Source organism: Cyprinodon tularosa, unplaced genomic scaffold (assembly GCF_016077235.1).
Source record: "Cyprinodon tularosa strain WSP-4 unplaced genomic scaffold, ASM1607723v1 ctg534, whole genome shotgun sequence".
Taxonomy (NCBI): Eukaryota; Metazoa; Chordata; class Actinopteri; order Cyprinodontiformes; family Cyprinodontidae; genus Cyprinodon; species Cyprinodon tularosa.
In genome coordinates, this window is record NW_024039268.1 from 182,532 (window position 1) to 254,226 (window position 71,695).

At 42.5% G+C, this 71,695-nt stretch overlaps 3 protein-coding genes and 1 long non-coding RNA gene across 5 annotated transcripts in view; 1 reads left to right on the forward strand and 3 right to left on the reverse strand.

Moving 5' to 3' along the window:
• kbtbd13 (kelch repeat and BTB (POZ) domain containing 13) overlaps positions 1–1,714 on the reverse strand; it is a 1,811-nt gene extending 97 nt beyond the window's left edge. Inside the window, exon 1 of the mRNA XM_038304450.1 lies at positions 1–1,714. This exon is cut by the window's left edge and continues 97 nt beyond it. Coding sequence (XP_038160378.1) covers positions 69–1,532 — 1,464 coding nt within the window. The 5' untranslated portion in view covers positions 1,533–1,714 and the 3' untranslated portion in view covers positions 1–68.
• Positions 1,715–9,614: 7,900 nt separating this feature from the next.
• Positions 9,615–44,198, forward strand: rasl12 (RAS-like, family 12). Its single transcript, XM_038304449.1, has 5 exons — positions 9,615–9,989; positions 12,209–12,265; positions 38,131–38,204; positions 40,751–40,783; positions 43,223–44,198. Exons 1-5 carry the CDS (start codon positions 9,917–9,919, stop codon positions 43,673–43,675), a joined length of 690 nt encoding a protein of 229 aa, XP_038160377.1. The 5' UTR covers positions 9,615–9,916; the 3' UTR covers positions 43,676–44,198.
• On the reverse strand, positions 29,188–29,477 carry LOC119796084. Its single transcript, XR_005282416.1, has 2 exons — positions 29,346–29,477; positions 29,188–29,271 (listed from the first exon to the last, which is right to left on the reverse strand). It is a non-coding gene; the product is annotated as an uncharacterized LOC119796084 (long non-coding RNA).
• An 8,342-nt stretch (positions 44,199–52,540) lies between the features above and the next one.
• si:cabz01068815.1 (solute carrier family 51 subunit beta) lies at positions 52,541–63,787 on the reverse strand. Of its 2 annotated transcripts, none has more exons than XM_038304447.1 (6): positions 63,646–63,787; positions 58,787–58,828; positions 58,320–58,703; positions 55,600–55,722; positions 53,274–53,364; positions 52,541–53,203 (listed from the first exon to the last, which is right to left on the reverse strand). In XM_038304447.1, exons 2-6 carry the CDS (start codon positions 58,824–58,826, stop codon positions 52,858–52,860), a joined length of 984 nt encoding a protein of 327 aa, XP_038160375.1. In that variant the 5' UTR covers positions 58,827–58,828; positions 63,646–63,787; the 3' UTR covers positions 52,541–52,857. The 2 variants fall into 2 exon arrangements, with proteins under 2 accessions (XP_038160375.1, XP_038160376.1); XM_038304448.1 differs by having other exon boundaries at positions 52,541–53,188; positions 63,646–63,784.
• Between the last annotated feature and the right edge of the window lie 7,908 nt (positions 63,788–71,695).

Below are 71,695 nucleotides of genomic sequence, written 5' to 3' on the forward strand. Positions count from 1 at the left end.
TTTGGCAAAAAGCTTAAAAAGAAAACCTCCTCTCAAGTCTACAGAGAAGCCGACCTCAGAAGCTCCTTCTATAGATTGTTAGAGCAGCGTAAAGGTGGGTGAGGAAGAATATTCAAGTCTTTAAAGCTTTCTGCTGTATTTTGATCCAAACAGTGATCCATTAGAGAGGACGTGGCTTTGGGAAGCCTCATCTGAAATGTGTATATCGACCCAATCCTGCCGAAACCTTCCATCTCACGCCTCTGTTTCCATCGAGTCTCCTCCACCACATACTCTGTAGTCACGCGTCTACTGAGGGTGAACACAGAATCCCCTCTGACCACAGCGGTGAGCAGAGAGCCTTTGCTGTTCCCATACTGACCAGAGATGGCCGTCCACTGACCAGTGCTCAGGTTGTAGCGATCCATCACGCACAGTAAGAAGTCTTCACATGGTCCGTTCCGTATCACGTACAGATTATCCCTGTGAGCCACCATATAGAGCCCATAACTCTGCTGACGGATGAGAGTTGTAACCAAGAGCCAGTGGTCGTACTGAGGGACGTACTCGTGTATATCCGTGGCCCCGTTCCCTTTCCACAGACAGACAAAGATCCTGTTCATGGCCACAGTAGACACCACAGAGGCCGCTTTGCTGGGAAGGGCCGAGACGGACGCCCAGCTCCCCTCAGACGGCCTCATTCTCTCCACTGACGACAGCTCCTTCATGTTGAACTTCCCTCCTAACGCATAAAGGCAGCCATCGTGACCTATCAGTGTGAAGCTGTAGCGCAGCTGCTGGGGCCCACAGATGGTGGACCATGTATTATCTGCCGGGTCATAACAGAACCCAGACTCCACTACCCTCTTACTTACATCATGTACGCCTCCAATGATGTAGAGCTTGTTGTCAAGGACGGCCACCCCGGCCATGGTGGTACTGGTGCTGGGTGGAAGCTGTGTTAGGGACGTCCATTTTCTGTGTTCCTCGTCCAGGTAGCAGACTGTCCTCTGGACATCCTGCAGCAGGTCTGACGATGGGGAGTGGCTGCAGACTGCCATGTAGCTGCTTGGGAGGAGAGACTCGATATGTTCCACCATGTCTCTGGGTAAAGCGTGCACTTCCTCCTTCAGGTCAGTGTAAATGTCTCTGATGAACAATGCCGAGCGTTGGGACAGTTCCCACACACCGTAGGTGGCAGCAGTGTGGTACATGAGCAGGCAGTTTTCAGAAGTGATGATGCTGATCATGTGCTTGGTGAGAGCTGGTGCCTGGAGAAAAGCAGCACATTCGATGGCTTCTACTATCTGGTCGCTGTCCAGCATGGGATGCTCCCCCTGCAGAACCCGCAGAAGGACCAGAAACCCCTGAATACCGAGGTTTTGCAACCGCACCTCCTCCTGTTGGCTTTCTCTCATCCCAGAGCGGAACAAAGCTCTGAAATACTCACAGTTCTCAGCCAGGATGGTTCTGTCAACGCTGAAAATGCTCCCCCTGACGTCAACCTTCACCCTGCTTCCTGTGTCACACAGAGACGAAGGGGACTCCGTCATTTTCTGCTCCCGTCCTTCCTTACATCCCTCACCAAACTACCACATTCACTGAACAGATGTCTAATCTGGTTTGAAATTCACCCACAGGCACCACTTGTTGAGCTTCCAAACACAGTGTTTCTCCTCTGCATTTGTTGACCCAGCTCTGAGAACAGACTCTATACATAGCAGCAGCAGATGCAGAGGTGTAACACAGTCCAAGATGAAATGAAACCTGAGCAGAGAGATGAGCTGGATGATGGCGCGGCGGCTTCAAATGAATTATAATTCTCCTCTTTGTTAGTGGCCAACAGAATGTGGAACAGCTGAAGCTCTGACCTTGAGTATTAACCCAGACAAATGAAACAATGGAGACATAGAACACATGCTGCCCTTTCAACACCTAGTCCGTTCACAGGACATGTGTGTGTAGTCAAGCTTAAAGTCCAAACTGACTCAACTTCTCTGGAAAACCTACGTCTATAGTCCATGTCTTTATGCCCTGAGTGGTCGGCTATGTGAGGTACGTACATGCATTTAACAGGCACATAGACTGGAAAAGCAGGCTTTAAGATGGGGTTAAAAGGCAAGAGGTGGGTAGAGTACCAAAAAAATGTCTCAATTAAGAGTAGGATTAGCTTTACCTTTTTATAACAGATAAAAAAGTGGAAAGTAGTTATCAAAGAAATGACTCATGTCAAGATGCATTACCTGCTATTTCACTTTAATTCTGAAATGAAATTTAAATATATGTTTAATCATTTTAGCAGAAGAAAATCAACTAGATCTAGCCGTCATTGTTAGAGCAGTTTTAGACATCCATACTTGGACTAAAGTTGTCATGATCTGCCCTGATAGCTGGCCTTAATTGTTCATTCCTTTCTCCAGCCTTACTCTGCCTGGTCTCCAATTATGACCAATTTCACCCACCCGCATCTGTTCCTTTATATTGGGCTCAGTTCCAGCCATCGGGGCCAGATCATTGTTTGCTGTTTGTTTGTTCCCTCTTAGATGTCTTAAGGTTTTGTCTTCATAAGGTTTAGTTAGTCCAAGGTTAATGTCCTCGTTCCAGTGAGGAGATTATTCTGGAGCCAGTGTCTTCAGGCCAACTTATTCCCTAACTAGTGGTGAGAGCATTTCAGCGTTTCCTAGTTATTCTGTTTTCCTTTTTCCATTCCTTCTCATCCACTGGCCCTGTCTGTCCCCGTCTGATCCGTTTGTCTGATCCATCCTTTGGACTCCTGCTGAATTCTGTCTGTCTGTTCCTTTCTGTCTGAGCTTGTCGCTCAACGCGCAGGACTCTGAAACTGCCTTTACGCTCTGAGGGTTCCTGGAAGCCTCAATCTCTCTGTTCCTGTTTTGGGTCAGGCTAGCCTCCTTTAGCTTGGTCAGTTAACCAAATCAAGCTTTTAAATTGTCAAAAAGATCCATCCATTTTCTACAAGTAGGATAATTGTTTTCTTTGTCTAAAATCTTTATAAAAGTCTTTTTTCCTTCCCTGCCTCAGATCTTAAAGAAGTAGGAAAATGTTCAAATTTTTAAATGGCAGAACTTTGTCTTAGAATGCAGTTCTTTCCATCAAGACTGAGAATGATTGTTTTCTACTTTCAGCTACTTTAGGTCACCAAAGGAAATGTGAAATATCAAATGTGGGTAACGATAAATTGAGGCCCCAGAAAATATTAGATTCTTATGAAAAGGCTGCAATAGTGTGTGAGCGATGGGTTAGGGTCGGCAGCAGCGGCACAGCCCTGAGCAGTTCTGGTACAAATACAACTGGAGTGGTGATAGCAAGGCAGGGTAGTGCTAGCACTTTTGTACTGTTTGCAAGCCAGACACCAGATTCGCTAATGCTAACTGTAGCAAAAGTCTATCTTAGCCTAAAAAGATTGTCTACTGCATACCCTCTTTTTCTTGTTTAGTTGTCTTGAATCTAAGAAATGTAATTCTGAGAAGAAGCCCCATCATGGAGATACTTGGATCGGGAAACGTTTGAACTCCGTCTCACCTGACTTCAACCTACTATTCCAGTCAGTCCAAAAAAAGTAAACACTGAATTTGTTTCCAAATTTGAAGACATTTCTCTTCCCATCCAGGAAGCATTTTCAATTCCAAATGTATGAATTAGCGTTGAGTTCCAGGTTTTATAGAATGGACCGAACAAAGCCTCATTTTGGATTAGAAAACTGGTCCACCCCTTTGGAACGGGGAGTCGTTTGGGTCCTTCGTTAGCCTGCCGTACCCGATTCATGTCTATGCCTCTGAAAGGGGGGGCCATTAAAGGGGATTGTTGGCCTGGCTGATCAGGCGAGATGTTTTTGGTCGCCTGTAGGGGGGTTGGGGCTGCGAAGACATCAGGAAGGAATCAACTCTATCGCTGCATTGTATGTTTTTTAAAGCTGAAATCTGAGTCAACCCCCCCCCACCCCCCTCTGTTTAAGGTTGGTTTTTCTGTTTTAACATCAATGCAGGGCTGCCAACTTCTCACTGAACCTCGGTTGAGATTTTGAAATAGTTTGGACAGGAAACCCTATCAGGGTGAGATGAGGACGGGTGCAGCTAAAGGTTGGAGGTTTTTGGAGGATTTAACTGAAACAAAGATTTTTATAGCACAGTAACTGTTACTGAGTAACAATAAGTGATCTGTAGTTTTGTCTAATATTTTTCTATTATTTTCTACATTCTGGTGATTTTTAGAGAATTGAAGTAAAGCAGAATGGACCTCACTAAACTTGCATCTTAAATATACTTTAAACTAAGAATTTAATAACTTTGTCTATTATTTATTCTCTGCAGTTCAAATAAATTAAACATTGGGGAACTAAAAAGCTATCACTGATACAGGAACCAGAGCAATCAAAGGGTTCAGCCTATCCTGAGCTATCTCTATAGTTCTGCTGCTATAGGCTTAGACTGCTGGAGGACATAGGGACCCCTTTTTCATCATTCTGCTTCATTCTATCTCTATTCTCCTATTCTGCAGAATCTATTAGTTCTTTTTTTTTTAGACTTTAGACAGATTTTATTTGTCATTTTTTTTACACAAGTGTAAAACAAAAATAAATTTTGTTTGGAAACAGCTCACTGGACAATTTCATCTCTTTAAAAGTCCAGACTTGAAAATAGTAAAAATGCCTGTAAATTTACTGTTCTAACTTTTTTTTATATATATATAATGATAAAATATAAAATATGATAAATATAATAAAATACAATAACCCAGACATTCTCAAACTTGGTCCTCAAGGCCCCCTGTCCTGCAGGTTTTAGAGGTTTCTCTGCCTTAGCACAGCTGATTATAATGATTGCAGTAGACCAAAAGCCTGTTAATCAGCTTTCAATTAAAATCAGCTGTGCTGGAGCAAGGAAACCTCTAAAACCTGCAGGACAGGGGGCCTTGAGGACAGTGTTTGGGAATGCCTGCAATAACCCATTCTACATTCATCAGTGTGATGGCGGTGGGGAAGAAGCTGCTGCAGAACCTGCTGGTCCTGCATTGAATGCTGGGAAGCCTCTTCCCAGAGGGCAGCAGGGAGAACAGTCCATGGTGGGGGGGTGAGGGGTCATTGATGATGTCACGGGCTCGGGACACGCAGCGCTGGGATGAAATGTCTTTAATGGAGGGAAGAGGAGCCCCCATGATCCTCTCTGCTGTTCTCACCTTCTTCCAGTCTGAGGCGCTGCAGCCTCCACACCACACAGTGAGACAGCTGCTCAGAACGCTCTCTATGGTGCTTCTGGAGAAGGTGGGGAGGATGGGGGGGGCAGGAAGTCCAAGCGCTTCTGGGCCCTTTGGACCAGTGAGGTGGTGTTTCCAGTCCAGGTGAGGGTGTCTGTGATGAATGTGGTGCTGCTGACCACCTCTACAGCTGAGCTGTTGATGAGCAGTGGAGCGTGGTTAGGCCGCTTCTTCCTGAAGTCCACCATGATCTCCTTGGTCTTCTCCACCTTCAGGATCAGGCTGTTATCTCTGCTCCACCAGCTGCTCCACCTCCTCTCTGTAGTCCAGGTCGTTGTCGTCTCTGATGAGGCCCACCACCGTGGTGTCTGCAAACTTCACCATGTGATCGGTGGTGAATCTGGGGATGCAGTCGTGTGTCATCAGGGTGAACGGCAGGAAGCTCAGGACGCAGTCCTGAGGGGAGGGGCTTAGACTGATGACATCAGAGGTCCGACCCGGACTGACTGAGGTCTGTTGGTGAGGAAGTCTAGCAGCCAATAGCAGAGGGGTGTATTGAATCCCAGCTGTTCCAGTTTGCCCATCAGATGCTGTGGGATGATGGTGCTGAAAGCTGAACTGAAGTCCAGGAACAGCATCCATCGTGGGTGTTCTTCTCCTCCGGGTGTGCCAGGCTCAGGTGGAGAGCAGCAGAGATGGCGTCCTCAGTGGAGCGGTTCCGTCGGTAGGCGAACTGGAACGGGTGGAATGTTGGCGGCAGACTGGAGACGATGTGTTCTTTAACCAGCCTTTGGAAGCACTTCATCATGATGGGAGTCAGAGCGACAGGCCGCTAATCATTGAGGGAGGCGACCTAAGGCTTCTTTGGGACTGGAATAATGGAGGCAGACTGGAAGCATGCTGGCACTATGGATTGGTCCAGCCAGGTGTTAAAGACGTCTGTGAGGACACCAGCCAGCTGATCTGACCACTCCTTATACACCTGCCCAGGTGTGTTATCAGGCCCTGGGGCCTTCCTTGGGTTGACTCTCCTCAGAGTTTTCCTCCCTTCAGCTACGTCCAGGTTTAGTGCCTCCTCCCCCTGGTGTGGAACGGCTTTCACTGCTGGAGGCTGTTTAGTGCCTCAAACCTTCCAAAGAAGTTGTTCAGCTCATTTAGGAAGTCAGTGGTTGCTGCATCTACCGGGGGAGAGGGGGTGTTGCAGTCTGTGATCATCTGAATGCCTTTCCACAGCCTCCTGATGTTGCTGTCGTCATGGCTGTGGTTAGCACGCGCTGTTCTCAGTGCCTCTTTATCACCAGACCTGAAAGCTGAGTTTGGTGCTTCTAGCGATTTCTGAACCTCTCCATTTATCCAGGGTGGTTGGTTGGCCCGGGTGGTGATGTTCTTTGTGACGCTGACATCCTCAATGTTTTTGTTAGTGTAGGGTGACACAGTCATGGCATACTCATCAATATTTAATAAGTTGTCATATGTTGCTGCAGCCTTGAAGATGTTCCAGTCAGAGCATTCAAACAGTCTTTGAGTTTCTCCATGGCCCCCTCAGACCACACTCTGACCTCTTTAACTGTCGGTTTAGCCCTTAACAGCTGGGGCTTATATGCAGGGATTAGCATGACAGATAGGTGATCTGATGACCCGAGGTGGGGGTGGGGGGCTGCTCTGAATGCATCTTTGATGTCAGAGTAAACCAGGTCTAAAGTGTTTTCACCCTGATGGTGAAAGAACTAATGATCTGGCCTATTTGCTCTTCCTTAATTGGTTATTTCTTTCACCTGTCATTTTCCCTCCCTGCTGCAATTATCATTTATTCCCCTCACCTGTTTCCTTTGGTTTATATTCTGTTCAGTCTGAGCATTTGGGGCCAGATCCTTATTTGTTTTCTGTTAGTTTGTGTAGTTCTCTTCATTCCAAGGTTCATGTCCTGTATCCTGGCGGCCAGTGGACAGAGGGTTTTGTTTCTGTCTCGTCTCCTGTTCATCCGCTGTTTCTCCCCTGCTGAGTCCTCTGGGTTTTTGGCTCTATATGCGGGGAGGATCAGTTTTTATCCCAATAAGCCTGGCTCCAAGGTGGAGACCAGTTTAAAGGTCCTGCATGAAGTTCTGGTTCCACATCCTGTCTCAGCTACCCTCTTTCACTGAGCCTGCTCATCTGCACCTGATCCTGTCTGCTCCTGTGCCTGACCGTCTGGTCACGCTTCAGGACTCTGTCAGACTCTGAACCTGCCTGGAAGCTTGTGAATGTCTGGAAGCCTGGATCCTGTCACCTGTCTGTTCCTGCTTGATCTGTAACTCTGTCCAGGATCTGCTTCCTTCGGGTCCTCCGGGACTGCCGCCCCGTGGACACTCTGGGTGACGCACGCCGCGTCAGTCTACAGTCCAGCGGGTGGAGTGCCCCCTTTTCCAGGGAGATGGACTGGACTGATTAACCAGGTAAGTGACCAACTCAGATATTCATCTTCTGTCAGATGATGGTGGTCACTTACCTGTGTTTCTCCCACAAACAGTGTCTGAGATTGGGCGATGCCCCGCCCCCCACCTGCAGTCGCCGCGTGCCACAGATCCTAGCAGCTCCACTTTAGTTTTGTTTCATTTCATTTAATAAACATTTGGAACTTTCCTACTGACCTTCTCTCCTTGAATACTAGGTCCATCTGTCCCGTTTCATGACAGCAACAGAAACCTTTTATTCTGGTTTAAGGGATGAGCTGATTAAAAAAATGACTTTATGGGAAAGTGTTTAGTAATATCAGGATGCATTCATGTTGAAACTCACTATGTGGTTTTCTGGTGCTTGCCGCGTTTTTTCCTATGCATGTGTTTTTGTTTTAGCATCTTTATACACTCACCAGCCACTTTATTAGGTACACCTGTCCAACTGTTTGTTAACACTTAATTTCTAAGCAGCCAATCACATGGCGGCAACTCAGTGCATTTAGGCATGTAGACATGGTCAAGACAATCTCCTGCAGTTCAAAGCGAGCATCAGTATGGGGAAGAAAGGTGATTTGAGTGACTTTGAACGTGGCATGATTGTTGGTGCCAGAAGGGCTGGTCTGAGTATTTCAGAAACTGCTGATCTACTGGGATTTTCATGCACAACCATCTCTAGGGTTTACAGAGAATGGTCCGAAAAAGAAAAAAACATCCAGTGAGCGGCAGTTCTGTGGGCGGAAATGCCTTGTTGATGCCAGAGGTCAGAGGAGAATGGCCAGACTGGTTGGAGCTGATAGAAGGGCAACAGTGACTCAAATAACCACCCGTTACAACCAAGGTGGGCAGAAGAGCATCTCTGAACGCACAGTACGTGGAACTTTGAGGCAGATGGGCTACAGCAGCAGAAGACCACACCGGGTGCCACTCCTTTCAGCTAAGAACAGGAAACTGAGGCTACAATTTGCACAAGCTCATGGAAATTGGACAATAGAAGATTGGAAAAACTTTGCCTGGTCTGATGAGTCTCGATTTCTGCTGCGACATTCGGATGGTAGGGTCAGAATTTGGCGTCTACAACATGAAAGCATGGATCCATCCTGCCTTGTATCAACGGTTCAGGCTGGTGGTGGTGGTGTCATGGTGTGGGGAATATTTTCTTGGCACTCTTTGGGCCCCTTGGTACCAATTGAGCATCGTTGCAACGCCACAGCCTACCTGAGTATTGCTGCTGACCATGTCCATCCCTTTATGACCACAATGTACCCAACTTCTGATGGCTACTTTCAGCAGGATAATGCGCCATGTCATAAAGCTGGAATCATCTCAGACTGGTTTCTTGAACATGACAATGAGTTCACTGTACTCAAATGGCCTCCACAGTCACCAGATCTCAATCCAATAGAGCATCTTTGGGATGTGGTGGAACGGGAGATTCGCATCATGGATGTGCAGCCGACAAATCTGCGGCAACTGTGTGATGCCATCATGTCAATATGGACCAAACTCCCTGAGGAATGCTTCCAGCACCTTGTTGAATCTATGCCACCAAGAATTGAGGCAGTTCTGAAGGCAAAAGGGGGTCCAACCCATTACTAGCATGGGGTACCTAATAAAGTGGCCGGTGAGTGTATAGTTACATTGTGTGTAAACTTCCCCGCTCTCTATTTGTTGTGATTCCAGCATTTCTTTTCAGCAGCATTTAGCGTGTGTTTTTTGTGAGTCTGTGACTCATTTTTGTAGTTGTAAGTCAACCGATTTTAATTTAGTTTTTGGTTTTGGAGTTCTTGAATTTGCAGTGGAATCATGTACTTGCAAGGCGTTTGCACCCCTCGGCCACCAAAGTCCAACAAAATCTTTAGGGTTGGTTGCATAAGTTTTTTTTAAATTGGAGATGTTTCTGTGAGAAGCTAAACAAGAATCTGAGAGCGCTCACAGGAAGGACGGAATACAAACACTGAGCCGTCCATAAATTCTGAGTCAGCTGCTGTTTTCATTATGTTTAGGTCAACTTTACTGTTTGTGTTTGAAGCTTTTTTACCTAACATGGCAAGGTGAGGAGAATAGCTGCACACAACCCAGTTCCTGCTCTACTGGGTGCAGCAGATTCACAGCGACCACAGATCTGGAGGATCATCATCACCCCTCCCATCTTATTGGGGCTTCTGACCAAAGGAAAGTAAATCTCTTCCAGTCTCAGTTTTCTGTGTGACATCTGTACGTCCTGCTAGCGCCAGCAGAGGACAAAGATTACAGCAGGAAACCAGAGTCTACAACAGCCGGACATATTAAGGATGTTTGGGAAAACAAAGCCTTGTGCTGAGTGTAACCTGGTTCTGCTTGGAGTTATGGGCTGCGGAAAATCAGGTCAGTGATTCTATCTATCTCTATCTATCTATCTCTATCTATCTATCATCTATCTATCTATCTATCTATCTATCTATCTATCATCTATCTATCTATCTATCTATATCTATCTATCTATCTATCTATCTATCTATATCTATCTATCTATCTATCAATCTATCTATCATCTATATATCAATCTATCTATCTATATCTATCTATCAATCTATCAATCTATCTATCTATCTATATCTATCTATCAATCTATCAATCTATCTATCTATCAATCTATCTATCTATCTATCTATCTATCTATCTATCTATCTATCTATCTATCTTTCTATCTATCATCTATCTATCAATCTATCTATCTATCTATCTATCTATCTATCTATCATCTATCTATCTATCTATCTATCTATCTATCTATATCTATCTATCAATCTATCAATCTATATCTATCTATCAATCTATCAATCTATCTATCTATCTATCTATCATCTATCTATCTATCTATCTATCTATCTATCTATCTATCATCTATCTATCTATCTATCTATCTATCAATCTATCAATCTATCTATCTATCTATCTATCTATCTATCTATATATCTATCAATCTATCAATCTATCTATCTATCTATCTATCAATCTATCTATCTATCTATCTATCTATCTATCTATCTATCTATCTATCTATCTATCTATCTATCTATCTATCTATCTATCTATCTATCTATCTATCTATCTATCATCTATCTATCTATCTATCTATATCTATCTATATCTATCTATCAATCTATCTATCTATCTATATCTATCTATCAATCTATCAATCTATCAATCTATCAATCTATCTATCTATCTATCTATCTATCATCTATCTATCTATCTATATCTATCTATCAATCTATCTATCTATCTATCTATCTATCTATCTATCATCTATCTATCTATCTATCTATCTATCTATCTATCTATCTATCTATCTATCTATCTATCTATCATCTATCTATCTATCTATCTATCTATCATCTATCTATCTATCTATATCTATCTATCAATCTATCAATCTATCAATCTATCTATCATCTATCTATCTATCTATCTATCTATCATCTATCTATCTATCTATATCTATCTATCAATCTATCAATCTATCTATCTATCTATCATCTATCTATCTATCTATATCTATCTATCAATCTATCTATCTATCAATCTATCTATCATCTATCTATCTATCTATCTATCTATCATCTATCTATCTATCTATATCTATCTATCAATCTATCAATCTATCTATCTATCTATCATCTATCTATCTATCTATATCTATCTATCAATCTATCAATCTATCTATCTATCTATCATCTATCTATCTATCTATATCTATCTATCAATCTATCTATCTATCTATCTATCTATCATCTATCTATCTATCTATCTATCTATCTATCTATCTATCTATCTATCTATCATCTATCTATCTATCTATCTATCTATCATCTATCTATCTATCTATATCTATCTATCAATCTATCAATCTATCTATCTATCTATCTATCTATCTATCTATCTATCATCTATCTATCTATCTATCTATCTATCTATCAATCTATCTATCTATCTATCTATCTATATATCTATCAATCTATCTATCTATCTATCTATCTATCTATCTATCTATCTATCTATCTATCATCTATCTATCTATCTATCTATCTATCTATCTATCATCTATCTATCTATCTATCTATCTATCATCTATCTATCTATCTATATCTATCTATCAATCTATCTATCTATCTATCTATCTATCTATCTATCATCTATCTATCTATCTATCTATCTATCTATCATCTATCTATCTATCTATCTATCTATCATCTATCTATCTATCTATATCTATCTATCAATCTATCAATCTATCAATCTATCTATCTATCTATCTATCTATCTATCTATCTATCAATCTATCTATCTATCTATCTATCTATCTATCTATCTATCTATCTATCTATCTATCTATCTATCTATCTATCTATCTATCTATCTATCTATCTATTTATCTATCTATCTATCTATCTAATCTAATCTAATAAATCTGAGCTCCCTGACTCCCCCTGATAAATGTTTATGTAGCTGTAATTTTCCCAGGACTCGGAGCAACTCTGGTCCCGTGGGGCCGCCACAATCATCCACACAAGTTATTTTTTGCTCCTCTTCTCATGTTACAGCTCTCACAGTCAAGTTTCTGACAAAACGCTTCATCAGTGAATATGACCCTTATCTTGGTGAGTCTGATCTCCTGTAATGATGATAATGAATGAATGTAGTCATGATAATGAGCTGTACTGCTCTGCTGACATGTCACTGGTTACCTGAATGTGAAATAAATAAATGAGGGAAAGCAAAGGATGATAAACCTGTAAAGATTACATAAAAAGCAGGATTTCTCTCTTTATCACATAAACTCTGTATTGTAATACTTATAATACTCTTATTTGTCCAAGAAGTATATTGAAGGTTGATGTTTATTCATTAAGCAGTAAAATCATGGTTATAAAAGTCTTGGACTTTAGGTCTGATTTTTTTTATAATGGACAAACGTTCCCTGGAGATTCATGTTTGTCAAACATACCAACTAAAACCTGCTGGACTGAAGTAACCAGGTGAATTAAGCTCAGTGCAAATCAGTCTGGTAAACCACTGTTGACTCCGACCAATCACAGCGCAGGAGGCGGTACTTTAAGATGCCTGACTCTCAGCACTAGAAATACCCAAAAGGCAACAATGCTTCGCTGCTAGAAAAATTGTAAGATGGCGACTGCAATGAGGCAATGTTGCAATGAAAATTAAGAACGCAATGGATTGCAAAACTTATATCCTCTATTTTTTTTATTTTTTTTGGTAAAAACTGTTGTTCACTGGAGAGTTTCTCCAGGGGCTTAAAATGTTTCACGGACTAAGAAATGACAAAAATATATTCTTGCATCAAATCTGTAGTTGTCTTCTAACCTGTCGAGGTTAGAACCGATTCCAAAGTTGTTACTCTGCCTGCTCTGTCAGATGAGAATACCTGGTCAGACCAGCATACCCATAGTTATTACACATTTATCTCTTTAGTTTTCCCCGTTTATCCCTTTTTCTTTTTTCTGTTCAGTTTTTTGCATGAAAAATATACTTTAAACTACCTCAATGGGCAAGTATCCCTTTAGTCATGTACAAAAAAACTATTTGATTACTTACTTTTTGGTGTTTTTTGAAGCGTACCAAAAACATCTCTTTTAAAGTCTGTCTACCAAGAAATCAGCTCTGTTCCCTGTTTAAAGCTACAGTGTGTAATAATTACAGGGATATACAGTCAGAAATGTAATATATTATACATAACTATGTTATTTATCATCATCTACGAGCTCAGCCTCTTAACCTTAATATTTGTGTTGCCTTAGAATTCGTTATTTATAATTACATAGGAGCGGGTCTCGCAGCCATGGAGGCAGACATCTTTGCGCTACGGCAGCGCAGAGCCAACAAACTAGCGATTGCGAGATCGCCAAAACGTCACAACGATGTAGAAAAAATAACGGGTATATTTATTATCTTAAGTCTACATGAAATCTATACCCTACACAGACTAATTAAATAATATCTGTAAAATTATCTATGTAAACAAACCTCATCACTTGAGAATGTAGGTGATGCAGACGTCGTGGAAGACATTTTGTCCCGTAACGCTCGCCGTACTGTTGGGGGGGAGAAGCGGTGGGGGGGAGATGTTTATGTTGCTGCAGTCTGCAGTCTAACCGCTAGATGTCGCTAAAAGTTACACACTGTAGCTTTAAAGCAAGTTAAGGTTGTTAAATTCTATTCAGTTTATTTCTATAGCTCCAAATTCACATGATGTCATCTCAGGTCACTTTCCAGTTCACCAGATCATCCAGTCAGATTGATTCAAAGTTTTCTATCTAAGGAAAACCAGCTGATTGCATCGACTCATTGACTCTTCAGCAATCCCTCACACTAAGCATGCTTGTAGCGACAGTGGAGAGGAAAAACTCCCTTTGAACAGGAAGAAACCTCCAGCAGAACCAGGCTCAGTGTGAGCGGCCATCTGCTGAGGCCCACTGGGGTTCAAGGAGACAGAAGCAGACATAGAAAAAGAAGCATAGATACAAAAGGCAACTGTCAACCAGCTCCACAGGCGGCCCCGTCCAGGAAACACACAGCCAGGCAGACGAGCCTGAGAACTAAAAGATCTGCCTCCCATTCTACTTTTAGAAATTCTAGGAACCACTAGTAAACCTGCAGATTGAGAGCGAAGTGCTCTGTTAGGAACACAAGGAACAATCAGATCTCTGATATCAGATGGAGCTTGGCCATTTAAGGCTTTATATGTGAGAAGGAGGATTTTAAATTCTATTCTGGATTTAACAGGAAGCCAATGAAGAGAAGCCAGGATAGGAGAGATATGATCTCTCTTTTTCATTTTCATCAGAACTCTGGCTGCAGCATTTTGGATCAGCTGAAGGCTTTTAACTACAGTTTGTGGACTTCCTGATAGTAAAGAATTACAATAGTCCAGCCTTGAAGTAACAAATGCATGGACTAGTTTCTCAGCATCACCCCTGGACAGGAGATTGCTCATTTTTGCAATATTCCTCAGATGAAAGAAGGAAATTCTAGAAACCTCTTTGATCTGGGATTTAAATGATAGTGTCATGATGGGTTCTCAAATGGAGACCCAGTTATGCAGAACACCACAAGGCGGACACGAGGATAAAAGTTTAACAGTTTATTTAAGCACAAACACAGAGTGTACTGGAATCTGGTTCGGGCCTGGGTCCTGCTTTCACTGGAGTCTGCGTGAGAGACAGAGCTGTTATGTACTGCTGGCAGGGTTTGGTTTTCAAGTGAGCTCAGATAGTACCTTGAGGGTTCTTGAGTTATTCTCCTTGGGGGAGTTTCTGTTGGTTCTGGAGAAGAGTTTATCAGCAGAGTCCGTAGCTGCTTCAGCTTCTCACGTCTAACTCGTACAGACCTTGGTTTGGTTTTTCCAGCTCTAGTCCTGAGCTGCTTGGGGGTTCTCAGAAAGTCTTCAGGGTTTGGCTCAGAGGGTCGGCTCGGCAGGTTAGCTCTCCCAGAGCTTTCACGGAGGAGACTCGGGTTTCCTGGGAACACAGAGAGAGAAGTTAGAATCCAATCTGGATTCAAAGTCATGGAGATTCACAAGGAGCAAGGCTTTAGCGCTGACCAACTGGAACAACACTGCGGCGTTGAGGCAAGGTCTGAAGGCAGCTTATGTAGTGGATCCTCTGATGGTCTTGATGAGCTGCACCTGTGCAGGAGGCTCCCTCAGGGGATCCACGGCGGACTCTGCTGGAGAAAGATGGGATTTTCTCCAGCTCCCAACAGTACCCCCCCCTCAACGACCGCCCCTTGGCGGTCCGGAGGAAGTGGACGGACAGGAACGCTCGTACTCCTCTATGAGTGCAGGGTCGAGGATGTACGAGCCTGGGACCCACTGACGATCTTCAGGTCCGTAGCCCTCCCAGTCGACGAGGTACTGCCATCCGCGACCTCGTCGACGGGAGTCCACGATGCGGCGCACCGTGAAGGCCGGATGGCCATCGACCTCCAGGGCGGGTGGTGGGGAGTCGGACGGAGGGCACAGGGGGCTCGAGGAAACAGGTTTGATCTGGGAAACATGGAAAGTGGGATGGATACGGAGGGACTGGGGAAGTTGCAGACGGACAGAGGAGGGGTTGATGATGCGAGAAACCTTGAAAGGCCCAATGAATCTCGGGGAGAGTTTTCGAGACATCCCCTTGAGGGGGATGTCTCGAAAACTCGAGTGTCTCGAGTGGAGAGCCAAACTTCTTGGCCCACAGAATACTCAGGGGCGGGGCGTCTCTTAGCGTCAGCGAAACGCTTGACTGACTCGGTTGACTGGTTGAGTGTGGCGATTGTCTCCCTCCAAATCCTCTGGCAGCGACGGATGTGATGGTTAACGGACAGCACCGATATCTCTCTCTCATCTGCAGGGAAAAGAGGTGGTTGGTATCCGAGACTGACCTGGAACGGGGACTGTCCAGTGGATGCAGAACGGAGAGAGTTGTGGGCATATTCTATCCAAGGGAGGTATTGACTCCAATCCACGGGGTTGTTGGAAGTGAGACAGCGGAGGGTGGATTCCAGTTGCTGGTTCATGCGTTCTGTCTGGCCGTTTGATTGAGGATGGTAACCTGAAGTGAGAGATGGTTTGCAGCCGAGAGCAGAACAGAAAGCCTTCCATACCTGCGAGATGAATTGTGGACCTCTGTCCGAAAGAATCTCCTGGGGAATGCCATGAAGCCGGAAAACATGTTTTATTAACAGCTGGGCTGTCTGGAAGGCCGTGGGAAGTTTCCTGAGGGGAACCAGATGGCAGGACTTCGAGAAACGATCAACAATGGTTAGAATAGTGGACATACCTCGGGAGACAGGGAGGCCGGTGACAAAATCTATAGCTATATGAGACCATGGACGCGAGGGAACAGGAAGTGGTTGAAGCAGGCCAGAAGGAGGTTGGTGTGAGGCTTTGTTGCGGGCACAGGTGGGGCAAGCCAACACATATTCCTTAACGTCTCTGTGGAGTTTGGGCCACCAGAAGCGCCTGGAGATGAGAGCTATAGTCCTACTCACTCCTGGATGAGCGGTGAATTTGGCGGCGTGCATCCACTGGATGAGACGGGACCTGACTGAAGATGGGACATATGTAGGGTTAGGCGGACCGGTACCTGGGTCTGGTTCTGTGGCTAGGGCAGAGTTGATGAGGTCCGATATCTCCCAGTTGACCACTCCTATGGTACACGAAGCTGGGAGGAAAGGGTTCAGGGTCTCAGGATGATGAAGGGGGTAGAGACGAGAGAGAGAATCAGGCTTCACTTCTTGGGTCCCGGGGCTGTAGGAAATGATAAGGTTTGAAACGTGGAAGAAGTTGACCACCCGGATTGGGGAGGATTTGCCTGTTTAGTTGACTGGATGTGACCAATTTTTTTTGGTCTGGGCCACACGAGGGAAAGGATGCTCAGCCCCCCCCAGCCAATGCCCCCCCATTCTTCCAACGCCAACTTAATAGCCCCGGAGTTTACTTTGCCCCCCGTCTAAATTCTTTCAGTGATGAAAGGGGCCCACGAAGGTTGAAAGCCAGGGGTTATCCTTTTTTTCAGAGGTTTGAGCCTTTGGGAAGGGGAACCCGGCCCCCAACTCCCGGGAAAAAACAAAGCATCCACCCTCTAGGAGAATTTTAGCTGGATCAGGGGTTGGAAATTTGAACAGGGGCTCTGGGAAAACCCAAAGGGCTTTAGTTTTTCAAAAGCTGCTTTAGCCCAGGGGTTTTCCCCTGAAAGGTTCGTTTGATGGAAGTTAAAAAGAGGTTAATTTGGGAAAGGGCCCCGGTTTTGACGGAGTTTTTTTATGAAAACGTCGATTTGAAAGTTAGCGAAACCTAGGGAAAACCCCTGTAACCCGTTTTCGGTTTTCAGGGACTGGCCAGTTAAAAAAAGCCCTTTTAACTTATCCTCAGAAGGTTTTTTCCTGACCGCCCCGGCACAAAAAACCCCCCAAAAAAAAAAAGAATGACGGTTGTTTTAAATTTGCACTTCCCCGGGTTTCAACGAAAGCTTATTCTCCCTTGTCCCCGTAAAAAAAGGGGAAAAAATGTCTCCCTTTTGTTCATTGAGGGCCTTGGGGAAAAAAGAGAATGTCATCAATGTTTCACAAAAAAAAAACCTTTAGGGAAAATTTTCTGAGAACAATTTTTACTAGGGGGCCCGGGAAAAAGGAAGGGGCGTTTTGGGGTTTTAAAACCCAAAAAGGGATTACCCCCCGTTTTTGGAAAATTTGGCCCCAAAAGGGGTCTTTTAAAAGGGAATTTTTTCCCTTCATCGCCCTCTCAAAACCTCAAAGATTTATAGGCCCTTTTTTAAGTCCAATTAATAAACACTGTAACCCCCCTGTACAGGTTCAAAAAAAGAAGCAAAAAAAGAGGCAAAAGGATATTTTAATTTTAATTGTGATCTGGTTCAAAACCCCCATAATCAATGCATGGCCTCGGGGGGCCAATTTTTCTTGCCCACGAAAAAAGAACCCTGCCCCAGCGGAGAGGATGAAGGACGAATAAAATTTCCAAGCAGTAATGATTTCATTTTTTTATGTATTTTCCATAGTTTCTCTTTCAGGCTTTGGGAAAAGTTATACAAATCTGCCCGCTTGGAAGAGGTTTCACCGGGGGGAAAATTTTAAAAGGGCAATCGTATTTTCTGGTGGGCCCTAGGGGCGTAAACAATGCCCCTTTTGAAGACAGGGGGAAGTTGTGGTACTCAGAGGGAACTAAGAAAAATCCCGGGGAGTCCCCTCTCCCCCCCCCCCCACTAGGAGGCCCCCAAACCCTAGGGGGAGCAAACGAAGGGATTTTCGTGGCAAAGTTGTGGACCTTTATTACAGGAGAGTTTAGTCCAGTTAAAAGTTAGGGGTTTTTGCTTCCCAACCCCCTCGAAAAACCCCAGGGGCTAGCCGGGGGGGCATGCAGAGGGAAAAAACAAAGAAGGTTATTGTCTCTCCCGGGGGTTACCTGATTTGGGAAATTTGCCGGGGGGGGCTTTTTTTTGGAGGGGGAACCCGGTGGAGTCCCTTTTTTCCCTCGATGGGACCACGAGAGGCGAAGAGGGGAACGGTCTTTAAAGTGAAGTTGCTGGACGAGGGTTAAGTCTATTTAAAACACCCCTCACTGCCCGAGGGCGATTAACCCGGGGAAAAAAAAGAGACTCTGGTTTTCACAGAAGAGGGGTGGGTGGAAGCAAAAAAACGAGGGATTTTGTTGTGTTTTAAATTTTTTCCCCCCAGGGCCCCCTCAGAAACCACTGGCGGGGGGGGCCCCCCTTTTTTATCTTGCCGGGGAAGGGGGGCGATAAAAGGGCCACTCTCCCGCGTAAAATACATAATTTAAATTAGGAAAACCCCCTCTGTCTCCCCAGGGGTAAGGGCCCCGTGTGTCCCCCCGCCCTGGGTTTCCCGGGGTCCCCTTCTCCCAAAGAGAGGGCTGGAAAACCGGGAATTTGGAAAAAGGAAATGGGGCTTAGAACCTCTGAATGGGCATTTTTTGCTCTGTAGGGAGAAAAAACAAATAACGTTAAGAGAGGCAGGGAGAGAAATTACTTTTGCTTTTAAACTGTTTCTGGCTCGAATCCCATTATCAAGGGCTAATTTGGGGGAGGCGGATTAAATCTTTGAGGGAAGCAGGTTCGTCGAGGGGTTTTAGTTCATCTTTTAAACTGTTCATTTAATGCCATGAAGAATGCTCCCTTTAAGGCGCTTTGGTTCCAACCGGAAGCTGCCGCCTTAACCCGGAAGTTAATCGAAAAGTCTGCCACCGATGAATTTCCCTGTTAAAGGCTGAAAAGAGCTCTGGAATCCATAGCTTGGTCAGTTTCCTGATTGAATACCTGGTTAAATTCTGAGATGAAGTCTGAGTTCCTTTCTGATTTGGTATTAAATACTGACAGGGTCATCATAGTGGGAGATTTTAACATCCATGCTGACATTGAAGGCGATAGCTTAAGAGCAGCCTTTAATGCTATCTTAGACACTATTGGCTTTGTTCAAAATGTGAATAGTCCCACGCATTCTCATCTTCATACTTTGGATCTTGTGCTGACATACGGCATAGAATGTGAAGAAATAACAGTATTTCCTCACAACCCTGTCCTCTCTGACCACTTTCTAATAACCTTCAGGATTACTTTAACAGAGTTCTCCTCCCCCAAAAGAAGGTTCAATTTTAGTAGATCTTTATCAGATAGTGCAGTTATAAATTTTAAAGAATCTGCTTCACTTTCTCTCTCCTCTGTGTCACTGAGCAGTGCTGCAGAGTGCAAAAGCTTAGCTTATTCCCCTTCACAGGTTGATGATTTTGTTGATGGGGTTGCTAGTTCTCTGCGTATTGCCTTAGACAACGCAGCTCCTTTGAAAATGAAAACCGTTAAAAATAGAAAGCTTGCTCCTTGGTTTAATGCAGAGCTGCGTACTTTGAAGCAAAATGCTAGGAAACTGGAGAGAAAATATCGCTCCACAGGCCTGCGAGAGTCCTTCCTAGTCTGGAAAAATGGTTTACTGCTGTATAAGAGGACCCTTTGTAAAGCAAGAGCAGCATACTTCTCCTCATTAATAGAGGAGAATAAGAATAATCCTAGATTTCTTTTTAATACAGTTGCCAAACTCACCCAGAGCCATAGCTCTGTTGAACCGTCCATTCCACCTGCTCTTAGCAGCAATGATTTTATGGGATTCTTTATAAATAAGATTGATCTTATTAAAAATAAGATCATACGCACTCCTCTATCCGCGATTGTACCTGAGGTAGTCATGGAATCTGAACCGGGTTTAGACTGCTTTGATCCAGTTGAACTCTCTGAATTAGCAAAATTATTGTCTTCATCTAAGCCTTCAACTTGTATGTTAGATCCAGTTCCAACCAGGTTATTTAAGGAGGCATTCCCTTTGATCTCCTCCTCCATTTTAGATGTGATTAATTTATCTCTGTTACAGGGATATGTACCTAAAGCTTTTAAGGTTGCTGTAATTAAACCTCTGCTTAAGAAACCGTCTCTTGACCCAGATGACTTGGTCAATTATAGACCTATATCCAATCTTCCTTTCTTATCCAAAATTCTTGAGAAAGTAGTTGCCAAACAAGTTTGCGATCACTTCCACCATAATGAACTTTTTGAAGAGTTTCAGTCTGGCTTTAGAGCTCATCATAGCACTGAAACAGCTCTGGTGAAAGTCACTAATGATATTCTCATGGCCTCAGATAATGGACTTGTATCTGTGCTCGTCCTGTTGGATCTTAGTGCTGCATTTGATACAGTTGACCATAATATTCTTTTAGAAAGACTTGAATATTTTGTTGGAATTAAAGGAACAGCACTAGACTGGTTTAAATCTTATCTTTCTGATCGAATTCAGTTTGTTCATGTTAATGATAGATCTTCAACACGCTCAAAGGTTACCTGTGGAGTACCACAGGGATCAGTGCTAGGACCAATTCTCTTTACTTTATACATGCTCCCAATTGGTAGAATTATTAGACAGCATGGGATTAATTTCCACTGTTATGCTGATGATACCCAGCTATATCTGTCTATAAATCCAGATGAAGCTAACCCATTACATAGATTACAGGCATGTCTGAAGACATAAAAACCTGGATGACTCTTAACTTTCTGCTTCTGAATGCAGACAAAACAGAAGTTATAGTCTTTGGACCAGAGTCTTTGAAAAAGAAGCTGATTAGCCAGTCACTTCATTTGGATGGGATTAAACTGATTTCAGATAATAAAGTAAAAAATCTTGGTGTTATTTTTGATCAGGACCTGTCATTTAAATCCCATATCAAAGAGGTTTCTAGAATTTCCTTCTTTCATCTGAGGAACATTGCAAAAATTAGAAATATCCTGTCCAGGGGTGATGCTGAGAAACTAGTCCATGCATTTGTTACTTCAAGGCTGGACTATTGTAATTCTTTACTATCAGGAAGTCCACAAACTGTAGTTAAAAGCCTTCAGCTGATCCAAAATGCTGCAGCCAGAGTTCTAATGAAAATTAAAAAGAGAGATCATATCTCTCCTATCCTGGCTTCTCTTCATTGGCTTCCTGTTAAATCAAGAATAGAATTTAAAATCCTCCTTCTCACATATAAAGCCTTAAATGGCCAAGCTCCATCTTATATCAGAGATCTGATTGTTCCTTATGTTCCTAACAGAGCACTTCGCTCTCAATCTGCAGGTTTACTAGTGGTTCCTAGAATTTCTAAAAGTAGAATGGGAGGCAGATCTTTTAGTTATCAGGCTCCTCTCCTGTGGAACCAACTACCAGTTTTAGTCCGTGAGGCAGACACCCTGTCTACTTTTAAGGCTAGGCTTAAAACTTTCCTTTTTGATAAAGCTTATAGTTAGGGTGGCTCAGGTTATCCTGAGCTATCTCTATAGTTATGCTGCTGTAGGCTTAGACTTTTGGAGGACATAGGGACCCCCATTTCATCATTCTGCTTCATTCTCTCTCTGTTCTCCTATTCTGTAGAATCTGTTAGTTCAATCTCTAACCTTCTGCTCTCTCTGCTTTTCCTCAGAGTAGCTTTGCCTCGTCTGTTCCTGTTTGGCTGTGACGTCATCCTGGAAAAAAACATCAGTTGTGCTGCTTCTATCAACACCCTTGTTTATAGATGTTGGAGATCGGCCTGTTTTCCAGTGTGGTCCTGTTTCTCTGACCGTGACTGAGTGGATGTGCTCTCTTCGTCCTCTGGCATGGGAGCTGCCTTGGAGCTCGTCTGCCTGGCTGTGTGTTTCCTGGACGGGGCCGCCTTTTACAGCTGCTTTTTGTATCTCTGCTTCTGTCTCCTTGAACCCCAGTCGGCCTCGGCAGATGGCCGCTCACACTGAGCCTGGTTCTGCTGGAGGTTTCTTCCTGTTAAAAGGGAGTTTTTCCTCTCCACTGTCGCTACAAGCATGCTTAGTGTGGGGGATTGTATTTGAGTCAATGAGTCAATGCAATCAACTGGTTTTCCTTAGATAGAAAACTTTGTATCAATTTGACTGTATGATCTGGTTGAACTGTAAAGTGCCTTGAGATGACATGTGTTGTGAATTTGGCGCTATATAAATAAACTGAATTGAATTGAATTGAAAAATAGCAGTTTAAGCTATCGTCGGATGCAAATCTGGCCTGAGCCCATTCCAAGGCTCTTCCTGTTAACTGAGAAAGAATAAATGTTATCTTCTTGTGGTCCGTGGGAAAACAACCAGGGGAGTTCATAAAAATCAAACGACATTGAAATAAAAATCCCCTGCAATCTTTCATCTTGCCAGAGAACTTTTCTGGTAGACTAGGGCGGAACTCTGATGACGTCACTGCTGGTGACCTCGGAGGAGGAACAGGACCCGGAAATGGTTGTGGAGAAGGGGTAGCGTTAGCATTGTTCAATCTACTAGAGAAATTACGGACAAGATGATCCTGGAAATCAATTTGAGAATTTAACTCACTCAGAGTTTGAACCTGTCTGTGGATTTGGGCATCCCGCTCCTCTAGTAGTTGACGGAGATGTTCTGCTGGGCCTTGAGTTTGGCCGCAGTGTTCTGTCATGATGGGTTCTCAAATGGAGACCCAGTTATGCAGAACACCACAAGGCGGACACAAGGATAAAAGTTTAACAGTTTATTTAAGCACAAACACAGAGTGTACTGGAATCTGGTTCGGGCCTGGGTCCTGCTTTCACTGGAGTCTGCGTGAGAGACAGAGCTGTTATGTACTGCTGGCAGGGTTTGGTTTTCAAGTGAGCTCAGATAGTACCTTGAGGGTTCTTGAGTTATTCTCCTTGGGGGAGTTTCTGTTGGTTCTGGAGAAGAGTTTATCAGCAGAGTCCGTAGCTGCTTCAGCGTCTCACGTCTAACTCGTACAGACCTTGGTTTGGTTTTTCCAGCTCTAGTCCTGAGCTGCTTGGGGGTTCTCAGAAAGTCTTCAGGGTTTGGCTCAGAGGGTCGGCTCGGCAGGTTAGCTCTCCCAGAGCTTTCACGGAGGAGACTCGGGTTTCCTGGGAACACAGAGAGAGAAGTTAGAATCCAATCTGGATTCAAAGTCATGGAGATTCACAAGGAGCAAGGCTTTAGCGCTGACCAACTGGAACAACACTGCGGCGTTGAGGCAAGGTCTGAAGGCAGCTTATGTAGTGGATCCTCTGATGGTCTTGATGAGCTGCACCTGTGCAGGAGGCTCCCTCAGAGGATCCACGGCGGACTCTGCTGGAGAAAGATGGGATTTTCTCCAGCTCCCAACAGATAGGTCCTGATCAAAAACAACACCATGATTTTTTACTTTATTATCTGAAATTAGTTTAATCCCATCCAAATGAAGTGACTGACTAATCAGCTTCTTTTTCAGAGACTCTTGTCCAAAGACTATAACTTCTGTTTCGTCTGCATCCAGAAGCAGAAAGTTAAGAGTCATCCAGGTTTTTATGTCTTCAGACATGCCTGTAATCTATGTAATGTCATGATTGGTTCTGAATCAAACCCACATGCAGAACACTACCAGGAGACAGATGAAAAGTTTAACAGAGTTTATTAAATGTTTGCACAAAATCAGACTGCGTGCAGGAAACAGGTCCGGGCTGGATTCTCAGGCGTCTGCAGAGATGACAGTTTGGTTAACCAGGTGGATAGGAAGCGTTGTTTAGTTTTCAGATTTTTGCAGAATATACCTTGGAGAGTTTCAGACTTTCTTCTCAGAGGGGGGGAACCGGTTGGGTCCAGAGACTGTTGGTTTAACAGAGTGCTCAGCAGGTGCAGCGTCTAACTTCTGACTGTTGGATCAGACCTTGGATTGAGGGGTTAGCTCTCCTTCCGAGAGCAGCAGGTGGATTCCAAAGTGAGATCTTCAGGTTTGGCTCTCTAGGGCAGGCAAACAGATTCTGGTTAAGCTCTCCCAGAGCTTCACACGAGAGACAGGTTTTCCTAGGAGCGACAAGACAAAGGCTGGTTAGAATTCAGTTTTCTCTAGGGGACAAAACTCAAAGACAAAAGGCTCAGGTTCGCTAACCAAACTTAGCTAACACTGCGGCGTCGAAGAAAGGTCTGGCATCTGCTTAAGTAGAGGGTCCTCTAATGGACTGATGAGCTCCAGGTGTGCTGGTGAGCTCCAGCCCAGAGAACCCACGGCACACTCTGCTGGGGAAAGGTGGAACAACTCCAGATCCCAACAGTACCCCCCCCTCAACGACCGCCTCTTGGCGGTCCAGAGGAAGTGGACGGGAGGGAACTCTCATATTCCTCAATCAAGGAAGGATCGAGGTTATAAGAGCCTGGGACCCAGGTGCGGTCTTCCGGACCATAGCCCTCCCAGTCGACGAGGTACTGCCAACCGCGACCTCGCCGACGGGAGTCTACGATCCGGCAAACAGTGTAAGCCGGATGACCATCAATGTCCAGGGCGGGCGGAGGGGAGTCGGAAGGCGGGCACAAGGAGCTAGTGATGACTGGTTTGATCTGCGAGACGTGGAAAGTGGGATGGATGCGTAGGGAGGATGGCAAGTGTAGAGGGACAGCAGAGGGGTTGATGATTTGGTCAATCTTGAAAGGACCGATGAACCTGGGTGATAGTTTTTTCGACATCCCCTTGAGGGGGATGTCTCGGGTCGACAACCAGACCTCCTGGCCTGGAGTGTAATCAGGAGCGGGGCGCCTCTGAGAATCCGCATACCTCTTGGTAGTGGCGGAAGCACAGGTGAGAGCTCTCCAGATCCGTTGGCTGCGGCGGATGTGTTGATGGACTGATCTAACTGTGATCTCTCTCTCATCTGCGGGGAAAAGTGGAGGCTGATAACCCAAGGACACCTGAAAGGGAGACAAACCAGTGGAAGCAGATCTCTGGGAGTTATGTGCGTATTCTATCCAGGACAGGTACTGGCTCCAGTCAGTTGGGTTATTGGATGTAAGGCAGCGGAGGGAGGACTCAAGCTACTGGTTCATCCTCTCCGTCTGCCCGTTAGACTGAGGGTGATAACCTGACGTAAGAGAAGATTTACAGTTGAGTGCGGAACAGAAAGCTTTCCAGATCTGAGAGATGAACTGGGGACCACGATCGGAGAGGATTTCCTGAGGGATGCCATGGAGACGAAAAACGTGTTTCACAAGGAGTTGAGCCGTCTGGAATGCAGTGGGGAGCTTTCTGAGGGGAATGAGATGACAAGCCTTGGAAAAACGATCGATGATAGTTAGGATTGTAATCATACCTCTAGAAATGGGGAGACCGGTGACAAAATCCACCGCGATGTGAGACCATGGACGGGTTGGAACAGGTAGAGGTTGCAGTAGACCGGAAGGTTGTTGGTGTGACGTCTTGTTCCTAGCGCAGATGGGACAGGCCAGAACGTATTCTTTAACGTCTTTGTGCAAAGACTGCCACCAGAATCATCGTTGTATGAGGGCGATGGTTCTGCTAACTCCAGGATGAGCCGAGAATCTTGCTGTATGCATCCACTGGATAAGTCGGGACCTGACGGAGGATGGAACGTACATCTTATTTGGAGGACCGTTACCTGGGTCAGGTTCAGAGACCAGGGCTGCGTTGATTAAATCAGTGATCTCCCAGGAAACGGCCCCAACAGTGCAAGTGGCTGGGAGAACAGGTTCAGGTGTCTCGGGTTGATCAGAGGAATACAGACGAGAGAGAGAGTCGGGCTTGACGTTCTTGGAACCAGGTCTGTAGGAAATAATTAAATTGAATCGAGAGAAGAACAGAGACCACCTTGAATGCCGAGGGTTGAATCTTTTAGCTGATTGGATATAGGCAAGGTTCTTGTGGTCAGTCCAAACCAGAACCGGATGTTCCGCCCCCTCAAGCCAGTGTCTCCATTCCTCCAAGGCAAGCTTAATGGCCAAAAGTTCTCGATCACCAACATCATAGTTTTGCTCGGCTGAGGATAATCTGCGAGAAAAGAATGCACACAGGTGAGTCTTTTGATCAGAGTCAGATTGCTGAGACAGTACAGCTCCCACACCGGAATCAGAGGCATCCACCTCTAGGATGAACTGTTTCGTAGGATCTGGTTGGACCAAGATGGGAGCACTGGAAAAAAGTCTCTTTAACTTATTGAAAGCTGCCTCAGCCTCAGGTGTCCATTGAAATGTTTTCTTTACAGAGGTAAGAGCAGTGAGAGGTTGAGCTGTCTGGGTGTAATTTCTTATGAACCTCCTGTAAAAGTTAGCGAAGCCGAGAAATCTTTGGAGTTGCTTGCGGTTCTCAGGTGTAGGCCAATCCGGAACTGCCTTTATCTTTTCTTCTGATGGCTTCACCTGCCCGCCCTCGAGCACAAACCCTAGAAAAGTAACAGACTGTTGATGAAATTCACATTTCTCGGCTTTCACAAAAAGTTTATTTTCCAGAAGTCTCTGAAGAACTAGACGAACGTGCTTTCTGTGGTCTGAGAGGTTCTTGGAGTAAATCAAAATATCGTCGATGTAGACAAAAACAAAGACATTCAAAAAATCTCTGAGAACATCATTGACCAAAGCTTGGAAACAGGCAGGAGCATTCGTGAGACCAAAAGGCATGACCAAGTATTCAATCTGTCCTAAGGGGGTTTTAAAAGCTGTTTTCCATTCATCCCCTTCTCTTATTCTCAGGAGGTGGTAGGCGTTTCTCAGGTCAAGCTTGGTGAAAATTGTAGCCCCCTGAACCGGTTCGAACGCTGATGCTAGTAGTGGCAGGGGGTATTTATTTTTAACAGTAATCTGATTCAGTCCCCTGTAGTCGATACAGGGGCGCAGAGAACCATCCTTTTTGCCCACAAAGAAAAAACCAGCACCAAGTGGGGATGAAGGTGGGCGAATGATTCCAGCAGCTAGAGATTCATTGATGTATTTGTCCATAGTTTCACGTTCAGGTTTGGAAATGTTATACAATCTGCTGCTGGGGAGAGGGGCTCCAGGAAGTAAATCTATGGCACAATCGTATGGTCTGTGAGGTGGAAGAGACGTAGCACTGACCTTACTGAAGACTGGTGCCAGATTATGATACTCGGGAGGAACAGAAGTAAGGTCAGGAGAGTCCATCTCCCCCCTACCTCTAGGGGACTGAACAGAAGGAGCCGCAGAACGAAGACAAGACTCGTGACAGAAGGTGGACCAGGATTCAATGTGGCGTTCAGCCCAGTTGATATGGGGGTTATGACGCTCCAGCCACTCGAAACCAAGCACCAGGGGAGAACAGGCTGAAGGAAAAACAAAAAACGTTATCATCTCACGATGGTTTCCAGAGATAAGCAGTTCTAACGGTTGAGTCTGATGAGTTACTTGATTAAGTTTCTTTCCATCGATAGCTGAAACTCTGAGGGGTTTAATTAAAGGGACAGTGTCAATCCCTAACTGCTGAACCAGTTCAGAGTCAATTAGGTTTTTCTCACAACCAGAATCTATGAAGGCAGATAACGTAAGATTCTGGTTAGAAAAGAACAGAGTAGAAGGCAACAACAAGTGAGGAGTTTTCTCGGATCTCAGATGGCCCGTCAGACTCCTCACATCCTCTGACGGGCCCCGGCTTTTGATTTTGTCGGGCAAAAGGCAATGAAATGGCCAGTCTCACCACAGTATAGACACAGTTTAGCCTGAAATCTCCGTTGCCTCTCCTCCGGGGACAATCTGGTGTGTCCAATCTGCATGGGTTCGGTCTCAGTTCCATCAGATGGAGTATAGTGAGAGACCTGGACAGGTGTTGGAAGAGACTGGTTCTTAGCTCTAGGCTTGGTTATGGGTTATTGGGAAACAGAAGCATTTCTTAATGCAGGAGTAGAAACAGCAGAACTCAGATTTCTCAATCTAAAATTACTTCTGGCACGAAGTCTGTTATCTAACCTGATGGTCAGACGTATTAAATCCTCCAAACTAGCTGGTTCGTCTAATGTGGCGAGTTCATCCTTAATGTTATCGTTAAGAGCTTTAAAGTAAGCACTCTTAAGTGCGCACTCGTTCCAACCAGAAGCTGCAGCCTTAACCCGGAAGTCAATGGAGAACTCAGCAACAGTAGAATTTCCCTGTTTGAGATTAGGTAAGGCTCGAGAGTCAATTGTCTTATCTGAGTCATGGTTAAAGACTTGAGAAAACTCAGATAAAAATTGGGAAATTGTACAACGAAAACTGGACTCAGAAGAAAATCTTGCCTCCACCCATTCCAGGGCTCGACCAGTTAGTTGGGACAGAATAAAGGAAATCTTTTTCCTATCGTTAGGAAAACTGCCAGGGGAGTGTTCAAAAAGCAAACGACACTGGAACAAAAAACCCTTAAACTCCTTTTGGTTACCTGAAAATCTTTCAGGGAGACTCGGATGGAACTCAGGAAATGACATCACGGATGGTGACCTTAGAGGCGGAAGTGGTTCCGGAACAGATCGGGCTGCCGGCGTAGCGTTAGCACCTCCCATGTAGCCGGCATAATTCTGCAGGACTTGGTTCTGATATTCCAGTAGTTTGTGTAACTCACGGATTGTGTGGGCGTGTCCATGGATTTGAGCGTCCTGCTCCTCAAGTCTCTTCTGGAGGTGATCTGCTGGGCTTTGTGTTTGGCCGCAGTGTTCTGTCATGATTGGATCTGAATCAAACCCACATGCAGAACACTACCAGGAGACAGATGAAAAGTTTAACAGAGTTTATTAAATGTTTGCACAAAATAAGACTGCGTTCAGGAAACAGGTCCGGGCTGGATTCTCAGGCGTCTGCAGAGATGACAGTTTGGTTAACCAGGTGGATAGGAAGCGTTGTTTAGTTTTCAGATTTTTGCAGAATATACCTTGGAGAGTTTCAGGCTTTCTTCTCAGAGGGGGGGAACCGGTTGGGTCCAGAGACTGTTGGTTTAACAGAGTGCTCAGCAGGTGCAGCGTCTAACTTCTGACTGTTGGATCAGACCTTGGATTGAGGGGTTAGGTCGAGAGACAGGTTTTCCTAGGAGCGACAAGACAAAGGCTGGTTAGAATTCAGTGTTCTCTAGGGGACAAAACTCAAAGACAAAAGGCTCAGGTTCGCTAACCAAACTTAGCTAACACTGCGGCGTCGAAGAAAGGTCTGGCATCTGCTTAAGTAGAGGGTCCTCTAATGGGCTGACGAGCTCCAGGTGTGCTGGTGAGCTCCAGCCCAGAGAACCCACGGCGCACTCTGCTGGGGAAAGGTGGAACAACTCCAGATCCCAACATGTAATGGGTTAGCTTCATCTGGATTATAGACAGATATAGCTGGGTATCATCAGCATAACAGTGAAAATTAATCCCATGCTGTCTAATAACTCTACCAATTGGGAGCATGTATAAAGTAAAGAGAAATGTTCCTAGCACTGATCCCTGTGGTACTCCACAGGTAACCTTTGAGCATGAGGAAGATCTATCATTAATGTGAACAAACTGGAAGGTGTTTTTCACGTATGTGATCCAAACTCCAGACAAAAGGATAATTTTACCAGCAGCTTTCTATGGGGCCAAAATGGTAGCTTTAATATTTGCAAATGTGTGTGGAGAGTTGTGTGTCTGTATCTCGATTTGTGTGTGTGCAGTGGGATTTGAAAATGTGTAAATAAATCTGTAAATGTGTGAGGAGATTTGTGTGTCCGTACAACAATCTGCAAATGTGTAAAACTACTTGTGTGTAATCTGTTTTGCAAATGTGTAAAAAATCCACAAATCTGTATTCAGATCTGCAAATGTGTACTGAGATTTGCAAATGTGTAAAAAATCCACAAATCTGTATTCAGATCTGCAAATGTGTACTGAGATTGGCAAATCTGTAAAAAAAATCCACAAATCTGTATTCAGATCCACAAATGTGTACTGAGACTTGCAAATGTGTAGATCAATCTGTAAGCACACAGAGACACTTGTGTCTGAAGTATTTTCGCTTCAAGACCCAGAAATACAGACAAATCATTGGTTACAAGTCAAACGGTTTTTCGGTTGGCTCTCTTTACACACGTGATTTTTGCTACTCTTCTGCCGCGTGAGATGCACAAATGCGTAGGATATGTATGTGTATTTTCGCGATTTGTAACCCCTTGCGCAGGCTCGCAGGCTCACATGCTGCCCTGAACGCAGGCTCGCAGGCTCACAGATAGCCTCTCTCTGCTGCGACAGTTCAGCACAACTTGCTTCACATACAGCCACATACATTACCGCCATCTACTTCAGTGGAGTGTGGATCGGGATGCTATGTATTTTCCCACTGAAAAATAAAAATAAATATTAACAATATTTACATAAATAAACTTATATCCTTTCTATCAATTTCGTTTTTTCAAGATTGTTTATCAAATTACAAAAATAATCAGGAGTAGATTTTTTCCCCAAAATATCTTGTATATTTAACTGTAATTTATTTTCTTGCAACCAACTTAATAATTCCCTTCTCTCCATAAAATATTTATAACAAAACATGTTCCACCATCTCCCCTTGATAACAAAAACCACAACCTCCTGTTCCCATTCTAAATAAGTTTCCATTTAACCCCGTGTTTTCGAAACTTAATCTAGATATAACCTCTTTTCTATTCCTTTCCATTCTCCTCCACTGCATGAAAAGTGAGATTTTCGTCCCCGTAAACCCCCGTAAACTCCCGCAGATCTGCCTGATTTTCGTCAGTTTCCGACAATTTGCAACCCGTGCTTGTCCGCGTTTGTCGTGCCACAAATTGTCGGAAACGGACTCTGACGTATGTGGAGAGCGAGCAGCTGTACTAATGGCCCTAATTAGCATATGAATGCAGCAAACCCGCGCGGCTGGCCAGGTCTGGCTTGAATAACCTTCTCAGTATTGGCTGAAACCACTATTCTCAAACAGCGTGATTGGCAGCAAAACCACACGTGGCCACGCCAGGCTTTAATTTTCGTACTGAGTATTGGACGGAACCACTTCTTTTTAAACAAGTGAAGTCGCTCGTGATTGGTTGGCATATATATATATTTACATATATATATTTATTCATATATATATATATTTATTCATTCATATATATATATTCATATATTTTCTTCATTCATATATTTATTCATTCATATGCTGTGTATTTATGTTATCCTACACTACTACACAATTATTATGCTACCATCAAGGACATGAATGAATTTATACAGGAAATGAAGATTTGCCAGGAAGCTGTTTATGCAAAGAAAGAGCTTTATTAAAACACACCCAACTATATACAACGCGTATCCAAACACATGCGTATCTAAAAATTACAACTCCGTGAACGGTCCGTTTGCTTCCTCGGGGTTGGAGGTAACAGGCAGCATTCCCTCCGAGGCAGGTCCGATGTGCAGACGCCTACTGTGCGTGGCCCTGTACTTCGGCATCGCTTCTAACCGGGACTGCAGCTTAACACAGAGTTCAGTGAGATCCGGCCTACGAAATGGCGGAGACCGTACAATCCATCTAGAGACACCGCCAACGACACCATCTTCTTCGTCGGACATGAGGTCGACGGTGGCGGACTTACAGAGTTCCACTTCCTCATCTGCTGGCACACTCTGCCTCGCCTTCAGCAGCTGAAAAAAAAAAAAACATGAATCAGCGCACTGCATATGGACACAACACATCTATCAATGCACCTGAAAAATAGTCACCAAATAAAGTCTTACCCTCTTTCGTCTGGCCCGACTCCGAGCAGATAGCCTGGCAGCCTCCGCACGCAGCGTGCTGGCTAGCAGCGTGTATCTGAAGCTCCTGCATACCGTCTCATAATACGTCTTACAGGCAGCTGGAAAACAATTAAATGAGAGTGGTATGAATAAAAAAATAAAAAAAATCAAACGCAAGTCACAGTAACAAGGAAGGAGAAAACATTAAAACAAGTCACTTACACACAATGTCGTCTTTATCAACATCGTGCAAATCCGAGCAAATAGGAGGTCACCGCCTCATTGTGAGGCGACTGTAGTCTGTGAAAAAAAAAAAGTACAGCTATGGTCGGTATCCATCCGTATCCATGTCCTTTTACCGCAGAATGAAAGCATATTCTTTAAACCTTACCCCTGCCGGTTCATAGCGCCTGCAATTAGTCTCCGAGTTGTTAAGACGGCATAATGCTTCCTGTGAATCACAAAAAATACACTTTAGTAAAGCTTTAGGCTAGGCTGCTTTTAGCTTACCTAGCTAGGCTAGGCTGTCTTTAGCTTGCCTAGCTAAGCTAGGCTGCTTTTAGCATAGCTACCAGTAATCGAACATATATTTACCGCTAGCGTGGCGTTGTGCACCCGTCTTCTCTTCCTCGAGTTTGTATATCCCGCAAAGTTGCTCGACTGCAGATAGGGTGGCCAGATGTCCGGCTTTAGGGCGGACAGTCCGGATTTTCATTGCACTGTCCGGCGTCCGGCGCTGCACCCAGCCGGACGTGTATTTGTCCTCCTTTACCCCCAGATTCCACATACTCCGTCAGCGCTCCGCCCCGCTCACGTACGGAGTACTTGTCTGTCTTCTTCTTCTTCTTGTCGAGTTTTATGGCGGTTGGCAACAAACTGTTAGTAGCATTACCGCCACTTACTGGTATGGAGTGTGGTTCGTGATGGTTTAAATATTGATCCTGATACATTCTACCCTAACTTCTTCTAAACATACATTCACACATTCACACTTAAAAATATAAACATATTTGTGCACAGCTTTGTATATCATTCCTTCACTCACAAACACACTTACTATAATTAAATTCTATGGAATAATTTCGTTTTCTTTAGAAATCGAATAATTATTTGTATGTGTTTACTCCCTAAATTTTTCCTCAGTATATCTAATAAATTAACCTTCTCCTTAATGTCTTCAAACTCTCTTCTCATATATCTTCTCTCTTTTTCATATTTATGACATTCTAATATAACATGTTCTATGGTTTCATATTTATCACAGAAATCACATTTGCCCGTTTTATGTTTTTGTATTTTAAAAAGTGTATGATTAAGTCCTGTATGACCAAATCTTAACCTTGTTATCACTCTTTCATCCTTTCTATTTCTTCTTCCATTTCTTCTTTCTCCTACCATCTTCTGAATTTTATAAAACCATCTTCCTGTTTTATCTTCATCCCACCTTCTTTGCCAAATTTCCATAAGTTTCTCTTTAATAATACTCTTTCCTTCTGATTTACTTATTTTAACTATAAAACTAATAGAATGTTTAATTGCCCTTTTTGCCATTTTATCTGCCCTCTCGTTTCCTTCCGCCCCAATATGTGCTGGAACCCACACAAATGTAACTATCAGCCCCATGTTTCGTATTCTGAACAGTGTATGATTTATTTCTAATAAAATGTCCATCCTACTATCTGTATTACTTGTCTGTCATGTAAATCAATGAGAGCTGTTCCACATCCTCCGCTCGTCACCGCCCACGTACGTCTTCTCCGTCCTTCACCGTCAAAATACGGAGCTGAGCTATTTTTTGCTCCCCTCCGGTCCGTCCAGATCAAGACCCGCTATTGCAATCGCACCAAACAGAAAAAAGAATGTAGAGAAGACCCGGTTTGTCAAATTAAATTATAGTAAAAACAGATCGGTATCTAGAAATTAGAGCATAGTTTGTATATATTCCCAAAAACTAAAACAATAAATTTAGATTTTATTTCCTGGCAAAACATTCAATTCGGTTTATCCATTAAAGAAAAAAAAATGTGGAATTTTTAATCAATATTCTAATAATTGTAACAAAGTATTATATCCATAAATGTCGCTATGCAAAATGCTCCCTCTCAATCTCTGCTCTCAAAAATGAACTTTCCCTTTTCAAAAGATGTCTGAGAAAGATGCAGAATTTAAATGCAATTAAATTGTTTGAGTTAATTGAAGAATTTCAGTTGGTAGTCCCCACTGATTAATTTACTTTAACTACTATTATTATTTTATTTATTTTTATTTATTTTATTTTATTTATACTTTGTTCCAGCCTGTGCATTTAATTTTATTTTTCAAAAGCAGGAGTTGTGATATTTCTTCTTGTATTGAAATATTTGTTATTGACTTGTTATTTGAGATTGTTATTGTTTTCTTATATATTCAATAACAACAAAAAAAAAAAGTGGAAATCTAAAAAAAAAAATTAACCATTACAGCCAACTGATTCTGATTAAAACTAATTTTTGAAGTAAATTATTTTGTGTATTTTTTTTACATAACATTTGCATACACAGTAATCTAGCGTACTTTAATTAAATAAATCAATTCAAGCTAAAATGTAAGAGTCTATAATTAGGCTATACTGAGCCTGATCTATTTCTACCATCTATTTGGGGGATATTTATTGCCACACTTTGGGCCACTTAATACCAATTTAGCATGCTGACCTATGTCCTTATGACCACAGTGTACCAATCTTCTCATGGCTACTTCCAACAGGATAATGCGCCATGTTATAAAGTGAATCATCTCAGAATCATTTCTTGAAACTTTTCCACTTAAGTAATTGTGAATTGAGCATATTGACAGACAACATTTTATTTTTTATCTTAAATGCAAATTTAAAAAAAAATAATTACTGCTCTAAATGTATTGCTCTGTCAGCTAAAGATCTGTTTTGGTCTCTATACTTTAATTAAATAAATCAATTCAAGCTAAAATGTAAGAGGCTATACCTGATCTCTTTGTATCAGAGATTTTCTTACCCAGGGTTGCAGGGGGGGGGTAAAACCCCCCCTGCAACCCTGGTTTGCATTTGTATAGCTCACAGCATGTTCATTTACATGTTAAAGCCTCCCCTAGAATTCCATGGGGGGGAGGCATGGGGGGAACACTGCCTAAGAAATTCCACGTCAATTTCTGACAATTTACGGGAGTTTTCGTCGAAGCCTGCAAATTGCCGTATACTGCCGCTAACCTGAAGTTCCACAACAATCTACAGTGCCGTATATTGACGAAAATCCCACTTTTCATGCAGTGCTCATTGCACCAATTTTCCTTTGAATACTATAAAGCCACCTTCCAGTTCTATGCTCTTCCCACAGCTTCTGCCCTCTTTCCGTAACCTTTTGTTTGATAATAGATTAAATTTTTTCTGACTGAATGGTATCAATATATCATCATTGTCACGTCAACTCCCGCAGCGGAGGAAAAAAAAGGTAGAGGCTGTCTGTGAGCCTGCGAGCCTGCGTTCAGGGCAGCATGTGAGCCTGCGAGCCTGCGCAAGGGGTTACAAATCATGAAAATACACATACAAATCCTTCTACGCATTTGTGCATCTCACGCGGCAGAAGAGTAGCAAAAATCACGTGTGTAAAGAGAGCCAACCGAAAAACCGCTTGACTTGTAACCAATGATTTGTCTGTATTTCTGGGTCTTGAAGCGAAAATACTTCAGACACAAGTGTCTCTGTGTGTGCTTACAGATTGATCTACACATTTGCAAGTCTCAGTACACATTTGTGGATCTGAATTCGGATTTGTGGATTTTTTACACATTTGCAAAACAGATTACACACAAGTAGTTTTACACATTTGCAGATTGTTGTACAGACACACAAATCTCACACATTTATAGATTTATTTACACATTTTCAAATCCCACTGCACACACACAAATCGAGATACAGACACACAACTTTCCACACACATTTGCAAATATTAAAGCTACCATTTTGGCCCCATATATTTCTATATTTGAAGTTAATTTAGGCGTTAATAAACTGTTTCAGAGGAGTGATCATAGCGCTCTGCATCAGCAGTGCTGTGTCTGTCTCCCTGTCAGCTCCCAGATCAGCCTCTCTGATTGGTTGATGTGGTGCATCCAGCAGCTAAAGTTTAATATTTCCAACTCCAGCAGCTGCTGCACCTGAAGCATCTCAGATGCTCAGAAGCTCATGAGTCGCTACTTCAGCTGTTCAGATGATCTGCTCCAAATGCGCTGCAGGACCTTTTGCTGCACCTGATGCGCGCCAACCACTGACTTTGCATGTAAACAAGCTGCTTCTACTGCTTGCGGTCTGAACGTAGCATCAGTGTCTGTGTGCATGATTGTGTGTCTTTGTGTGTCTCCATGTTGCCCTGCTACCGACTGACGACCTGTCCAGGGTGAAACTGGTCTCTTGCTTATAGACTCCTGGAGATTGGCCCCGGCCCCACCAGGACCCTGACAAGGACTAAGAGGGAGAACATGGAGGGATGGATTTTCAGGCTGCACCACTCTAGGAGTTGTGTGGAAGTTTTAATGTAAAGCAGGGACCTTTGATTCAGTCATATTTAGGGTTGGGAATTGATAAGATTTTCACGATTCTGATTCTCTTATCGATTCTGTGAAGCAATGAACTTGGTAATTGCTCGGTGACATTCGTCTACCTTCGCCTGGAACATTTTATCTCTGCCTGCCTCGGCGAGAACAGAAGGCAGTGAACAGGAGCTGCAGCCTCTGATCCAGCCAGGCTACCCGTCTCCTCACAGTCATCTAAATCTAATGGAGAAGGCATCCGTTTAATTAAAAAGTATTACTGTACAATTTGGGGAAGTAAACTCATCTCCCCCTGACTTAAATAAAAGAGCGTCACCTTTCTCTCGCTCCCTGAACTGCGAAGCCTCTTGGTAGCATGTTTAATAACCCCAAAGAGAGGCAGGAACCTGGTTTATTTCCAGAAATGGCTTCTGATTTACTAGGAACCACATTAAGCTCAGCCAGTGATAGAAAACTAGCTACTAACCACCTGAGTTTCCTTCCATGCTGGTCGTAACTTTAGCTTCTGTCCGGAAGCATAAAAAACATGGCATTCGTTCAAATGGATGCCATGTTGTGTGCGCAGGTGTTTCTGCATGTTGGAGGTATTTCCTCCTGCTGATGTTATTGCCACTTTACCCGATGGGAAGCCATTTTTTTTTTTTTTGCTTTTCTAGACTTACGGCTGGTCACGTCGTACTTGCTTACTGAATGCTGTGAGCATAACTTGCGTAGAAAACGTGCCGTAACCCTAAGTAAGTAGTGCTGCCCAGAGCGGCTCTGGTTCTGCCTGGAACTGTTAAGAGAATCGTTAAGCGAGCTGCCAAATGGTGTCATGGAATCAGAACACAAGGAACCGGTTCTGAACAGGAACCGGGTTTCGATTCGCATCCCTATTCACATTGCACAACAAATTATAAATTACCAGCGAAATTATTTATCTGAGGAAACCAGCAGATTGGGTTGGAGATTTTCTTTAAATCCTTTCTGAGAATGCCTAGAGTGAAAACCACTAGAAGGAAAAGTTCCCTGGAGAATATGGACAGTCCACCATCTGAAAATCTCCCCAATTCTCAATCTGTGATGGTAATTTTTGTGCAGGACAATTTTAAATAAATATTTGTTCTATTTGAATAGAATTTGCAGAATCTGAGCCAAACTTTTTCTGGTTCCCATATAAGATGCTATAGAGTCTGCAGAGTGGGATATGTTGGATTTGTTTAGTTTGTAATTGCTGTAAATTGTCAGGTGGAAATCTTTGTTTCTCTTCCGGCCATAATAATGATAATAAACAGGAAGAAGGAAGGTTCTAGATATTAACCATTAGCAAATTCTACTTTATTCTACTTTCACACTTAATATTTGGAAAGATCTCTTAAACCATCACCACTTCCTCTGTGTTTTTTTTTTTAGAGGACATCTATTCATCAGATGAGATCGTGGACCAACAGCCTGTTACTGTTAGAGTGATGGACACCTGCGATCAGGTATAAACCACAACTTTAAGACAAAAAAAATAGGAACCACTGCTGGGTTCAGCTCACATCCAACAGGATGCTAATACAGTGGGTCTGATGTACTTAAAGGAAAAGTCGCTCACATTCAGAGTCCAAACTCCTGAAAGTTCTTTAAATCTGAAATGATTCCATCCTGTTCAATAAATGATCAGTGTTTTTAATTCAGAGTAATTTTCATGTGAATGTGCTTTACTGGAGGCGTCCATGTTTGTCAAAGAACACTACTGCCACCTACTGGTTTGTAATCACAAAGAAAATTATTATTGTTTTCATTTTAGTGTGAGGGATTGTATTTGAGTCAATGCAGTCAGCTAGTTTTCCTTAGATAGAAAACTTTGTATCAATTTTACTGGATTATCTGGTTGAACTGGAAAGTGCCTTGAGATGACATGTGTTGTGAATTTGGCGCTATATAAATAAACCGAATTGAATTCAATTGAATTTTTTTACTGATTAACGCTAAATTCATAAAATCACTGCAAACGTATTAGTTTTAGGTGTAAATAATGACCCATTGGTTATTTTGTGCTGATTGAACTTTCGTTTAAAGGGTTAGAAGAGTGATAAAATCTTAAAGCTTCAAATCCTTTTCAATTTAATTTGTCTCTATAGCAACAATTCACCTCACATGTCATCTCAAGGCATTTACAAAGATAATACAATCATATCCAGATAGATTGGTTAAGATTTGCTATCAAAGGAGAACCAGCTGACTGCATTCAGTCACTGACTTTGCAGGATTCCCTCTTTGTGAGCATATAGAAACAATAGATGTGTGCTTTGATTCTGTCATTGACTACAGCACTCCCTTACACCCAGTAAGCATGCAGTGAGTGACACTGGAGATTCCCCTTTAATGGGAAGAAACCTCCATTAGAACTAGGCTGAGTGTGAGCAGTCATCTGCCGAGGCTGACTGGGGTAGAAGCAGAAATACACAAAAGCAACATAGAAGCACTGATCAATGAATATTTTCTATGTTAGAAAAGGTAACGGGAAACTAGCTCCACAGGTAAATCTGTCTGGAGAAAGAAACAGTTAAGTAGACGAACTCTGAGTTAGTTTTCATGTCAAAAAGCATCAAAGAGAGCACATCCAGTTAGTCACAGCAGAAGCTGAGCCTATAGCTAACGTCTAGGAGAGAAACAGGACTAAAAGCTTTTAACTACGGTTTCTGGACCACCTGAAGGTAATACATTAAAATAGTCCAGACTTAAAGCAACAAATGCATGGACTAGTTTCTCAGCATTCCCCCTGGACAGGAGATTTTGTTTTCTTTAGAAAAAAGGACATTTTAGAAACCCATCTAATATGGGATTTAAATGACAGATTCTGATAAAAATAACACAAATGTTTGTTTGTTTTTTTACTATATATAGGACAGAGTATCAACTGCATAACAGTGGAAATTAATCTCATGCTGACGGATACATTTTAGAGCATATGGATATTAAAAAAGAGAATTTGCCCTAGTACTGATCCCTGTGGTACTCCACAAGTAACCCTAGAGCTCGAACAAGATTTATCATAAACATAACCAAACTGAAATCTTTAGGACTGATAGGATTTAAACCTGTCTAGTGTGGTTCCCTTAATTCCTACAGCATGCTTAAGCCTTTCTGAAAGCATATATAATCTGGAATTGTCAGGGCTCACAACAGAGGACCCAGGATTCAAAGCAGCTAGATAAGTGTGATTCACATAATCAATCTACGTTGGATCTGCAACAGCAGCAACGGCATCAAAGGCCGAATCTTTGGTTTTAGATTTTACTCTGTGCCAAGAAGAAGGAGTAGAATCCAGAAGATCAGGCTGCTGAACTGGCTGACGAGCAGATCCAAACAGACGAAGGAGATGAAGCCAAAGTCAGTGTCGAAGAGGTTAACAGGAGTCCAGACAAGAAGATCAGAGATCCAAAGAGGTAATCAGGGGACATCCAAGTCGCAGTCAGGAGGCATATCCAGGTATAGTTCAGAGGGCAGAAACCAGCAGGGGTCCAAAGTAATGTCATGTAAAACAGGAACAGGGAGCCTCACAGGTCCGAGGGCAGAACTGGTCAGGATCAGGCAATCAAAACAACAACAGGTACGCTAGAGAACTCTCACTGAAGGCTTGAATAATCTGCCACTGATGACTGGGAGCAAGCATCTTTAAATAGAGGCAGGAGCAGGTGGATAAGATGAAACGTGATGAGAAACTGGGCGGAGCTAGGCAGGTGAATGGAATGAACCATTAAGCCAGTCATTTGTTCCAAGATCATGGCAGAGATAATGCATAAAAATGTGAAAATCTGTCAAATTGGTTTGGATTAAAACGCCATAAAGTTTTGTTGTTGTTCGCCCTTGATGAGTTGTTCTAAATTCAAACCAGCATGTTAAGCGGGTTGAATCCATGAATTCAGTCACAATTGATTATTTGAACTTTGAGTTTTGTATTTTAATCATCCTGCTGAACCATCTAGCAGGCCAACTTTGGCTGGATGATAAAGAATATCATCACATATGTTTATTTCCACAGGAGGGTCCAGTGAATTGTGAGCGATATCTGAATCAGAACTGAAGAAGCCTGTTGGATCAGAGGAGAAATGTCTTCTAGAAAATTTCACGTCCAGTTGACTAAACTGACCCTTTAATGTTTCACCAAGACCTGGATGACTGAGAATCTTCACAGATATAAGACAAGACATATAAATTAGGCCAAAACATGTTTCTAAGTATTTTTTATCACCTTAGTGGGTAAAAATGACCAAATTTTGTTACGTTGGGTGGAGTTTTGTAGAGGGTGCAAATGCAGAGATTGAGGGAGAGATGGTGATGAGGGTGGTGGCAAAAGAAACAGCAAATCAGGGAACACAGGAACCGGAGGGTAACTCAAACCTTAGGGTCCTGTCACAACTTGCAGATTTATCCAGCGTATGATTAACGTCCCAGAACCTCCTGAAACGCTGGCATACGCTGAACTTTCTATGTATATTTTAAATTCTGGGCGTATACATAGAGGATTCATAACGAGTCCAGAACTTCTGTCCATCGGCCGCCTAACTTCTGCATAACGCACAGCAGCGTAATGCCCTGGAAATGATGCACAACCAGTGTCCTGAGGGGGGCAGCGATGTGCACGTAGGCGCCCAGCTTGTAAAAAAGATGTCTTTGATCGCGATATTAATCTTGCTGCTGTTAACCGTCCCCCCCAAAAAAAACTATAAATAAAAATAAAAAATAAAAAGAAAGCAGGTTTCTGGTGTCAGCAGATTGAGCGTCATGTCTGCTAGGAAGTGTGTTGGTGGTGGGCGGGACTTAGGGAGGATCCATCACTCACCTTCTGGCTCACCCTATGATGGGGATGAAGTCTGGAGGAGAACTGATGGTTTCCTCCTGTGAACCCCCTTTATACCAAAACGCTGCCAATACGCCATTATACAGTAGCTGGAAGTTAGAAACACGTTCAGCGCTCGTCTGGAACACGGCAGATACGCTGATATGCGTTAGGGAGAAGATCTAGATAAGTTACGCAGAAGTTTCTCATTGGTAACTTGTATATCCCGATGAGACGCCGTGACTTATGAGTAACTTACACTTAAGATATGTCAATGATCAGATAACTTTCCTGTGACTTATGGCCCACGTATGACATACCCCCGCATACGAGAAATTTGGAGCATGTTCCAAATTTCCTGACATACTTGCAGTATGCCAACGTTTTTCAGCGTGCTTCAGCGTGCTCATAACTTATCCAAAACATGCCCATAACTTATCCAACGCATGTCAGCGTTTTTGCCAGAGTTTTTATACATCAGGCATACACTGGTCTAAATCATCAAGGTGTGACAGGACTTTTAGGCGGAAATGATGATACTCCAGCTATAGGTAACTGCAGGAGAGGAGTATATGTGCCAAACAGAACAACGAATGGAGTAATCATCTAATTGGGAGCAGGTGTGGAAAGAATTAGCTAGAAGGGAGCTAAGGGGAAAGGAGAGGGGCACTAGGGGGCAACAGAGAGTAAACAGGGAATGCAACAGGGCTGAAATTTAACTTGGAAAGAACTTAAATGAAACTATAGGAGAATGACTAGAAAATACAGAATGACTAGAAAATACAGAACGACTAGGGAGAAACTAGAGGCTAAGAGAAGGGAGTTAACTTAAGATAACTATGATGCCATTGGAAACATAACTTATGTAGGTAACTGTAAACAATAAATAGATAACAAGAGCAAAGACAAAAGAATGCTGAATAGTCGATTAAAGGAGGATTAAACTACAATGAGAGGCAGTTCAAAAGTGATATAAATCTTAGCAGCAAACACAGAATAACATGTTAGTCCGACTGAAACCCAAAGCGAAAACTTGAACAAAACCAAACACCCAGAGCAGCAGATTATGCCAAATTCTGTTAAAGTCGACTCGCTTCACAATCCTTGGAGCAGCTGGGCCTTTATTTGCAATGACAAAATATTGTAAAGATGATCTACAAGAAGCCTTTTTTAATAAAATAATTGGGTTTTAATTTTTTCTTAAATGTTTTAAATTTGGTTAAACACTAAAACATTACTTTTCTGCACTTTCGCATGATTTGCTAAACCTTTTTTACATTTAAAAGAGTTTAAAGTGTTAGAAATATAATTGAACCATTTTTTTTTTGTTACCTGGTGTTTAAGATTTATATAAAAACAGCTTTTTCTGCTTTTATCTCCATGTTTTATTAATCAGTCTCAAATTATGGTCTAAAATGATATGAAGAAATATTCTTTCATCATAATTGTTTTCATAAATTACATTAGATTCAGTCTCAGATAATTGGAAATAAATACATTGACTCTACATTTTTGACACTTACACTCTAATTATACATATTACACATTTTATATATCCATTTCTTAGTTTCCGAATGAAGATTAAATCAATAAGAAAATACTTTGATACTTTTGGTCAGACATTTTCTATTATTCTGTATCAGTTATAAAAGACATCAATGACCCTGTCTTTATTTTATTTTTTTGTATAACTTGGATTTGGAAATTGTACCCCCACCCCCCAAATTAGACAAGGAATTGGTTGAGTGGGGAGATCAGAACATTCAGTCCTTTCTGCTGATGTTTTCTCTCAGGCAGGTGAGTCAGAGTGATGCTGAGGCCTTGGCGACTCGCTACGGCTGCTTGTTTTTTGAGGTTTCTGCTTGTCGTGACTTCCACTCCGTACAGCACATCTTCTACAAAGCTGTGCGGAGAGCCAAGCCATGCAACGAACGCAGGAATTTGCTCAGTGCCGCCTACGTCAGCGAGGACAAAGCGCTGCTTGGCGTCCACTCTTTCTCCGCTCTGGACTACAAGGAGCTGCCAGCTCCCACCACCGCCAAGCTGGTCACAGTGAAGACTTCCAGGGTTCAGAGCAAACGGAGGGCTGCCACACTCACCCTGCTCAAGGGTTTTAAGATCTTCTGATCCTTCTGGCTTACAGCTCTGCATTCGTTAACATGGTGACTGGGATTTCTATAAGTTAAACTGAGAGGTTTATAGAACACAGGGAGAACAGAGCAGGAGGGCAATCTGTCCATACAAGGTTTTTCACTGGTCATGTCTTTTATCATTTAGTTAAACTAGTTAAAACAGGGATTCTTAACTCCTCTTGTTGGGTTTAATGACTCTTTAAATGTTTGTTTTTACTGTAGGTTTTCACTGTCTATCTGCAACCAAATAGTCCATCAAAACTCCTTCAGAAAACTCATCACATCTTACAGACTGTCCTCTAATATATTAACTGATAAAGAAAAAACAGACGGGGAAAAAAAATTATCTGCTGACTTTTATGGGATTTCAGAAGGTAGCAGCATCAATATAAAACCAATCATTAGGACTAACAGTAGTAGGCATTCATAATTTCCCCACTTTCCTTGATGGGCCCTTGGCTGGTCCTTGGCTGGTCCTTGGCTGGCCCTTTGCTGGTCCTTGGCTGGTCCTTGGCTGGTCCTTGCTGGTCCTTGGCTGGCCCTTTGCTGGTCCTTGGCTGGTCCTTGGCTGGTCCTTGGCTGGTCCTAGGCTGGTCCTTGGCTGGCCCTTTGCTGGTCCTTGGCTGGCCCTTGGCTGGCCCTTGGCTGGTCCTTGGCTGGTCCTTGGCTGGTCCTTGGCTGGTCCTAGGCTGGTCCTTGGCTGGCCCTTTGCTGGTCCTTGGCTGGTCCTTGGCTGGCCCTTGGCTGGTCCTTGGCTGGTCCTTGGCTGGTCCTTGGCTGGCCCTTGGCTGGTCCTTGGCTGGTCCTTTGCTGGTCCTTGGCTGGCCCTTTGATGGTCCTTGGCTGGTCCTTGGCTGGTCCTTGGCTGGTCCTTTGCTGGTCCTTGGCTGGCCCTTTGATGGTCCTTGGCTGGTTCTTGGCTGGTCCTTGGCTGGTACTGGACTGATCCCCTACAATTCCTTTTTAAACATACATTTTTGTACTAAAGCAATGTTTCTTTCATGATTTGTGGACATTAAGGTCTAAAGAGAAGCGCCATCTCCCTGTAATTCAGTGAAAGGATGGAGTCAGAGTAAAAAAGATATGCATGCCCAGGAGAAGGAGGGGGTCACTTCACTGGATTGAAGTTGGAGGGGATTCTGCTGGGAGCTGCAGGGAAGATGGCTAATTGAATGAGCAATTTAAAAAAAAATTTGCGAAGTTAAAGGAATAGTACACCCAAAACATGATTAGCCTTCATTTTCTACTCACCTCCATGCTGAACAACACTCTGGAGTACTTTTTTGATATCTCAAATGCATCTGGAGATCTGGGAGACTTCTTGCTGTCTGCTGACATTCAAATAATGGAGGTCTATGGCGCCCGAGACAGAAAGGTCCACAAAAGTCCACAAAAACTTGTCAATATTCCTCCATACTGCTCGTCCAATGTAATCCAAGTGTCCTGAGTGGGTAGCATCCAGAATTTACTCGAAACGAAGTCATTTAGAACGTTTTAGAGCCTAAACAGTAGTGTATAGGATTTCCTAATAGCGCCCCCATGCGCGCTCACGATTCTACGGAAGCCGGCAGACCAAACCAGCGCATTCAGCTCGGCAAAGAACTCATGCTCTTCCTCAACACTGAAGTCCTCAGACATTTTTCTTTCGTTGTTTCTTTCTTTGCACAGGTAAACAGCACATTTCTTCTTCTACGCTTGCATTATCGGCAGACCAGACGCTGAATGCGCACTTCCTTCCGGTTTGGTCTGCCGGCTTCCGTAGAATCGTGAGCGCGCATGGGGGCGCTATTAGGAAATCCTATACACTACTGTTTATGCTCTAAAAACATTCTAAATTACTTCGTTTCGAGTAAATTCTGGATGCTACCCACTCAGGACACTTGGATTACATTGGACGAGCAGTATGGAGGAATATTGACACGTTTTTGTGGACTTTTATGGACCTTTCTGTCTCGGGCGCCATGGACCTCCATTATTTGAATGTCAGCAGACAGCAAGAAGCCTCCCAGATCTCCAGATGCATTTGAGATATCAAAAAAGTACTCCAGAGTGTTGTTCAGCATGGAGGTGAGTAGAAAATGAAGGCTAATCATGTTTTGGGTGTACTATTCCTTTAAGAGGACCGCGGGAACCAGCGGACCACCGAGGGTAACGGGATCTAAGGCACACATTAGCCTGTCTGCAGCAGACGGGCTTCCTGTGTTCTTCTCAAGAACATACTTGGCGAGGACACGAGTCCGTACTGACGTTCTAGTGAATTGAGAAACGGGCCCAGAGACTAGGCTGCCCTACCACCCAAACACTAGACGTCCTTTAAATGCGGGTTTTTAGGCTAAATCTGGTCGGTTCATCATAGTCCTGATTTAGTCCAGAAATAGTTGTTGAAATTTTGGTTGTGTTTGCTCCGTCTGATCTTGTCCCACTTTTGACCAAGAATAGAGGTTTAAAACTGGGTTTTCTGTGTTTTTTCAACAATCTGAAAATGACAGCTTTTTGCCTTTCACTTTTCAACCAAATGAAGATGTTTGGACGTACATCAAGTTATCTTTTTAACGTCTTTTCAAACAATTTTGCTTGGTAGGAAAGCATCACTGGAAAGTCTTCATCATTCCTCATTTTGGAGATTAACAGAGGAACCAGGTCTGGCATAATATAGGGAAATTGTTTCCAGCTAAACTATTTATTTTTTTTAATATTTCTGATCAATTTATGTCTTTTACTGTTTTCTGAAAGCCAAAAAGCAAAATAACGGCTGCCACTTGCTAGCTACACAGATGCTTACATGTTTTGAACTGTTGTTTATGACATCATTATGATGTTAACTTTTATATGTTTGCTGAACAGCTCATTACATTTGATTGTGAAAAATGTTTTCTAGTTTCTAAGGATTCCTAAACATTAATTCCTCAGGAGTAATCACATAAGTTTAATAGTTATCTAAATGGTTATTGATTTGATAACCTGCAGTTGAATTGTTTTATTTTTTTTGATAAATGTTTATATTTTGAATGGAAGTTGTTGTGTATTTATTCCATATGTGTGCAGAGTTCATTTTTTGACCATGATTTGAACCTAAATTACACTTGGTGTCACGGTTGGGTGGAGGTCTTTGGGGACCCAAATGCAGAGACCAGGAGGCAGAGGTGAGTCTTGCAGATTTAACAGGCAACTGGGAAAACTCAAGTGGGGGGGCCAGAGACGAGGAATCAACAAAACAGCAAACCAGCACTGAGTGACTGCAGAGGTGGTGTAAATATGCGGACACTGAACCAAGACAGGCTAATCAGCGGATTTGGAGCATGTGTGACTGGAACCAACTAGAAAGAAGCCAAGAGGAAAGGAAACAAGTGCAAAGGGGGCAACAGAAGGTAACTCTAGAACTAAACACTGACAGAAAATGACTACAAATACAAAGGAACTAAGAATAAACCCAAACAGAGGGCAGAACCCTGACACTTGGATTTGTATTCCTTAGTGGGGCAAATGATACCGCCTATCACTGGAAGTCCATCATTTTACCAAGCGATATTTTACCCTTAACATTTAAGGCAGATACCAATCTTGCCTGGAGTGGATGTCCTTACAAAGCCAGCACTGTCATGAATCGCAGACAGATGGACCCAGTATTCAGGAGAGACAGTCGGTAGGAAAGTTCAAAAGGTTTATTAAAATAAAAACAAAACAAAAGCGGAGCTGTGGCTCGCGGACACTTCAGGCGGGGGGGGCGGGGTACCGCCCAATCTCAGACACTCTAGGGGAGGAAACACAGGTAAGTGACCACGATAAACTGATATATGATTATCTGGGTTGGTCACTTACCTGGTTTACCAGTCCAGACCACGAGTGTCCCCAGTGCTGCAGTCCCAGAGGTGATGCTGGAAGCTGATCCTGGTCAGGGATCCAGAACAGACAGGAACAGGCAGGATCCAGATCAGGCAGGAGCAGAAACAGGCGGCAGGATCCAGACTTCCAGACATGCACAGGCTCCCAGGAGGGTTCAGAGTCAGACTGGGACCAGAAGCATGACCAGGTGGTCACGCAGGAGCAGACAGGATCAGGTGCAGACAGGCAGGCACAGTGGAAGAGGGTAGCCGAGACAGGACGTAGCAACCGGAATTTGAAGCTGGACTTTAAACTAGTCTCCTCCCTGGAGCCAGGCTTACTTAGATAACTTACTCCGCGGGGGAGGAACAGTGGACGATCAGGAGACGAGACAAATACAAAAACCCTCTATCCACTGGCAGCTAGGATCCAGAACATGAACCAAATAAAACTGGACACACTAACAAAAAGACAAGCAATGATCTGGCACTGAATGCTCAGGCTGAACTGAATATAAACCACAGGAAACAGGTGAGAGGAATAAATTATAATGAGGCAGGGAGGGAAGATGGCAGGTGAGAGGAATTACTAATTAAGGGAGAGCAAACAGGCCAGATCATGACAAGCACAAGTTGAAACCTTCAAATCTGTAAAGCTGCATCTCAGACTCTTAACCTCTTACTTAACCAGGTAGAAACTGAATTTAAATATATCGAAATTGGAAGAACAGAAGAAAAAAAAGTATTGTTTGAGTTAAGGTATTGTTTTTAACAAAGCTGTTTGTTCCCAAAACAAGATATAAGGAAGGAGCCACTGAGATTATGAGAATATGGGGATTCTGCTAAACAGCTTTGACCTTTTGACCTTGAAGAGAACAGCCTGTTTCAGCCTCATAACAAACCAGCTGCTGACCCAAGAACATTAATAGTAACTGATGATGCTGTGAATGAGATTAAACGCTTCAGCAACAAGAAAAACAGCAAAATAATGAATGCTGGCTGAAATCTCAGAGAGGATCAGATTACAAAATCACATCCAGCATTGAAGAACTTATTCATTCACGATGGAGACCTGGATGATATTTCTAAGAGGACTTCAGAGTTACTCTGCTTAACACTGTGGAACAGACACAGTATTTATTAGTGGCCTGTTGAGACACCAGCAGGAGATGAAGTCTTCAGCAGAGTTTCCTACTTGAATAATGGAACAAATGACTCTGCTCTGCAAGATCAGTTGGCTTTAATGATAACTTTAATATCTTCTGTGAAAAGAGACAGCTCTTCAACAGAGATAGATTCCCCCAAAATAAACTTTTGGCTTCTAACATGTTTTACTCCCCAAAGTACATGATGTGAATAAAAACTGGATAAAGAGTCTCCCTGATGATAAATGTCACTCTGCCGAGGCCGTGACTCGGGAGGACTCGAAACACAAGTAAGGAAATAAAACAGAATGAACAAATAATAAAGACAGCCCAAATGGTCGATGATGTAATGGGGAAATACAGGTGACATCCATCATTGCTTTGGAGCGCCATGACGACTCCTAGGACCCCAACAAAGCAGTGAGCAGTCCCAACAGAACTTTTATGGAATGACTATGACCTGGATGACTGAGAATCTTCATCAGCATAGTCCCAACAGAAGCACCCCCCCTCCAACTGGACCCCCACTAACCCTCCACCGCACCATCTTCTATATCTGGCCATATTTTCCTTTCCCTGCCGTTTGTCTTTGCTGGATCGGCATCTTCACATCCTCCGGTGCCTGTTCACCCTGTAATACTTTTCTTGCCATTTCCACCAATAAATCTCCAAAACATCAGCTGCTAAGACTCACTAACAAGACTCCTTAAATGGTTATAGAATGTCTAGAAGTTTTTATTAACACAGTGAGGATCTTCATATCTCTCTTTATACCGAAGTGTCCAGCAGTGGACTGCTGACCTGGTCAAGTTGTACTCTGAGCCTTAATTTTGTCCTCAGTGCAAAAGCAGATGTTTTATTCTATGCTAAGGGATTTCTCCTAAATGTAGGATTGAATCCTTAAGTCTTCAGGTAGCATGTTTCATGCTAAATTATCCTATCAGCTCCATTTGGTAAAGTAAAGCCAGGGGTAAGAATTTGCTGCAATGCTTCACCACATCAACATTTAATAAGCTTCAGACAATAAGAAAACACACCTGCTGATAAATGGCATTTTAGTAGAAAGGAGAATCAGAATTTCTAGAGAAAATCCACACATGGACAGGCTCCTGTTAGGGATGTGAGGCAACACTTCTTACCGCTGTGTCAGAGTTTTATGGTCGGAGTCATTCTGCTTCATTCTATCTCTATTCTCCCACTCTGCAGAATCTGTTAGTTCAATCTCTAACGTTCTGCTCTCTCTGCTTTTTCTCATAGTAGCCTCATCTGGTCTGTTCCTGTTTGGCTGTGACTCCATCCTGGAGAGAAATATCAGCTGTGCTGCTGCCATCAACACCTTTGTTTCTAGATGTTGGAGCTTGGCCTGTTTTCCAGTGTAGTCCTGTTTCTCTGACTGTGACTAACTGGATGTGCTCTCTTCATCCTCTGACATGGGAGCTGGCTCGGAGCTCGTCTGCCTGGCTGTGTGTTTCCTGGACGGGGCCGCCTGTGGAGCTGGTTGACAGTTGCCTTTTGTATCTATGCTTCTTTTTCTATGTCTGCTTCTGTCTCCTTGAACCCCAGTGGGCCTCAGCAGATGGCCGCTCACACTGAGCCTGGTTCTGCTGGCGGTTTCTTCCTGTTCAAAGGGAGTTTTTCCTCTCCACTGTCGCTCCAAGCATGCTTAGTGTGAGGGATTGCTGAAGAGTCAATGAGTCGATGCAATCAGCTGGTTTTCCTTAGATAGAAAACTTTGAATCAATCTGACTGGATGATCTGGTTGAACTGGAAAGTGACCTGAGATGACATGATGTGAATTGGAGCTATAGAAATAAACTGAATAGAATTGAAATTATGGCCATTTTAAGCAATAACTCTACTTAGTTCCCTCTCTGCTGAACTTTCATTTATTCAAACAAAGATGTTATACCAAAAGTGTAAGTAACTTAATATTAATCGTTAACATATATTTTTTGGAAGGGGGGGCAAGCTTTTGCAAATTACTACCGTATTTTCGCGACTATAAGGCGCATATAAACGTCTTTTAACAGAAAGACTTTGCCTAAAGAGACTTTTCCAGCTGGAGTCGTTATTAAGGCAAATGAAAAGGGCTGGATGGATGAGGAGATGATGAAAGCGTGGCTGAGGCAGGTGTATGGAAGGAGACCAGGTGGGTTTTTTTCCACTCATCACCATCGCTGTTAATCTGTGACTCCATGCGTGCCCATCTCACAGCCAATGTGAAAAACATGGTGAAACAAATGAACGCTGTGCTCGCCGTTATCCCGAGAGGTCTGACAAAGAAACTTCAACTGCTCGACATCGGTGTGAACCGGCCGTTCTAAGTAAGGCTGCAAGCGGCGTGGGAGCGATGGATGACCGACGGAGACCACAGTTTCACGAAAAGTGGAAGGCAGCGCCGGGCAAATTACGCCACCGTTTGCGGATGGATTGCAGATGCTTGGGCTGACGTGTCTGCTGGCTCTGTTGTTCGAGCTTTCGCAAAAGCTGGCATTATTTCCGAGGAGCCGCGCTGCACGGAAAGTGACTCTGACAGCGAAGGAGGGGAAATTGGCATGTCTGATTTAGCGCAGCTGTTTAATTCAGAAACAGAGGATGATGACTTTGATGGGTTTGATTAATACTTTGTAATAAATACATGAATAAAGCACAATCATACTCAGTTTTGCTCCCACTCTATTTTTAAATACGCAGTAGAGGTATTTAAACGTAGTAGAGGACATGTACCGGTATATAAATCCCGCGCCCTATAATCCGGTGCGCCTTATGTGTGTGTTAAATACATTAATGGCACACATAACTGAGACTGCGCCTTTTAGTACGGTGCGCCTTATGGTCATTAAAATACGGTAATAAAAAACGTGGAATCTGAAGGTAGCTCAACAGACAGAATAAACAGGGTTCTGTTCAACAGCATCACTGGTCTGCTGTCCTGAAGTTTGTTCTCATCTGAATGCTTTTGTAAAATATGTTAAAGAATAAATCGCATCTGCTATTCATGTACGTGCTGGAAAAGTTTCAACACTACAACATGGTAAATTGATTTAACGGTGCATTGCAGCTGAGGCATTTTGAAATTGTTAGGATTCCAGTCTGTGTGGTCTGTGTTTTTTGTGTGTTTGTCTTCCTTTCTGATTCTCCTCCTCACACACCTGCAGAGGGTTACCTCGGTAACGGAGCGCTGTTAAGCTGCTGACTGCCACTACGTCGACGCCAGAGTGTTTGCCAGTTTTGGGATCTCTAGCCAATCTGAGGTTTGCTCAGTCAAACTGAGTTTTTGTCAACCTGAGTCTTAACATTGTTTTCTGTCTTTGCCTCTCGGCAGGAAGTCATCCTGCAAACTGGGTTTTTCTGACCTTCTCTCCCTGGAAGGATCAACTGAGCTTCAAACTGAGCTGAGGATACAAACCGGAGGTTTGGATCCACTTTTCCCTGAGGAAAAGTTTGAGCTTCACACTGAGCAAGGGATTCATCTGCACAACAGTCCGTTCACGTACCGCAGGAACTCTGAGTGGCAGTCAGTCTTTCTCCGTTCTTCTAAAAGCGACCGCATTCAGGGTAACCCTGTCCGCCCTCCTCCGTATGAGACAAACACCGGAACACATTCCTCACCTGCTGGAGTCTAAAAGTAAACCTAATCTCTGGAAACATGAGTCTGCCAACCTTTTCCCCTCTTCAGGTTCGAGAATCAATTCTCCCACTGAACCTGAACTAACCGCAGTGTCTTCCCCTCACCTTTCAGTTCTGGGTGAGCAGTCTTCAGAGCAACACTGGAACCACCACAAAACTTCTAAATAAACCTGTTAAACTTTTCCCTGGTCTCTCTGGACTGGTTTATCTGCATGTGGGTCTGAGCTCTTGATAAAATCATGACAGACATCATGACAGACATCATGAAATGTACTGATGGAATTTATTAACAGTCATATAAAATAGCAATTACAAACTTAAACTGTCGAGCAGATTGTACATTTATTTAAATATGTTAGTCGCTAAATAAGGGTTCATGTTTGTAGGATACCATTTAAGATTAAGATATTTAGTTGACCCTGTCCACTATAGCAGCTACATGCTCTAAATAAGACCTTTAGTATGTTTGAAAGGTGCATCAGCTTTCATTAGTTTTATGCAACCGTCAACTCATTACACATTAACAGCTCATTCAAACTAAATCAAAAGAAGCTTAAAAAGCATTTAAAAGGCAACATTATTCACTCTGTCACTCCCACTTCGTCATGTGCTTCTCTTTCCTGCCACACTTCCTCCAGTTTCTCCTCGTTTGCCTTCTCCACCTCCTCGTCCAGTTTCTTCTCCACAGAATGATCAGAATAGAGGCAGGAGGTGTTTCCATCTTTCCATGTCACCACAATGTCCCCCGCCTTGATCTCGGATGTGTCCCTTTCAGACATGGGTGAGCTGTGACCCTGGGACAGTGGAGATATGCCGTTATCCCGAAGGGCAGAGATGATTTCAAGCTCTTCGCCTTCATTTTTCTGGAGAAGGGATGCAGCTGCTTTGTATTTAGCTATCTCCTTCCTGCTCCTGTTGAAGATAAAACTGCATATCGATAAAATGACACTTAAAGCTATTTTTATTTGTTTGTGGCATAAGATGTGTAATTTCATACCTGTTGGCAACGGTTCCCATTCCAAGCAGCATAAACCCTACGAGCAAGCAGACAAAGGCCAGCCCCAGCAACACATAGGTCCAAATCGCCGCTGCAAGAGTGAAAAGGAAGTACTGCTTTAATTTAATTGGCTCATTTACATGGTCAATGCACTGTAACAAACTGAACTGACTACAAAGTACAGCTATCACACAGCATTAGATAACATAAATAATTTTGAAATATGGTTGGACCACAGTAAATTTATAAAAACCTTCTTAGGTAAAAATCATGGCAGTCTCTTTGTAGTGTAGGTTTTTCCCTCCTGTCTTCTTTTTCCTGCACCCTGAAAATGCTCAATAGATCAGGAGGATCTTAAGATGGTCCAGATACAGATTTCACCAATTCGGTTTTACTAGAAAACTAATTTATCTAAAGTCATTCTCTATTAGCAGGTGAAGCACATGCTGCCAGAAACTGGTTTCATTTAGGAGAAAGCTTTTAGTGATCAACAGTTTAGGTTCATAGTCATAGCCATGTAACAGGGCTCTGAGTTCATCCTAGGAATATTTCTGAATTACGCAATGTTCCATTTCTTTTATGTGATTTTGGATGTCAGAATTTTAAAGTACCAAAAGAATCAAATCAATCCAAATCACCAGAATCGCCTCTGACACTAAATGTCATGATCTGCCCCAATAGCTGTCCTTAACTGTTCACTTCATTCACCTGCCTAACTCTGCCCAGTTCCTAATCATTCCTCTTCTTCTCCACCTGTTTCTGTATCTTTATATTAGGCTCAGCTCAGCTATGGCAGCCAGATCCCTTTTTGTCAAGATTTTTGCTCTAAATTGCCCTTTATTTCAGAGGAAGTGATGTGTAAATTGAGAGCCAATTGTCAATGATTGTTGTGTCACGTGTCATGGTGAATAAATACAGGTGGGTTGCTCAGAAAGAATCTGCAAGTACTGTGTGATGGTTTTATCTTTCTCTGCTGAAAATGAATCCTGCTGAGGAACTGGTCTAACTGCTGCAAAGTCAAATCTGCTAACATGTTTTTTTAGTTTTGTTTCGTTAGTTTTTAGCTATTCTATAGTTCCTGTCCCTGTCCCAGGGGACCAGTGAGAGGTTTTAGTGTTTGTCAGGTCTCCTGATCATGCCCTGGCTCCCAGGTGGGAGTACAGTTTTAGGTCCTGTAATCCTGGCTCCTAGGTGGGAGTACAGTCTGAGGTAGTCATGGAATCTGAACCGGGTTTAGACTGCTTTGATCCAGTTGAACTTTCAGAGTTAGCAAAATTATTGTCTTCATCTAAGCCTTCAACTTGGATGTTAGATCCAGTTCCAACCAGGTTATTTAAGGAGGTATTCCCTTTGATCTCCTCCTCCATTCTAGATGTGATTAATCTATCTCTGTTACAGGGATATGTACCTAAAGCTTTTAAGGTTGCTGGAATTAAACCTCTGCTTAAGAAACCGTCTCTTGACCCAGGATTACATTATCTTTTGTTCAGGAGCTCTGCCAACCCAACTCCTTTGGCTTTGCTGGCGTTCTTTAAATATCTTTTCTCTCATACGGTTATAAAGCCCTACAGAGAGTTGGGGATATGATTCTGGAGCCATGTTTTATTGGGCAGAACAACTTCAGCTGCTGCTGGAATGTTGGAGTATAAAACAGGCTTTATGTATTTCTAACAAACCTTATAAAGTGTATTGATTACAGTCAATGTTGGGTTTTTATGTTTTTATATGCAACTGATTTAACTTTTTTAACTAAAATGAATTCTGTTAAAGGTTATCTTTGTAAAAAATAGTATTAGTTGGGAATGGCTATTTAATGTCTAAATGTTAGAAGCCCCGTCATTTCTCATTATATTAACACTGTGACGGATTGTGGTTCTTTATGTTTTTATTTTTAAGCATGCTCTTTCTTCTGTCTTTCTTCTTTGTGTTTTTTTTTTAAATCAAAATGAGGTATAAACATTCCTTAAATGTTTTATTTAATTAGAAAACATTGTACGTAATTGATTTCTTTGTTTTGATTTGTTTATCTTGCTACTGAATTAAAGATAGTTTATATACCTCTGGTAATATTTATCTGCTTTGTTTTATTTAAAAAACACATTTCATTCACACCTGTGTTTTAATGGAACTTTAAAATAAAAAGTAATTCACATTTAATTGTGAGAAATATTTATCAATATTTTATACCGTGTCAAATAACACCAACAGTCTTATATCTTTTCTGTTTAGTGTTGTAGTTTTCTTGGTGTTCATGGTGTAGAGAGGAAACTGCCTGAATCTGAAACTGTCTGCAGCTCGCCGTGTTATTCCATGTTACAGTACTTACGCTCCTCTGTGCGGTAGAACCAGCGTAAATATTCTTTTTGCTTTTCCGTCATGCCTTGCACCTGATTTTGTGGCTCCTCTGAATCCTCCAGCTGCTCCTGGTTGTCATTCGCTCTCCTGAATCCTGAAGAGAAATCCACAGAAAGTTTTATTAATCACTGGTTGGAAACAAAACAACACTCAGACACAATTACTTTATGAAATATACATCAAATTATTCAGGACTAGTATTCAATTCAATTCTATTCAGTTTATTTCTATAGCTCCAATTCACATCATGTCATCTCAGGTCACTTTCCAGTTCACCAGATCATCCAGTCAGATTGATTCAAAGTTTTCTATCTAAGGAAAACCAGCTGATTGCATCGACTCATTGACTCTTCAGCAATCCCTCACACTAAGCATGCTTGTAGCGACAGTGGAGAGGAAAAACTCCCTTTGAACAGGAAGAAACCTCCAGCAGAACCAGGCTCAGTGTGAGCGGCCATCTGCTGAGGCCCACTGGGGTTCAAGGAGACAGAAGCAGACATTTACTCTATTATTTTGGAAATAGATTTTTCTTTCCAAACTAAACACTGCCATCATTCATAGAGAAATATTATATTTACTGTTTTATTTACAGTTGCTAAACAACAGGGTGTCTTCAGTCAACCAAATATCCTTCCTACCTACGTATATCTACGTCTGCAACAGTTCATTGAAGAAAGGAGAGAGGAGTTATGTTTAGACTTAGACTCAGTTTTATTAATCCCTTGGGATTACTCCTTCAGGGAAATTCTGGTTCCAGTATCTTATATAGAGCACAAAGAGTTTAAGCAAGATGCCATTAAAGATAAAAATATGACAGACAATATAAAAAATGTAAATCTAAATAAGTAATTCTTCCTTAAAATAAGCACATTTTTTCTTGGATTGAGGAGGTAAGTGAGACACTTTGCCAATGGAACAAGACAATTACATTTAGAATAAGAAAAGAACAATTGCATCGTCTCATTGCAACTGCATATTAGCTAATTATCTTATTTTAAGAGTAAAAATACTCATTCCATTGGCAAATCATCTTATTTACCTGCTCAAATTAAGGCTAAAAACACTTCATTTAACACATTTGTTCCTAATTTCTAGATCGTTTTTACAGTGTAGTACAAAAAAACATTAAAAAAAGAAAAAAGTTGTAATGTCCTGGAAAATGTTTCCCTTAGATATAAAAATATCTCCACAGTGGAGAGCTAACCTGATCAAACAGCCACTTTAATTTAAACCTCTGTTTTTGTAAATTATGACAAAGAGAGAGTAGAAATCCTCCCATTTTAACCCATTTTAAAGAGGAACTAAACCTCAAATCAACAATTTTTTGAAGATCAATTGTATATATTTGGCCTTGATAGTCGTACCTTTATATATATATATATATGTATATATATATATATATATATATATATATATATATATATATATATATATATATATATATATATATATATATATATATTTTTTTTTTTTATAACTGTCCAAATTTGAGTGAACATTGAATTCTGCAGTAAACAGTGTTGATGCTGCCCTCTGTGGGTTAAAGAGCGGCAGTGGAATTTTCCTATTGGTTTAGGAAACATGTATGAAGGAACACAGGAAGTTCTATGTCCCTCGGTGTCCATGCTGCTTTCTGCCGTTGGCAGCAAAGTTTAAAAAGTTGTAGTAATGACCTTTAACTTGCTGTTTGCTTCTTGCAGCACTTTTACACGTTTGTCTGTTAGCATCATTTTTGAGTTTGCAGTATTTTATTTATTTTTTGCATTTCTAAGCCTTTACAATGTGTTTGCACCATTCAGCAAACAGGTTTAATTACAGCTAATGAATGAATTACTTTGGTTATGCTCAGCATGAATTTAAATATAGAAGTGACTAATTTTACGTGTTAGAAAGTAGCTAACTCCTGCATTTGGAAGAAAAACGACAGGAATCTGCATTTTTTTGTGCACAAAATTTTAAAAACTAAATTTTTTTTTCCCATTGACTTCCTTACGCTGAATTTTTATCGGGTGAAAATTCAGCTGCAAAAATTTCGACTGCAAAAAGTTCAACTGTAAATATGTTGACCTTTTGGTGAACTCAAGCCAAAGCAATCTACACTCCATGCAGATCAGCAGCTTCTAGCCAATGAAATGAGCTCATTTGGTTAGAAAAAAAGAAAAGTTTGCGGATTAAACGGAGAGCCGTGGTAGACGGAGGTGCTGCACCAGCTGGCTCACTTATTTCAGCCATTAGATGAAAAACTCTAATGGCTGCATATTAGTAGCTGCCTGACATTTTGTTAACAAACTTCATTCAGCCGGGAACAAAGCTACAGTATGCCCAGCTGTTGTGTCACGTGACCAAATGAGCTCATTTCATTGGCTAGAAGCTCCTCGACTACTTTGAGTGTAGATTGCTTCGTCTTAGGTTCCCCAGAAGGTCAACACATCGGTAGGGAATTTTTTTTGCGGGCAAATTTTTTGCATCAGAATTTTTTGCAACTGAATTTTCACCAGATAAAAATTCAGTGTAAGGAATTCAATGTGTAAAAAAATGGTTAAAATTTAAAATTCTTTGTTAAAAAAGGCAGATTCCAATGAGACTGTCTTTCTTCCACAAATGCACGGCTATTTTATTTTTTAAAGAGAAGATAGCAAATAGATACCTCACTGAGCTCTGCTTTTATTTAGAGGACATTCAGAAACTTACTGATCTTTGCTGTGCAGACGTTTCTCTCATCAATAGACTTCCACTCAAAATATGGGAAGTGCTTTGAAAGAAGGACACGCTGTCCGTCGGTGGACAGCGGTAAGGACGTATTTCTGCTGATGAGTTTGTTGTTGCTGCAGTCCCACATGGGTTCTGGAGCTTCCACGTCTCGCTCCGGGCAGGACTGGGTTTGGACCGGATCATCCTGTTGAGCCGACAGACACCTGGATGATTCGACGCACATCAGTACGCCCTGGCTGATCCACACCCACTGTTGAGCCAGTGAGTCAAGGTCACACTTCTTCAAGATGACTTGACTGGTGTTGGCCGAGTCCTCCAAACACAGGCCGAACTGCGTGTTATGGAGCATGAACATCTGTCCCCCTGCAGAGGTCCAAAGGCATTAAAATCATAGACGCTAATTCAAACAGCCAGTTATTTATATGTTTTATAAAGTATTAATCTACCCGGGACTAGGAGAAGCAGGAAGATCCACGATTCAAGCATATCTGAAATGGAAAAAAAAAGAAATGTTAGAACTTCCTCCAAAGATAGAGAACCAATTAAACAAACCTTTACAGCGTTAGATTCACACAGTCTGTTCCTGTGGTTTATTATGTAACAGAGGACAGATGAGGCAACCTTCCCTCCTACAACTACCATGAAATATTTCAGTCGTAACTGAGACTTCATCTCCATCTCAGGAGTTATTCTCTGATTTTTTATGATATTTGATCAAGATAGTCACTGAATGAGGATCAGTAAAGATCATTATCTGCTTTTTAAGCACAGTCACTAACCATCATTTCTGCTTATCGACACTAAGGTCACAGTTTTATTTCCATATAAAACTGTGATGTTAAACATTTATTTTAACAGGTCCTGTGGTTGCCGATGAGTGATAAAAAAGATCATGAATTTTTATTTACTAACCAATCCTCTGTGGAGGACATTTATAAGCCTGAATATCTCCTATCCTCTCGATGTTACTCAGGTAAATCCTTTTGGGATCTACAGAGGACATTTAGGGCTTTTCAACGATACCAAATGTGAAGAGGTCGGCCTTTCGTACATTTCTCTTCCTCGCCCAGAAAGATGGCCTCCATCAGTTCAAGCACATTTTATGGGAACAGGAAAAGTTAGTGAAAATATATATTTCTTAGCAAATTTAGCCTTAAAAGGTTGTTAAGTTAGGGTTAGGTTGACAAGTGTCTTAACAACATATGAAACATATTTTGAATTATTTTAACTGTCTTTTATGATAATATTTCATTGTTTAAAAAAACTTCCTCCATATTGGACATTTGTAGTTATTTCCAACATTTTTTGTGTTTCTTTTCAAATGACAAGAAAAGGAGTCATTCTGAGAAGCAGATTGTAGATGAAGGAGATCAAGATCCAATGTTTGAGGGAGAATCAGAGGAAGATGATTCAGAGAGTTCTGAGGAGGAAATTCAGAACGAAGAAACTTCTCTGAATCTCCCCAACTTTCTGTAATAAAGTGATTAGACAACAAGCCAGTTGTTATGGCAACCTCTGCCTTTGGCATTAGATCTCTGGAGACACGCAGAAGATGGTCCAAGAAGGAACAAGCGTTTGTCCAGGTGTCAGTTCCTCCGGCAGTTGTTCAGAACAACAGAAACATGGATGGTGTGGAATTGGTTGGTAGGATGTGGAGTTTCTACAGTGTGGCATCTCACAGTTGGAAATGGACAGCAATGCAGTTTTCCACTTTATGTCCTGATGATCACTAATTCATGGCTTCGGTGTTGGAGTATCCCGGTTCCTCCCTCAGTCCAAAAACATCACTGCTAGGTTAACTGGCTTCTCTAAATCCTCCTCAGGTGTGAATAGTTGTTTCTCTCTGTGCTGCCCTGAGATGGACTGGAGACCCGTCCAGGGTGGACCCCCCCCCTCTGTCCAGGGTGGACCCCCCCTCCTCTGTCCAGGGTGGACCCCCCCCCTCTCTGTCCAGGGTGGACCCCCCCCTCTCTGTCCAGGGTGGACCCCCCCCTCTCTGTCCAGGGTGGACCCCTCCCCTCTGTCCAGGGTGGACCCCCCCCTCTCTGTCCAGGGTGGACCCCTCCTATCTGTCCAAGGTGGACCCCCCCCTCTCTGTCCAGGGTGGACCCCCCCCCCTCTGTCCAGGGTGGACCCCCCCCTCTGTCCAGGGTGGACCCCCCCCCCCCTCTGTCCAGGGTGGACCCCCCTCCTCTGTCCAGGGTGGACCCCCCCCCCTCTGTCCAGGGTGGACCCCCCCCCCTCTCTGTCCAGGGTGGACCCCCCCCTCTCTGTCCAGGGTGGACCCCTCCCCTCTGTCCAGGGTGGACCCCCCCTCTCTGTCCAGGGTGGACCCCCCCCTCTCTGTCCAGGGTGGACCCCTCCCCTCTGTCCAGGGTGGACCCCCCCCCTCTCTGTCCAGGGTGGACCCCTCCTATCTGTCCAAGGTGGACCCCCCCCCTCTCTGTCCAGGGTGGACCCCTCCCCTCTGTCCAGGGTGGACCCCTCCTATCTGTCCAAGGTGGACCCCCCCCCTCTCTGTCCAGGGTGGACCCCTCCCCTCTGTCCAGGGTGGACCCCCCCCTCTCTGTCCAGGGTGGACCCCTCCCCTCTGTCCAGGGTGGACCCCCCCTCTCTGTCCAAGGTGAAGATAGACACCAGCACCCCTCGCCCCCCCAGCAGGGATAAACATGACATAAAATTGATGGATAGAGTCTAAACTTTAACTTTACATTTATGTTAGTACATTTTAATTTTCACATTTTAAAATGAACCTTGATCATAATTTGCTGGTGAATATTTTAAAACATTGAATTTACAAACTGAGCAGTTTAGGAGAAGAAGATGGAAGAAGCAGTTCTGATAATTGGAACAAACCCATAAAATCCTTCATCAATCAACATCTTGGCAGGTAATGTAGTTTGAAGTGCCTTGCCCAGGGGCATAGCTGCATGTCACAAAGAAACTCACAACCTTCTACTATCCAGGTAGCGAGCAACAGTTTCCCAACTGAGATTTCAACCAATAAACATTCCAGCTAATGACAACAAAACAGGTTTGATTTTAAATTCATGACAAAAGATAAATGAATCCAGAACAAATGTTAATTTAAAACTAGTGCTGTCAATCGATTAAATTTTTTAATCGCGATTAATCGCATCAATGCCTGAGTTAACTCGCGATTAATCGCATTTTAATCGCACATTTTTTTCCTGATTGAAAATAATTTAAATACTCTCGATGACATACAAAAAAATACATACAGGCTAGGTTTGTGCCAATGTTCTTTTTTTAAATGAAAACAGGTCACAGATACTGATTTATGCCATAGAAACATATGGCAAGAAGATGGGGAGGCATGTAGCAAAAAATAACAAATATGTAGCCAAAAAAAAGGCCCTGAAAACAGGCTGATGTAAAAGACAGTCTTTTGAACAAAGACAAGCATTTTACCCTACTGCTATAAAATTTAGTAGAGTTAACATTAGATGTTAATTAACCAAGATAATAATGAACAATTTTCAATCAATACATCAAAATCAATAGACCGACATCACTAGATGGACGTTCTATGCTCTAGAAAGTTACTTTTCAGCCTCTTAACAAAAATGAGAACACACACAGACACACCCACCCACACACACACACGCGATACCGAGCTGTGGCGTACACAGACAGCAATAGTGCCGTAGCAGATTCCATTTCACCTCAGTAATCTGTTTTCTCAGCGTATTTCAGGTTGCTACTAGTTACCAGACACTCAACTTGTTTGTTGGTGGTGGGGCTTAAAGAAAAGGCACTAGCGCCACCCAGTGTATGAGCGTCTTTTTCCCTTGAGGAGCTCCGCTCTCGAAGCCTATGAGAAATGCATAGACTGGGGGAAAATAGCCCCGCCTCCCCGCAGGCTGCAGCGGGATGTACTTGGAAAATTGTACCATAAAACCACATAGCGTTAATCTCACGTTAAAAAAATTATCGCCGTTAAAATGGCCTCGCGTTAACGCGTTAATAACGCGATAATTTTGACAGCACTATTTAAAACATCAACTGTTTCAAATAATGGAAACAAACAAACAAACTGAATTCATACAGTTTATATGTTTTAAACCAATCTTTACAATAAAACTCACATTTCTGTAAAACTGCTTTTAAAGTGTTTTAACATGCAGGAAGTTGGAAACAGCGGAACAGGGAAGGTTTTACTGTTTTAGGTGAATTTGAGCCTTTCAGAGAAAAAAATTTATACTTGACGATACATTTAATATTGCAAGAATAAAAATAATGTAAAGTTCTCTCTTCTAAAATAAACGCCAGCAGTGTGAGCTGAATTAACTGCAGCTCAGTGATCAGAATTATTCACCTTTGCTATGAAAATCTGTATCAAATCCTACTGTTAGAAAATCTTCATGTCCAAACAATATATTGTCAGAAGTAATGATAAATATTTGACTGTTTTAGTGGATGAAATGGTCAGAGTGGAGGAACAGAAGCTTCTGGCCTCTCTGCTCTGCCCTGATTTAACCTGCTTGCTGCCATTCAGGTAAACCATGAAGATCCTAACCTGACAACAGCCAGATGCATGTCTCGCTCCGCCTAGCTCCACTCGAGCTAGGCGGAGTGAGACATGCATCTGGCTGTTGTCAGGTTATGAAGATCCACCATCAATAGAAAAACCAAAAACTCTACAACAGCGATGAAATATCACCAGCAGCTTTGATAGGGCTGCAAGTTTGGAAGATTTCTGAGGAAAGTTTCTAAAGTCCCCTGATCTCTGAGACTCACACAATAAAGCTTCAACAAAAGAAAAAAATTAAATGTACAATAAAGCTTATTCTATTGTGGCTGCTTAAGATTAACGGTTAAAAAAAAGGCCTGAGCTTATATAGTGCTTTTTCAGGTCACTGATGGTGGTGAGCTACATCGTAGCCACAGCTGCCCTGGGGCTCATCGACAGAAGCGAGGCCGCCGTACGCTGGCGCCACGGACCAGCGGGAATCTTGCCCAAGGACACGACACTGACAGCCGGAGCTCGAACCTACAACCGACCGATTGCAGGGCAAACTCCTGCACCTGATGGCAGCCTCACCCTCAGTCCCAACAGACTGATTTCCATCATGTAATGAAAAGCAGAGCCATTGCTGTCAAACATTTAAACTTAGGATTCAGATTAAAGGTAATCAAGCTGCAGTTTCAGAAACTAAATCTGGATTAAGGCTCTTTGTGAATCAACTCAGATGAACAAAAACTTCCATTCACACACTAAAAATAGTCTAATAGCATATTGTTCCATCTCAGCTGTGCTGAACGGTCTATCTGTTGTACTCACTGTGCCTTCACTGCTGCTGCGTCTCTGAGCTGAGGAAGAGGAGGGAACGTCTGATGAAGCAGAATGAAAAACTAGAAAACCTTCCAAAGTTCACAGGGAGGAGTTTAAGCTCTGCTCCTTCTTTCTGAGCAGGGAATGAATACAGACTCATAAACATGGAGGCTGGATGCAGTCGCTCTGATCGACCATGAAGAAAAACTGTCTGAAATGTGATGTTTTTGTGTGATCAGCTGGAAGCAGGTTTGCTTTACTCATTCCGTTCTGCTCGTCATGTCCTGAATATCCACACCTGATATTAAATATAAACTCAACCTAACAAAGGTGCCGTTATACAGCCTGTAAAGCAAAGTTCAGTGAGGTCTTTGACCTTTTCATGTGGTTACTGTTTACACAGCCTCCTCTCAGCCTTGGTTGCTCCGGGTAGGAAGGTAAATGACTCAGCGGTTAAATCTCTGCACCTATGGCAGAGCGGTGGGTTACAACTCTGCCAGAAAAATTACTTTAGATCAAACAAGTTTTACTGGAAAAACAATCTAGAAATAAGTTAAACATTTCTTAAATTTAGTGTATTTATCCTTAATTTAAGTAGGTAAAATAAAGACAGTTCAATTGTGTTTTCTTATTTTAAATCTAAATTCTCTAAACAATTTTTCCATTAGCAAAATGTCTCTTTTATCTCCTCAATCCAAGAACAAATGTACTTACTTTAAGAAAAAAAATGACTTATCTAGATTTTGATTCTTTCCAGAATGAAAATATAAAATGTCAAAGTCTAACTCAATGAGAAGATCAACTCTGTGTCTGTTTACCTACAGTCATCATGTCAGTCGTCCCGCCCTCATCAGGTCTGCCAGGTCCTCTGTCGGCCTGCTAACAGCCATCTAGAAGCTAGACCTGATTTTTTTAAACATATTTTCTGGTTCTCCACCCAAATGTGAAACCTCACCTCACACTGCCCAGCTTCAAAAGGCCTTCATTTCAAACCCAGACTGTGTTTTATAACCTGTGTATTTTCTGTGCAGGTGAATCCTTACCATCTTACCATCTATGTTAAGAAAGAAAAACCAACCTTAAACAGGGGGGGGGGGGGGACTCAGATTTCAGCTTTGAAAAACCTCCAATGCAGCGATAGTTGATTCCTTCCTGCTATCATTGCAGCCCCCACCCCCATACAGGGGAACAGGAGACCCCACCTATTCAGCCAGGACAACAATTCCCTTTGCGTGGGGCGACGGTTGCGTTGGAGGTTGGAGTTTGCCCTGAAATCGGAGGGTTGACGGTTCAAGCCCCGGCTCTGACTTTCATTGTCGTTGTGTCCTTGGGCAAGACACTTCACCTGCATTGTCTACTGATGGTGGTCAGAGGGTGGCGCCCCTCTTCTGTCAGTGAGCCCCAGGGCAGCTGTGGCTACAATGTAGCTCACCATCATCGGTGAATGAATTGGTGAGTTTCCTGAATCTACATCTACTACATGTCAGACCATTGCTCACAGCTTCTGGTCTAAAGTTCACCACTATTTATGCGTAAGGGCGTGACTAGTCACCAGCTGCTCCTTTCCATCATCCTTCTGCCCAACACAATCCTTGCATCAGTCTAACCTCTAAAGTTAAATAGAGTCTAGGGAGACTTTAAAATATAAAGAACAACAAACAACATCAGTCACTGAACACAATATAGTTTGTCTCTTCTTGCTTTCTTTCCTCAGGACCTGAAGAACCCATCGTCTTTCCTCACACCTCCTGTGTGCTGCAGGGATTTCACCAACAGGGGGCGCTGTTGAACAACCCTACATTGCCTTGAAACCAGAACACTTGAGTGTGTTTATCTTCAACTCCTGGCAAAAACGATGGAATCACCTTCCTCAGCAGATGTTCATTCAGTTGTTTAATTTTGTAGAAAATAAGCAGATCAGACAGGATTCAAAATGTCAACCGTCTGACTGCGAAAAAACAACATCTTTTGCAACACTGCGTGATGATTTACCTAAGGAAGAGGATTAGGCCACTGGGAAAAAAAATGTTACTGATTTTTTTATTTTATTTCAGTTTAATATAAGAAAAAAGTTCAGAATTCTGACAGCTAACCAACATGTTAGCATCCAGCCGTAGCCATGTCTGTTTTAGAGACCAGCTCTCTTGTTTTAATCACCTTCTGTTCTTCCATTAATCAAATATCATCAGCAGGGACGGAAAAGTCGCCTAATTCCATCATTTTCCACCAATGTGTTCCTGTTCCTCCCAAACAGCTGAACTGAGTTCTCCTCATCTCTGCCTCCATGGAGACCATCTACATTAAGATCCACAATTCTGAGATTAAAGTCAGAATTCTGACCTTTTTCCCATATTAAACTGAAATAATATTTAAATATCCATTAACATTTTTTTTTCAGTGGCCATAATCCTCTTCCTTATTTATCCTCTTTGAAGAGTTTGATAATCCTCTCCTTTGTTTCAAATGACATCTGTCATCCTGGAGCCGTGATTCTTAGACTTAGACAAACTTTATTGTCATTTTGTAAACACAGAGTGAACGATATTTCGTTCAGACAGTGAATGAGCAGCTCGGCAGTGAAATGAACATTTCTATTTCTTAAAGTGCAGCAAACAGTGTGGGAGAAAAAAACATGGTGCAAAAACACATTGATGTGGAAGTTCAGAGCATTTCAAGACAAATATTCATATATTTATGGCGCAAATATGCAGTATTTTGGTTTGGTGTTACCAGTGTGATGCAGAGTCTGTGATTAAGAGATTTTCTTCACCGCTTCATCGGTCTGATGGCGGTGGGGAAGAAGCTGTGGCAGAATCATGTCCGTCCACTTGGTGCAGCAGCTCTCCAAGGTGAGATCGCTCTTTTTTAGATGCAGACTAACGAGCAGGTCCAATTTAATAGGCTCTATGCACAACTCCACCATTTCCTGAACTTCAGGAGGCTCCTTTGTTTCCTGTCTTTCATGATTGGATGCACTGATTATTCCAAGTGTGTATGACCTAAGTAACTGGCCAGACACACCTGGATTAATCAGTTCGTCCAGTAATGAAAGACAGGAAACAAAGGAGCTACCTTAAATTCAGGAAGTAGTGGAGCCGTGCATAAAGCCCATTAGTTTTGGGGATGGAAATTTACAGGGTGATTCTATGATTTATTGCTCAGAATTCAGCGATTCCATCATTAAAAAAATAAAATTAACCATTACTGATTATCACAATTTTCTCTGAATTTATTTTAGTGTTTCTTAAAACTAGACAGTTTCCATTTGAAACGACTTTAGTTTTGCGTCATGTCTGTGACCTGCTTTTTTTGTAAAAAATTAAACATCTGCAGGAACATCCATCATTTCTGCCAGGAGTCGTACAAACTTTCCTGGCAACCCAAGATAGCACGCAGTAGTAAAATCATGTTATATAAAGACTCCCAACGATGATAAGCATCATATAGGAATATAAAATACATTCAAAGACAAGAGTAACAAACAGTGTAAAAATAAAAAAAACACTTTCACACCTCTCTAGAATTTATTTGAAAAATAAAAAAATTATATAAAGCCTGTTTTTTTTTTTAACAGAGAGAGTAAAGAATTATACTTTTTCACTGCAATTTAATAACAAAATCAAGCAAAGCTGTGCTTTAAAGTCAGTGAACAGGAGAAAAGTATTATGAAGACGGCGAGGAGGAGAATTCATAGAGAGAAGATCTCCATAATCCAATACGGTTAAATGTAGAAGCTGCTTTTTAAAAATAAGGAATAAAAGCGTGAATAAAAGTCCAATTTTAACTTCATGTCTTTCTAACGTTTCTCCAAAGGTGAGTTAAAACTGAGTAATCAATCAAGGAATTCCAAAGTTTTTCTAATTGTCAACCACTTCAACTTTATTTTTCTATAGATTTGTTATTTAGCCATTGTCTGTAATTTCTCTCTTGATGTTAAAACTGCATCTGCATAGTGAGTTCATGGTGAGTTCATAGTGAGTTCATGGTGAGTTCATAGTGAGTTCTGGATCCCTATAACGGTTTCCTGCATTATGCCGTACCGTAAATAGCTGAGTCATCAACATAAAAATGCACATTGGCATCTGACCCGTTTAGACCCGGATCATTTATTGAGATCATTAAGAGGGAACCAAGAAGTGAACCATGTGGAATCCCCATGTAGACGGTAACAAATCCAGAACACAGACCATCGGATTTAAAGGTGAGAGCTACAATTATAATTCCTTTTGGACAGGAAGTGGCACACTTGCTCCCGCCTCTTCTAACTCTGTTCTGCTTTCTGGTTGCTGGATCAGCTTATGCAAACCAAACCATTCATCCAGATGGAAAGGGGAATTGTCTAAATTTAGGTTTTAGTGTGATAAATGTACTTTTTTACTATTTCATAAAACACATACTGTCCTTCAAATTATACACTTGAATAACTAAAGTTAGGTTGTTTTTGTGTGTAACTTTTATGCATGTTTATGATTGGTGTTGTATCTCTTTGCAGCAGATTTTGCTTAATTATTTGCAGATGAATGGGACTCCTATTTAGGGATTATTTTTAGGCTCTGGTAGTCTCTATTTATTTCATTTATTTTTGCAATTAGGCAGACAGGAAATTTAATAAAAGAGAGAGAGCGAATACATGCTGTGAAGATCAACAGGCCAGGACTCGAACCTGTGAGCCACGCCTACATATGGGCACACTAAACCCCTTCACCACCAACATTTAAAAGTGAATTCATTTTGACAGTCATTCTGAATGATAGGATGGCATCCAGTGCCAAGCTGTTCCTGCTCTGTGTCTTGGTGATGCCAGCGATGGGAAAAACCAAACAACCGTCTCTGCATTAACAATGTAGTGGAAAAGATGGACGGCCATTCAAATCCATCCATACCAGGTAACTATGGAGAAAACTCATCATTAATAACCTGATCAGAGGCACATGAATACGGAAAATTACTTCATTTTTTAACAAGATAAAATACATTAAATTAGGATAAGATATATATCAAAATATATCCAAGATATACTATTACCTAAAACTTCAGGTAAATGTGTTTAAACTGGAGGATAAAATAATGTGGGGACAGGTGTAGCGGCTCCCAGCAACCACCGGGGGGCGCTGTGGTCTGACAGAGGAAGCTGCAGCGCGCCGCGCGCGGCCGTTAGATGAAGAACAGCAGCGAAGCCGCAGCAGCTGTTGGCATCAATCCCTGAGAAAACAGGCGACATCTGGAGCTCACAGCTGGAATTTCACCCGGAACACCTTTACCTGTCGGTGAGTTTATGTTCAGGTTCCCAAAGAACAAATGAACGGCTTAGTTAGCAGGTTTACCGCCGCCTGCGGCTAGTTAGCATCTTAGCTTGGTCATTGCTAGTTGGCGGCGGCATTCTAAGCCCTTCCAGAAGCTTCTCCAGGTTAGGCTTTTAATCCAGCAGTTATTAATGAATGTAGAAGGATTTATTAGTTTATTAGCTTAGCTTAGCTGCCGCCATTCTGAAGGGAAACCAGGGAACACCTATAGACCAGAACCCTCATCTAGGACACAATGAAAGATCAATAATTAATCGAAATTAATACCTTACTTTAAATTCAGACTGCTGGAGATTCCCAGTAATTCCAGTGAAACCAGTGATTCACACAGTAGGTGAAACCAGTGATTCCTAATTCAATGTTGTTCATCTTTTACACTAAAGATTAAAACATTTGTTGCCTGATTGCTCTGGAAGAATTTGGAGATTTTTCTCTTTTTTTTTTCATTTTCCCCAAATTCACAAACTGCTGATCAGTTAAGTTGGAAAATTATCTAATAAATAATCCTAAGAATGAAAGAACTTAATATTTTAGGTCATCCAATCAGCTGAATATTGGCCTGGGTGTTGCGATACGATATTGTCAGGATATTGTAATATCACTATATGCTGCCATATTTCTCCCAGTGATCAAATTAAACATAGAGATAAAACAGAAAAGTGCTGCTTATGTTGATCAGATGGTTCCGTATTTTGGCGTCCATGTTGCTGTCAGTCCACTGCTGAGTTTGAATTCAGCGGCTTCGTCCTTCTGAAGGCCGGATCCGTCAGCTGATCACGTCATAGCTGATTACGTCATAGCTGATTACGTCATAGCTGATTGCGTCACAGCTGATTACGTCATAGCTGATTACGTCATAGCTGATTACGTCATAGCGCAGCGCCGAGGTCTCTGTATGTGGCAGAGAAATGCATCTTTCTTTTTGCGCGTTCTGGAGGACGGGTTTGCCGTATCCTCGCTGTCCTTGGATCTCCCAGGATTCATTGCGAGTCCAAGCTAGCCGGCTGCTCCGTGATCAGAGGAAATGGGTACTTATTGCAGAAAAGTTTTGGATATTATAATTGCAGCTAAATATAATGCAAGTATGTGAATATTTCTGTCTGAATTTAATGAAAATAGTTGTTTTAAATGGTAAATAGGTTTAAATGATCCTGCAGACCTAATCTGAGCAGAGTGGCGTCTGCAGGTCAATGCAGCGAGGAACGCTCTGATCTTTATATCAGAGAAACAAACAACCTCTCCACAGACGCACAGCCCAATACAGAAGAGCGCCCTCCTCTGGAAAAGACTCTGCTTTACATCTACACCTGATGGACAACTATTCCCTCTAACGACCCCCCTTTCAGAGACATAGACAGGTATGGGGCATTGCAGGCTAACAAAGAAGCCAAACGACCCCCATTCCAAAGGGGGGGACCCGTTCATCCGTTTCTATTTGCATGTTTTCTAAACTAAAACCAGGCTTTGTTGGGCTTCTGGATAAAACCTGGAACTAAACGCTATTTCTGACATCTTGAATTGAAAAATCTTCCTGGATGGAAGAGAAACGTCTTCAAACTTGGAAACAACGTCCAGAGGATTGATTTTAATTTTCTTTTCTTTTTTTGGAAGTGATTGATACAGATATGTGGCGGGTAATGTTGGTTTATTAAATAGTTTTTATTTGTTCCTGTGTAAATGGGTTTGGCTGACGTTTAAGCTTAGATTCTAATTGATCTGCAGTGTGAGGACGATAAATCGGATATTTACGATGAGGCTCCCTGAAAATGTTATTAGCACCCAGAACAGTAGTGCTAAGTTCGATGTCCATTCTTCACCTGCTTTGTGTATTAGAGGTCACAGTTGCAAACGAGCGTACAGGCAGCAAACAGAGGAAGGCTGGAACCGTTTGAATCCACAGTCAAAACTCTTCTGGCCTCTTATTTTCCAAGGACTCAGTTCAGCTAGACCGGCTTCTTGTACGATGCCGCCTCTGAAATCAAACGCACCCCACGTCTTCTAATGTGACCGCCTCAACTGCTGATGTGGCGCTGCGCCGCACAGCGCTATCTGTCAGACTGGCGGTGCAGAGCTAACTCATTTTTCCTCATTGTTGTAGGTAAAAGTTTTAGGTTTATTAAAATCGGCACTAGTGTCCATGATGGATGGAAGCCACTGAGTCCAGCCTAGGACAGAAACGGCCAGTTAGTTCAGCCTCTTTCTGTCCCGCTCTGGAGGAGGGAGGCGGCCCCCGCCCTGCTCCTACTGGGCGTCAATCTTATGATTCTAGTCCAGTTTATTATTAACATGAACACCCAGGGATCAGAAACTCTCCACAGTTTCTCTGTCCTTAATTAATGGGGGGGGTTCTGGCGTCGACCACCATCTCCTTGGTCTTACTGGTGCTTCGTCGGCGGTAATACTATAACCCTGAAATAAATTCTGTATATATCCCATTCACCTTTTTCTTCCTTTGGCTCCTTCTTCTTCTTTGAATATTTGATGGAAGGATGAATTTCTCCGCTGTGACATCAATAAGGAGGCGAGGTAGTGGTATAGGCTGGTATTTCTAAATATAATCTTCAGACCAAACTTTAGACCAAAGAAATTTGCTGGTTAACAGTCTGACGTATGAAGGGAGTCCATCTGTCTCACAGATCTTTTAGTTTAATATTAGAAATGTTTTATCTTTTATTAATCCTAATCATATAAAAAGGAAGTGAAAGGGTGAAAGTTGTGCACTCCTTGTGAACATATAGTGTATTTGAGCCATCAGT

Bases quoted from the DNA above. Each gene is read 5' to 3' on its own strand.
- rasl12 (XM_038304449.1), top strand. From the start codon at position 9,917: ATGTTTGGGAAAACAAAGCCTTGTGCTGAGTGTAACCTGGTTCTGCTT. The intron at 38,205-40,750 runs GTATAAACCACA...TTATTTCCACAG, and splicing joins TGATGGACACCTGCGATCAG to GAGGGTCCAGTGAATTGTGA. The intron at 40,784-43,222 runs CAGAACTGAAGA...CCCTGTCTTTAT, and splicing joins ATTGTGAGCGATATCTGAAT to TTTATTTTTTTGTATAACTT.
- si:cabz01068815.1 (XM_038304447.1), bottom strand. From the start codon at position 58,826: ATGCTTGAATCGTGGATCTTCCTGCTTCTCCTAGTCCCGG. The intron at 58,704-58,786 runs GTAGATTAATAC...GGACCTCTGCAG, and splicing joins CCTGCTTCTCCTAGTCCCGG to GGGGACAGATGTTCATGCTC. The intron at 55,723-58,319 runs GTAAGTTTCTGA...ATTTCTCTTCAG, and splicing joins CGTCTGCACAGCAAAGATCA to GATTCAGGAGAGCGAATGAC.